This window comes from Panicum virgatum, chromosome 5K (assembly GCF_016808335.1).
Source record: "Panicum virgatum strain AP13 chromosome 5K, P.virgatum_v5, whole genome shotgun sequence".
Lineage (NCBI taxonomy): Eukaryota > Viridiplantae > Streptophyta > Magnoliopsida > Poales > Poaceae > Panicum > Panicum virgatum.
In genome coordinates this window covers 57628742-57689748 of record NC_053140.1, presented here as the reverse complement: position 1 = coordinate 57689748, position 61007 = coordinate 57628742, and the positions used below count along the sequence as shown (strand labels likewise).

The following is a 61007-nucleotide window of genomic DNA, read 5'->3' as shown; positions in this document are numbered from 1 at the left end:
TCATGATATGACAACAGTTATCACAAACAAACGAAAAATGCTACAGTATACTACAGTGACTGATGTTATCCTTTTACCACTATTTTACGAATCTAAACACAGGTGTGGCGAGTTTTGTACTGTGTTTGCACGCGAATTATTGTGGCAGGCAGCATTTACTCATGAAACAAGTAGGTACCAGATTTTCTGTGGCACGCCTCACCTGCCTATGGCGAGTTGTGGCCACAAACCAAACAGACCCTTAAGGCCAGATATCATATTCACAAAAAAGAAACAATACAACTTTTTCTTAAAAAAAGTGGTGAAAATGTTTTGTAAGAATTTCTCTGCACGAAGCCTAGGTGAAAGAGGCCCACTGACAAAGCAATGCACGAACGAACTTGACGCACGGAACGATTGTTCGGTGGAGTCTCCGAGTTTTTACATGCCACAACAGCTCACTGGCCCCTCAAACACACGAGGGGCTCGAGACAAAGGAGCCAGCGACCAGAGCAGCCTGCTCGTAAAGCACAACGAACCACCACCAAACGTGTTGGAAACCCACACCAAAGCACACCACCAATCACGTTACAAATCCAAGTCCGAGAGAAGCTGGAGGAAGAAGAAGAAGAATGCAACCCACGGTTGGACTTGGACACGTATCTACTTGAAGGGCCTCCTGCCGATCCCGGCCGGCATGGACACGGTGGAGTCGACGCTGAGCCCGCTGATCGACCGCGTCGGCCGGTGGCGCCCGCCGGCCGCCGACGCCGCCGGCGTGCCGACCCGCGACGACGGCGCCTTCCAGAACGGGCTCTTGGCCCAGCTCCCGATGCCCTGGCCCAGCCCGAACGAGAACCTGGGCTTCTCCTGGGCCGCCTTCTGCTGCTGGAGCAGGAGCTGCGCCCGCGCCCGCGCCTTGGCGGAGGCCGACAGCGTCGGCGTCATGTAGTTGGGCACGCCGCCGAACGACGGGCAGCTCGTCAGGCTCTCGTCGTCGCGGATGCTCACGCTCCCCGTCCCCTTGGCGGGCGCGGGCCTCGTGGACCGCGGCTTGGAGTTGGAGTAGGCCGAGACCACCGACCGGGCCGGCGTCGCCGCCGCCGTCGTCATCGCCGTCGGCGTCATCATCCCGCGGTGGGCGGTGGCGAGAGCCGGCCGGGGCTTGCTGGCGGGATCGACGGGGCGGTAGGCCGCCTCCGGCTCGTGGCGGCGCTCGATGGGCGTCCACCACCAGGGGCTCCGGCCCGACTGCAGGTCCGCCAGGATCGCGTGGGCCGCCATCGGCGTCGCCTTCAGCAGCTGCCGCCCGCCGCCGACACCGGGACGACAGGGCAACAAACGAACAGCGCGTCAGTCTCGGTCAGTGCTAGCGCGCGACATGACAAAGTGGAGGGACGCTCGCCGAACAGCGACGGCGCACCATTGTTTTGCTCGCTTTTAGGTGGCCGATCAAGCTCGTGGCTAGCTTTTCCATGGCCGGGATGGGATGAGATGAGAGTGGGCTACGTGTGTCTCGCCGCCGTACCTGATGCGAGTAGGCGTAGGCGAGGGCTCTCTCGCGCTTGATCACGGCCTCCACCTTCCGCTTCGTCCGCGCGTCCGCCTCCTCCGGCGTCAGCCGGCTGTCGTCCCAGATGCCGCCGTCCTGCGATGCTTCGTGTCATCTGGCCGGTCGTGCGAGTAGTAGCGGAGTCTCTAGCGATCGCTAACATACCTGCGAGCCGGCGCGCCACCTGCCGCCGTCCCTGAGCATGGCGCCGTGGTGCTGCCGGTTGCGCCGCTCCATGGCCTCGACGCGGCTGGCGCGCACCTGCGCCTGCACGCGCACCAGCGTCTGCACGCACCGCATCGCATGCGCCGTCTGCCGCCGCACGCTGGCGCCCCTCATCACGCCCTGCAGCCGGATCAGCCCGCGCAGCGACTGGTAGTTCCGCCGCGCCTGCAGCCACCGACATCACCGCGGAAACGCAAATTATCACACCCCGGCGGCGGCGGCGCGCACGAGCAGCAAGCTGAGCGGTAGAATAATGGACTTGCCATGTAGCCCCGGAACGCGGACTGGATCGCCACGGCCGCGGCGCGCGCGCGGTCCGGCGGCGCGGCGCGCTGCCTCGCCGCGCGGTGCCGCCTCGGCGGCTGCTGATGGCGCCACTCCGTCTCGGCCCTGCTGTGCTGTTGGAGCTGCTGCAGCTTCTGCTGCTGCTCTCTGTCGTGGTCGAACCTCCTGATCAGCGGCGGCGGGGACGGCGGGGGCAGCGGGAGCACCACGGCGGCCGGCTTGTCGTCTCTGCGGCGCTCGCGCTCGCGCTCACGCGCCGTTGCCACCGGCTGTGGCAGCGGCGCGGCAGCTGAAGCAGCGCTAACGGCGACGGCGGCGGGTCTGGCGGCCGTGATCTGGTACTGCGCCCTGGTGGCGGCGTAGTACTGGCGCTGCTGATCCATCTCCTCGTCGCCGAGGATCTTCTCGATGCTGCTCGGCTCGCGGTACAGCGGGATGTTGATCAGCGCGCCCGCCGCCGGCGACGCCGGCTCCGCGTAGGGCCGCGACCGCCCGAATCCGCCCCATCGCTTCTTCTCCCTCGCGTGCCCGTGCGGCGGCGGGTACTGCGCTACCAGCTGATGCACCTGTACGCCATTGATCGATCTCACCTGTCAGCACATCACTACCCCCCACAGTAATGCTCTTTTGTGCATTTAATCCCTGTTAGTTGAAATTTACGCAAACACTATTTATGATGACAAATTTGCCATGTAGTAGTATAACCTAGTAAACAATCGCTAAAAGCATTAATATAATGAGGAATTTCGAGTAGCAACTTACATTTGATGGCTTCTCCTTGGGGCTGGAGGTGAAGGCCTTCTTGAGTGCAGTAAACCAGTTTCCTTTCTTGCCCATCTCCTTAACATTTCTCCTTGCTAAAAACCTTCAAAATTTCTCCCTTCCAGGCAAGACTGAAAAAGATGCTTTGTTATGATGAAGTGTTGCTCTTTGTCCTCTTTCTTTTCTTTTCTTTTTTAAAAAAAAACTCTGGCTGTGTTGAATCAGAAAGGCTTTTGTCTGAAGATGTAGAAACTAAAGCGCTAACTGTAGAATTTTACATGCCTGGCTCACTCTCTTGTGAACCTTTAACTAAAGTTCCAGAGATGACTTGAAACACAGGAATTATAACAATAGCACTACGGAAACATACTTTTGAATCTGTGATCGGTCTAATAACTAGCTTGTGAAACAGATAATATCATTGCAGTCTGAATTTCAAATATGTGGTAATCCTTACAGTACCTGACATTGCTAGCAATTCTAGTGGCTTTACAGTCTACAAACAGCTTTAAAAGTAGCAGCATAACTCCACATAGATAATGAATATGAATGAGACAACTCCTTTCAAGATTTTCTTGTAGAATTTTCCACTTTAATTAGATTTTGCAGAAGGTTAAGTTTTTGTATGAAAGAATGATGTGGCCAAGTTCTGTGTGTTTAATCTCATGATTGAAGTCAATGCTTATGAAAGAAATCTGTAATGTGCAGAAAACATAGAATGGTTTGCATATGCAAGGAAGGATCATCTTATGATCAGAACTGAAAAGTTGGAGTAAGGGTGTGAGACATAGGTGCATACCTTGTGTTGTAGAGCTTCTCCACGGTCTAACTTGCACTTCAACAGAGTTGCAACGCAGCCCTCCCAACAGTATAATTCCCTAATGCTCCCTGAAATCTTCACAGTTGTTGCAGGCATGAGGCATCGGCGGACCACACCTCGCCATCTCCTTTTTCCTCGGAACTCTCTGCAGGCCGCGAGAGGCCCGTCTTATAGATCTCTTTGCGGATTGGTGGTGGATGGGAGTGCCCACTTTCCCACTCGATGACACCCGACCAACCTTGCTTGATTGCCAAGACTCAAAAGGCAGCATGCACATCGCTGCAACTGCAGGGGGGACTTGAGGGACACTATTTTGTTTTTCCCTGTCTTGCCTTCTTGCCTTTGTAGTACTTCAAACAAACATGTATTGTTAGGACTTGGGACCCCTGCCATAGTGCCATGTGTGATGTATACTTGTAATGGTACAACATGGCTTGTGCAGTTGTACACAGGCCTGGAAAGCTGCAACCTGATTGGTTGATATACTTGAAAGAATATCCTATATATTCTGGGAGTCTACAAGAAGTTATGTTAGATTATAGTAGCAGGTAAGGTATGCTTCACTATCATTGGTCTGAGTAGATACTGGATACTTACCTGGATTTCTTTTAGTAATAGTTTGCTTGGTTGATGAAGACCAGGCCGGACTCTGAACTTTAAATTCATTGCCAGTCAGACAGATGTGCTTGCCTTCATCTAACAGTCCTTGTTCAGCTGTTATTGTGCATCACGCTCAACTACGAAATTCAGAAAAAAGGACATGTTTTTTTTTACAATTAATAATGTTCAGTCGATTTTTAACGTGGGCAATGATACTGTCATGATCGTGCTGGTTGTTGGTTAAATTGGAAGCTTATCTGTAACTAACTTACGCTACAGTATCCTATAGCAGCCAGTAATCTGGCAATTTGATGTCTCTGTCATTGCTCTCACTTGCTTGAGGATGAATCCTCTGGAGCATCATGATGATTCACTTACAACTGTCATTCTGAGAGCAGCATTTTGTCAATGAAGTTACCATCAACAACCAGCAAGCATTGAAAAGCTTAACTGTCAACATTTTGAAAATATAAATTTCGGAACATAAAAAGAAAAGAGTGGTCAACAAACGTGATTAGTAGTAAAAAATGCCCGGCGTGATTTAACATTTTACCACCGTTTCTTAACTTCTTCAGAAACTGTGGTTAAACTAACCAAATTGCAGGGCAGCATCTCCAATCTACCCCATCAATCGATCGTCGGCATGATCTCTCCGTATGCAACATATGGGTGGAACGTGTTGTAAAAGACGGGGGAATGAATGGGATTGAGTGGCTTAAGTGCTGAGGAGACTGACAATGGAGTCTTGCTTGCAAGGTACTCCATAGATCAAATGCAACTTAAACACACCTCATAAGATAGAGGCCTAGGTCACTAGTTGGGTCCCTGGTCCAAATCACGGCGCAGCTTAGTGCTGGGAGTTGCTCCTAACAAGATATGTAGGTGGCCTCGCTCGTCGTCAACTGTGTCCTCATCTCGGCAACTGTTTGGCTCCTGTTGGAGCTGTCACCTCCGACGTTGCTTCTAGGACATAGTACATCCATTGCCCCCCAATTTGATTCGGAATAAATTAAACCAGGTACCTTTCCTGCTTGCTTCTGAAAATTAAATACTTGAAAGAGCAATCACTTCTTCAATTTATTTCGAGTGCGATCCTCTTTAATTCACCAAGTTAGTAGTTTTCCATTTTTCATACGTGGGTATTAAGCGTACCTTTTTTGAACAAATAAATAAAATGATAACCGGCAAGCTGCATGCAATTATGTGGTTTTTAATTTTGTCTGAAACTCAAGCACTGGAAAGCTGAAGCAGCTATTTTAAATTTCAGTCCCTGCAGGTACTGTTCATGGTGCGATTCAACTTTCAAGCTAGCTCGTCCGGAAGTTTTATTGTAAGAGCAGAGCCCATAGCTCATTTCAGCTTCCCGCGCCTGACAGGCGACGCAAGTTCGCAACGCCGACTCGCCAATCCTATATATCTTCTGAAATCTTTTTTTCTCCCCCACTAAGAGTGTTTGAGATTTCGTGCAATCATCTACAATTATTTGATCTACACACGCAACTCTAACCCTCAAATGCCTCCTTTCCTTCCCGTGCCCTGCCGCCACCCCATTAGGCCCGCGCCGCCGCCCTGTCCGCCGCCTCTGCCGTTGCTCCGCCGCCTCGTGCCCGTGCCAGCCCTTGCACCGCCGCCGGAGGAGGTGAGAAAAAAGTTGAGATTCAACATTTTCAAATTATTCGGTTAGGGGAAAGCTATATCTCACTCGTGTGATCCGTGGCTATCTCTTACTCGAATTTGTGGCCGTCGGATGTGGCTATCTGTTGTCTCCGATCGCTCCGGCACTTTTTTTGCCCTCATCTCTGACACGTGGGCCGATTGCACTGTTTGTATTTTGGAATCCGCGCCCGATATTTTATCTCCCTGCCTCCTCTCAGCCTCAGTTCATCGTCTTTCCCTTTCCCCATTCCTCCTGGTCCAGGTACGGTGACTCTAGGGTTGCATCCCCGCTTCGATTGATTCTGTTTGATCTGTTCCGCGTCTCTATTTGCTTGCGTTTGTGCTCGATTAGGTCGATTTCATATATTCGCTGAATTTTGACCGTAATCCCATTGTTATTTTTGTTGATTTAGTACAAGCAGTTTCGTCGATCTCGTCCCCGCGGCAGAGTACGCCACCGCCGCCTCCACCGGGGTTCGCTTGCGCCGCCGTAGGAGCCTGGCCACCCTCCGCGTGATTTGCCCCATCCTCTGCTGCAGCGGTGCGGCCGCTGCCCTCGTTTCCATCTCTCTCTCTCTCTCTCTCTGATTGAGCCTGGGATGCCCCATCCGCTGCTGCCCTCTCTCTCTTCTCTCCCTTCTCTCTCTCTCTCTCACAGATTGAACCTGGGAACCTCCGCGTGATTGCTCTGGCCTCCTCCTGCTGCTGCATGCGACGCGACGGGGACCCTTCCCTTCAACTCTCTCTCTCTCTCTCACCATCCAGTTCTCTGTTTCTGATTGATTTGTTTTGACTCATATTTTTCTCCCTTCACTTCGACTGATTAGATTTAGGATATTTCTTGCTTTATATAATTTTGAAGTCGTTTTATTCTGATGATAGGTTACATACATATTTAGTTACAGAAATATGTTGTTTAAATATTTTGATAAGCTTGTTTGTAGCTATAGTTTAAATTCATTTAGCTTATTGGTTTTTTCTCATTGCAGTTTTATGTTGCATTGTTTTTACTACTCTATACACCCATTTATTGGTAGCTTCTTTCTTCATTTTCCTCTATAGTGGAAGCCATTACTGTTGTCTTAGTTCATTTTTTCTAGTTTCACGTTCCTTGTTGCTGGAATTACACTATAGACAATTATAAGTTTTGCTTACTTTCCAGGTCTAAATCATGAACAATTTTCATGTAAGTAGAGTGATACATGAGATAATTTTTTATCACTTATTTGTGCCTTTTATAGTACCTTTTATTGATCTAGCTGCTATTGCATTGGTTGTTGCTTTTTTATTTCTTTTCTCACAGTATCAATCTTCTGGTAGTGATGAAAGTATTAAAATTGCTGCCTACAAGGAAGTTCTTAAGAATGTAAGTTACTATTATTTCTTCTTCCTGTATCCCAGCCCTCTAAATAATTTTGAAGTATTTCTATTTTTATCAAGAGAGCTTATTATTTTTATTCATCATCAATGGGTGTACTGATTGCAATTTGGGAGTGTGCCCATATATTATGAAGTGGTTAGTTCTTGTTGAGCCGATGGTGACTTTGTATTTTGCAAGCTAGATACTTGGTTAATTATATCTTTAGAGTATCCTAAAACCTAATATGTGTTATTATTATTATTATTATTATTATTGGAAATGTAGTTGGTATTTTGATTCTTCCAATGTTCAATATTGTCCTTACTAAGTAATGAGATAAGAGATCAGTGCCACATGTTCTCTTACATTAGTTGCATACTCAGATTACATGTGGTTGTGAACTGTCATTTATAAAGTTATATACTGTCATTTACAAAGTCTTTCTGTTTTATTGGATTTTCTTTTTTATTTATATTCATCTTCTATTTTCATTTCCTTTTGTTTGTTAGTACAATGAACTCAAGGTTTCGAAGCGGAAGCTTGCGAAGACTATAACACATGAGGTTCTACTGTTTCTATCGTATTTTCTTTTGTGGTTATATTATCTGCTACATATCTTATTTATTGATTACCTTTTACCTTCCTAATATTTCTTATTTATTAGGAGGCAAAGAAACATAATATGTTGAATTTGAACTATCACTTTAGATGATATTTGTTGTCAGTTTCACCTCAGTTAATTTTGCCATGTCTTCTTGTTTTTGGGAATTTCTAATTTGTTCCCATAGCAGATCTGTATAAAAACCCTACAAAAACATCATTGCTGTGTAAGTTTCTTTTTTTTAATGTTCTATGCTCATGCCTTTTAGATCAAGACCATATATTTTTACTTGATGATGATAATTGCTGCTCTGATTTAGATTGTTTTGTGCTTCTGGAAAACTCATTTCATTTGAACATAGATGACTTGCTATCTGCATTTCTGAAGATGTCCACTTTCTTTTTTGACCACTTATAGCCATCACAAACATTAAAATTTTTGTTCAGTATGGTTTTCATTAGATTATAGCATTCATACATCCAGTAATCAGTATATGTCAAACCATTTACCTCATCATCCATGTTGTAACTAGTATCTTCATTCAATTGTATACTGTGAGTTTGACTTATTATAACTGATAGTTCATATGTGCTTATAGGTTCCTGAAAGTGGCAAAGCAATGTCAAGTCAACTTCAATAATCACATAGCTATGATCATTTCATCTAGTTTCTATAGTTCAGTAGTTCAGTAATTGTAATCAGATTATTACCTTTTCTTTCATCAGCTTTTCCTGTGTGTTATGACTCAAACTTGATTTTTTTCTTCAGTCCCTACTTTGTTGTACTTATCTCATGGTAGCTGATTCTTTGAAATTGATTAACAAAGTACATTTCGAATAATCAAATTTGAGTTTAGTTTCAATTTTTTAAAATTTTCACCCTGATAATTACCAAAATATTCTAGTTACAGTGCATTCATGTAACATTTCCAGGGTAGAATGTACTGTAAGTTATTCAGGTTTTAGGTGTAATTTTTTTCAATATTTTGGGTTATTTTGGCATTTGCCATTTATCATTAGCATTTGTGGGATTTAAGAGGCAGCCTCGAAATTTTGTGTTTTGTAATCCATAGAATTTTTTGGGCATATTGACATTTGACTTTTCTCATTTCCATTTCTGGGATTTGAGAGGTATCCTCAAACTTTTTATTTCAATTTTTTAAACTTTTTATCCTGATAATTACTAAAAATATTCTACGTACAATACAATCATGTAACATTTTCAGTGTACAATGTACTGTAATTTATTCAGATTTTAGGTGTAATTTCTTTTTTCTTCAGTTTTTTGGTTTACTGTGGCATTTGCCATTTGTCATTTGCATTTGTAGTCATTTGTTTATTTTATTTGACATTTGACTTTTCTCATTTGTTTTTTTATGAATTTTTGGGCATTTTTGGACATCCTTAAACTATTTATTTTATTTTTTAATTTTTTTACCCTAATAGTTACCAAAATAATCTAGTTACAGTACAGTCATGCAAAATTTCCAGTGAACAATGTACTGTAATTTATTTAGATTTTAGGTGTAATTTTTTATTCAGTTTTTTGGTTTATTTTGGCATTTGCCATTTCTCATTTGCATTTGTGGGATTTAAGAGGCAACCTCAAACTTTTGTGTTTTGTAATCCATAGAAATTCTTTTTAGTAATTTTGACATTTGACTTTTCTCATTTGCATTTCTAGGATTCAAGAGGCATCCTCAAACTTTTATGTTTCCTAAACCATATATAAGATTTGGGGTTTTTTATGAATTTTATTTTTATTTGTTTATTTTCCTTCTTTTGAACGCACGGATTTGTTAATTATTTTTTGTTTACCTGTTTTTTTATTTTGTTTTTGGGATTGCACTTATATTTTTCTAGTTGATTTTTTGGGACGTTGGATTAAAATCCGGTAGTTAAAAAATTTGTGTGACAGATGTGTCTGTTTCACTCGATTTTCCCTGGTAGCATATTTGTGTGATTTGACATCCCAAATCACTTGAGTGATGGAAAACTCCAAATCACCCGAGTAAGCAGTAGACAGTCCCTTGGGTTAACATTTATTGTTTCAACATTTTTTTTCTAGTATAAATATTGAATGGACCATTAGCTGGGTTTTGATGGCTGATTATCCATCTTCTACAAGACGTATAGGAGCCCTCCAACGCCGACTAGCATGCCTTTTCCTTCGGTTTTGGAGAGCAGCAGATGCGCTTCAGATTTTTCCTTGCCGTCCCGGAGTTTTCCAAGCAATGTTCGTGCGAGTCGTGGCCGTGAACTCGTGCCTTGAAATTCGGAGCACACGCGGAGCATGTTCTTGAGCCATCGTTATTCTACTGGCAGCTCGAGTCAACGACCGGACCGGATAAGCCAGCACCTCACCTGACTCTTCAGCTCCTGCACGCCAGAGGCTTTAGCTGCGACTTGTTCGGACCAGATGGCCTTTGACTTGTTGCGTTTAGCGTTTGCTTTTTTTCATGCCCATCGGCACGGCATCATCTTAGTTTGGTTGGCGACAGATGTTGCACGGCTACGAGTCAAAAAGTAAAAGAAAGACCAGCGCCGATCCATTTACCACTGCAGATCCTAACGCCAAGTTCGGCAAAACAGAATCGGACGCCTGATTTGGTCGTCGAGAAATGGGTTTGGTCACGGTTTCTTCAGTAACCCTGTTGGCTGTTTTTTTTTGTTGTTGAAGAATTTAACCCTGTTGGCTGTTGCAGAGGACTGTCTGAATTCAAGGCCCCTTTGGGAGGGCTTCGGGGTACTGTATCACCCCCGGAGCCGGCGCCGGTGAAGCTACGTTTTGGCAGCTTCACCTCTTTTGTAGTTCATTTTGGATTTTGATTTTCGTTTCGGCTCCTTGCTACAGTATAGAACAGTACAACTACAGTAGTATTTCTGTAGCATGAAGCCGGAGCCGGCGGGAGCGAAGCCCTCCAAAGGGGGCCTCAGTGTCCTGAGCTCGCCAGGAACACCACTACAGTTCGTCGCCAAAGTCCAATCCTACGTAATACCACAATTGTCATCCATCATATGCACGCCTGCTGACTGCTGAGGCCAACTAACCGAGGGGAAAAAAAAGAGTTGGAACCATACACAAGAGCATCCAGACATATGGATGCAGAGCAAATCTGAACCATTAACAAGAAGTAACCATTTTTTTCTGTATACGATATATATACATCTCTTCAGAACCGACCAGAGGAGGTTCAGAGCAAGGAAGCAAAAAATGGTGTTGTGAAAAAAGGAAACAAAAGAACTTGAAGAATCTCTAAAAGCCGTTTCACTTGTCTGTGGAAACCACAGGCCGGCTACAGTCTGTCTAGTCCCCTAACTACAGAGCAGCTGCAGGAAGGGTGTCCACTCTTTCGTGAAACCCCGCCAGGCTCACCGCGCCGCGCGCACGCCGGCGGCTCAAGCTCAACTCAGTGGCCCCCGCCTCCGCTGCTGGGCCCCTGGGGCAGCATCTCCATCAGCGCCGACACCACCGCCTTGTAGGCCGCCGACCCCGCGCCCGCCGCCGGGCTCGGCGGCACGGGCCTCGCCGCGTCCGCGCACCGCGCCGCCAGGCCCAACGCCACCACCGCCGCGAGTAACACGACGGCGAAGAGCGGCAACGCGCGGCGGCTCATGGTCGCCAGGCTCCGCTCTTGCTGCCTCGCTGTGCTCGTGTCTCTCGGTCTCCTTCACGACCACGAACGAAGAGTGTGCCGCGCTCTGCTCTGCTCTGCTCTCTGCTGTGGACACACACCGGAGGAGGCAGCTGCGCGTTTATATAGAGCGCGCCGCGCTAGGGCACGTACGTGGTGTGTGCGCGGTGTGCCGGGTCGCCGGCCGGACCCTTTTCTCTCTCTGTATTTTTTCTTCTTCTCACCCTGCACTACCCCAAGTCTCCGATTTTCAGCCAACTAGTTGAATTCTCCGTGCAGGAATGCTGACCCGTTTTAAACGCTGTTGCTGTTGCTGTTGGCTGCCGGGAATCACGAACAGGTCAAGAAATCAGCTCCACATTAGAACGGATTTTTTTTTCTTCGCTCTTCCTCTTCTCTTCTCCCCACGGCCACCCAGCACACTGATGCGTGCGTTGGATACTTGGATTGGACCAGAGAAACGGTCAAGTGTTTGCCACGCTCGCTGCCACGAAGGCCGCCCGAATTTTCGGCGATCCTCTCACGGGCGGCACGGGGGATTCAGGCCGGTGCACCGGCCGGCCGGCCGGCCACCGCCTCCACCCAGCCGCCTGATGGGAACCCGCCCGGAGCGTGCAGTGGAGACGGTTGGGGACTTGGGGTTGGGGAACCGAGACCGCGGCGTCTCAAAGTCCAACACGCACGCGCGCTTCCGTTCCGGTTTCCAACGCCAGGCCGCGCGCGGGCACGGGCGTGGCGGGCAGCGTTGGAAAGTCAAGGCGGTTGAATTCACAGGCAGCCGGAGGCCCGGAGCTCGCCCGGGTTGACACGCCAGCGTTGAGCTCACCGACTCCTGCTCATCTTCTTTCAGTTGCCTTTTTTTCCCCTCCAGTTTCCAGTCGTGATACTGATACGATGCCAACCGTGCAACGGAAAGGCACTGCTGGTCAGCAAAACGTCACCCGTTTATGAATCCCTAGTTTGACATTAGATGAAGTTTGACAGCAAAACGGAAGGACAAGCATGCGTGCAAGCAAGGGCGCAGCGCAGGAGGAAAATATGCACGGTTCAGCAGCATTTTGTCCTGTCAAAGTACGAATTCAGACTCTAATTAAAGACAAAACGAGTAGTAGCTCTGACCAACCTCCGGCCATGAGACCGAACCATCAGAGATGGCATGCACTGACCACTGAAACCATCTCATAAGTCATAACATAAACGGGGGCGTACCAGTCGCACACGAGAGCACTGACTTGGACTCGCGAACGGCCACTGCATGGAAACTTCTCAGAGTCTGAACACATGTAACGACACCAACACAGGGGGTCAAAACCATGAGGGTGGAAACTTCAGACTTTTTCAATATACTAGTAAAGCGCATGGTACGCACGTATTTTTAGGATAATGTATGAAACACGTCTCAAGCTAGCATGTGCAGCTCAATTTATCTTTCTCTCCGTCAGATTTGATTCCAAATCAATTTGGATAGTGACAAATTTTAATTTCACTCATTTCATTACTAACTAAGAAAGGGGCGTTCCTCGCAAAAAATAATAATAAAGGAGCACTGTTAGCCAATTAACTAAAAAAAGAAATAGTACTAACCTCTTTCTTTTCAATTTACTTCTATGCTCTTTCCTGGTTAACCTCACTGTAGAAAGCTGCTAGTTATATCTCCATGGATAACAGCTCTCAACCTCTAACTTTACACCTGTATTTCTTTGTTCGGCCTCTATGCTCCTTTTTCTCAATCATAGTGATACTATGCTTCAAACTGCCCATCTCTTCATATTTTGGGGCTCGATATTTTCAAAGCACTTCTTTCCGAGCAGTCTTAGTTTATTGTAACTGCTTGGATTCAGTTTGAAGTCGCTTAGTATGCTCTTCAAGTCTCTATTCAAGAACCTTGTCCTCTCTAAAAGCTACAGTTTTCACTGATCTTGTGCTTTCCAATTCTCTTTAATTTAGATTAGTATATTAAAGCAAGATTAATAACATTAACCAAATAATTGTAATGATACAAGAATGTACCAGCAACACATTATGTTCACTTCAAATATTGCCAGGATTTAGTAGACATTTCCGTTAGTTGCAACGTAAGATAAAATCATTTGCACACAATTGCCCAAAACACACGGTCCAGAACTCAAGTGATGACACTTTGATTTATGATCCACATCAATTACTTCTAAAATGGGCTTCCAGTTTGTGCGCAAAACGGGCTCATTTATATGTGAGTTGCATCAATCTTTCAAGGAAAGAGGGCCATAGAGTTATCCTTCAGAAGCTTAACTTGCTCGACGCTTCTTGAATTATCTAGTTACTTATTATGCATCCTTTGAACAAAATCACATAACAAGGTCAGTATAAGATCAGAGAGCCATAGAGTGTATCCATCTTTGTTCCTTCCTTACTTTTATCATTTTGTTTGTAACATATTCTTGTGCTCTGACAAATACAGAATACCAAAAAATTCCATTTTTTGTGACAGCAATGGCTATCGATACCAAACAACAGAAAGAAAACAACAGATAAATTAGTGAGTAAAGAAGTGCTGAATTTACCTATGGAGCATCCTGATACATGTAGGTTATTTCAGATGTTGGGATGGATGCAGTTGTAGAAAAATGTAGAGTACCACAGAGGCAGCCAAACCTCCATCTCCGAACGGCTGTAGCACACCGTGGAAGACACCTCCTCCTTTCTTGCTTGCTTTGCTCTTCCTTCCAATGAAGCACAGCAGCAAGCAGCCTCTTCGTTCTCAAGTAGACTGAACACATTTGCATACTTACTTAATTCCAAGCACCTGCTACAAGTTCCACATGGAATATCCTCCTCTGCCTCCCAAATCAGAGCAAACAGAACAGAATGCCATCATTACTCCTTCCGCTAATTTCCACGAGCAAGCAAGGTCGCAAACACAACAGCCGGCCTGCTTCTTCCCCAACCTTTCTCCTCCCCAGAACTCTAATCCACTTCCTCATCCATCCAATCCACAAAGGCAGATTAGGCAAAACCATCAGCCCTCCATCCAGGCCAGAGGCATCGCGTTCGGCGATTTTGGTAGCTGCTGCTTTGGCCACGCGGGCAGCAGCGCTTGATCGAGCATCATGGCGCGCGCGCGTGACGGACGTGTGCTCGCGGCTGAGCAGCGCCCACTGGCACACCTCCTCGCGCATCATGTCCCTGCCGAGAAGGCAGCACGTGCGGCGAATCCGGTGACGGCTGCAGTGCGCTCGACATACTCATATGGTGGTTGGTGGCAAAGATGAGCAGCTCAGCTGGAGGACGTGATTTCTATATATGTACCCTCCCTTCCACCTTACTCTACTTGATAGGTGGGTCCACCGTGAGAGGTACGGCAGATCCGATTTAAGTGAGAAATATTTTTAAAAGTTTTCATTCGTTATAGTTCATATAGTATTGATATTGTATGCAAAAAGGGCTCAAGGTGAGTAGTGATTTACATCAATTTATAGCTACCTGTACAAATGTTACTCGCAGGGGAGAATGCCGAGAATGTTGCAAGATTCAATACTCTTTAACAAACGGGGTGCACTGGAGTTTTGAAGACACAATGGAGAAATCGGCGGCTATACTATCTTCCGGGGGATGAGATTTTGTCAGGCCTGCTGAATCGACAAGAACGGTGCAATCTAATAATCCTTGGCCCTCCTCCGCAGCTCATTTAGCTCATTCTCAATCTCGAGGTCGGAGAAGGGGCGTGCTGCACCTGAGTTGTTCACTGCTGTTCTACCCGGAGGAAGCTCCCCTTTCTGTAGTTGACATAAAGAAATGTGCGTAAGAAGGGGGAAAAAAGGAAAACCAAAAACACAGAATGAAATTTGGGCCACATGGTTATAAATTATTCACTTGGCTTGTTCCGACAATGAAAAGAAAGGCAACGGACATAATGTCAGGGTGCAGGTTTTGTTCCGCGGTATTGTATGTTATACCAGGTACCGATTTATGTCAGTATGATGAACACCACAGAAACAACTTTTAAACATGAAGTGCACCATGCAGCTCGACCATACTTAACAAAATTAATTGAGATTATAGATTATGAAATTAGGAAACATCAATATTTTTAGAGGGGCCCAAAAATTTTATGGTCAGCTGAACAATGATTTTTACAAAGTCCTATGTCTCATATAAATCAAAGTAGATCACATTTTGTTATCTTGTGCATGATAAAACAGATAAAAACAATGGAAAATAGATCGTTAGCTTGAAATTTTGTTACTGACGATAGTCTGAGCATCCAATAACAATACGTACCAATGAACTTCCAGATAGTTCCCTTTTCATTTGTGCAAGATCATCATCGACAGATGAAGTCTCCAGCAATGCAAACTGTGTACAAATAAATAGTCATAAGCAGATGTGGCTACAACAACAGAGTTAAACTTCGTGGCATCCAATTTTACCTTCCCTTCTAGATCATCAGTTGCTAACTGACCAAGTGCCTCTGCTTCGGACTCCATCGCCATAACTGACAATGCCAAATGTGCAATTATTTTCATGAACCAAAGATTCAAATGATTTCTCATGAAGTGTCACTTGCTGCAAATTAACTCAGCCAAGAAGAAAAGGCAGTGGTAGATATCATTCCTCAACATAGAGAAGGCATGTAACCTTTAAGAAGCCAACACATGCAATGCAAGAAGATGAGACAGTTGTACTTTGCCAATATTATAAATAGTGACAGATCCTGGAAAATACCAATCAAAATATTGCTATCGAAAATGTGAATATGTTTAAAAAGTATCAGCGCTAGTACAATAGTAAAAAGATACATATGTATGTGTCGTCTTGGTGAATTTTGACAGTGTAGCTGCCAACAATTTACACCATTTCCTTAAATTTAGCTGATATGGCGTATGGCGTACTTTAAATGTTTGGCAGCTAACAGATTGACAATAATAGTGCATGAGTTTGTGGTGATGGCGGAGGGCGCAGGAGACACTCATCAAGGGCAGAAATTGGCTGTTGGATAATATTATGGCAACAATATTTTGCGGCTTGAGTTATGGAAGCCTCTAAACGTCCATTGGATATGCTCTAGCCGAAACCATGACAGGGCATTGCATGTTAACTACTTGACCTCTTGCAGTTTTAATCTACATTTGACACATAACATGTCTCTAGTCTCAACAGGAACTGGGCCAGCACACCCACAGTGCAAACAGGTTAGATAAGTAATAATAATAGCCAAGGGGATACAACCTTTTTCCTCCATTTTCTCAAATGCTGAAAGGGCACTACTTGTATTTACATTACCCAACATTTCACTCACTTTTGTTGCCGTCCTGAAGGGTGGGAAAATGTCAGTGCATCCATAATACACAGGAACAAAACAGTAATTAGCAAACAATAAATGCATACTTGGCTGATTGAGCACGGGCTTTTAGGGTATCCTTTTTCTGCTTGGCCTCTGCTATCTTACTCTCAAGAAGCTGCAGAATGGCATACTCTATAGGTCAGGACAGATTAGCTAGTGATTAAAAAAAAAGTGAAATAAGCACCTTTCACCATTTGTGCCACATGGGTCCAATCAAATAGACAAGTAGTAGTGGCACATAATAAAGATTGCAGTATAGGCTAATATAATAAGCTCACCTTGGTATTTGAAATCAAATTTTCGACTACACCCCTCTGCTGATCAAGTTGGGCCTTTAAGGAGCTCGCATTATCCTAAGGAAATAATAACAACAACAATAAAAGTGTATAAGGAATTTGATATGTTAACTTAACCATTGTACTTGTAATATAAGACTAAATATTACAGACATGTTATTGCTAATTTGCTAAACAGAACGATGAAAAGCCAGCAGAACCTTTTGTACTGCACAGCATCCATGTGAGCCAATTAAAAAGTAAAAACTAAGTTGCAGACAAAAAGACAAAAAGTGTGATAATGGCTGACATTGACCCAGAAATCTAGATTTAGATAATACATACAGCATACGATTTACGGCGCTTGAGGGCTTCACGGGCAAGATCCTCATCTCCCTTTTGAAGAGCGAGCTGAGCCCTCCGATACCTACACTTTCAGAAAAATGTAGATCATTTACCGTAAAGCAAGATGGCAGAACCCAATGTTTGTTTGCAATTAAACATAATATTACCAATCACCAGAAGCTTGTTCAGCAGCTTTGTATTTGTTCTCAAGCCGCTTTTGAGATGCCAAGACCTTCCAAAACCACAATCCATGTCAGCAGGAGAATGCAATGGAGCAAGGATGATAGAACCGGATTTTCATTCTGTGAATGCAGTGAGTGTCTAACAAATATAAGAGGCAGCAAACTGACGAAATGTGAGGGAACAGGAGTGGGAATGACAATAGAACAGAAAGTAGTCGAAAAGACAGACTTGTGGCAATGGAAATTAAGAGCATGTGTTGTCAATGATGCAGTTTATTATTGACTATAATCACAACAAACCTGAGCAGTGGCTTGACGCATCTTTGTTAAATCATCATTCATCTCGAGAACCGCCTGATCTAGGATCTTTTCGGGGTCTTCAAATGTACTTAAAACAGCATTTGCATAGGACTAGACAAACCAGAGAGCCAAGCGCTTTAGACAATCATAAAAAAAAGGAAAAAAAAATCTATTGATGACATAGTGAAGGAACAATATCACTCACCTTGACAACCCTAGATAGTCTATCAAAGAGGTTGGCATTGCACTTAAATCTGTTGACATTTGATTGTCGTATGCGCACAACTCTAAGTGAAACTGCAGAGCAAGAAATAGGCAAATTAGCATGTGCATTGAAAACATTGACTAGACAAATGGAAAGCATATTTTCTGAAATTCTAAGGTGTTCCCATAATCATCAAAATGGTTTCACCAAGCAACCATCCCACATAATGAAAGATAATCAAAGGCCATTTATGTTTTTTTTTAGTTTGTGGGATAGCATTTTTCAGGAAAACTGTGGATAAAAAATGAGCCCCCCCCCCCCCCCCCACACACACACAAAAGTGTGGTACATACAATACTATAGCATTGATAAACACAATTAGAGGTAGAATCAACATTCCCCAAAACCTTCAACTCGACAATAGGAACTTCACTTTGCATCTATAACCTGGGTCATCAACAAATCATCAGGACTGATTAAGTTCTGCCGATAGGGACAACAGGATACCATTTTATCAAGAAATGATGTGTCTTAAAATTTAAACATAACCGATAGAAACTGGAATTATGGTTTTAGGCTCATTTTTTCTCATAATGGTGCAAACAAGTTGAGCCTTTACAGACCTAACATTGCAACCTTAACAATTAACAACCACCACATAATTGTTCGTAGCAACAAGCTACTTCAAACCATCATGGAACATGACGTGAGTACACAATACGGGGCAGCAAGGGCAGTGACATCCACAGTCTATGTTGGCACTGAATCAACAACAGCATCACGAGCTACAAATTCTCAAGTTTGCCACTGCGAAGTGTAGCTACCGTCTACCGACCAAGCATGCTCCAAACTACCAAATGAACAATGGAGCGCGCTAATCGAATTTGCAACAAAAAAAAAACTCATGGAGCAACCTCTCCCGCGAGCACGGATAAGACGGGGAAGCGGGATACGACACGAATTCGGGGAACGCACCACTGCCGTTGAGGAAGGAGGTCCTGAGGGCGGCCCGGCGGAAGCTGGCGGAGGCCGGCGGCGGCGCGAGCCTCAGGCTCGTCGGCGGAGCCCTAATCTCCATCGATTCGGGCGGGGGTCTAGCCGAGAACGAAACGGGGAAATTATTTTTTTTCCTCCTTTCTTTTTCTGCTTGGTATTTCGATTCGCTCTATCTACGAGGGTCGAGTTCGTGTGGAGAAGAGAGGCGATGGGAAGAGACAGCGATCTCGGGTCGGGTCGAATGGTTTCCATTTCCACGGGAGACGGTGGAATCGTGGAAGCCCAATACATAGATAAGCTTTGGGCGATTTTTTTATTTTTACATTTTTCAATTTCGTTTTTTACAAAAATATATTTTCGTTTTCGAAATTTACATGTATATACCCCGGCCTTCCCGCTACGGCCGTCACCTGGTCGCCCGGCTGCACGGCGGCAGGGGGTTTTCTACAATTTTCAATGGTGAAATTTTATGTGCCGGCCCCCATGCCGCCCGGCTGTCGGGCGGCCGGCTCCCCCTCCCTTATTTGGCGACATTTTCTTCACCGGTAATGACAACCACGCAGTGTTGTGTGGTTCCTAATTCCAAGACAGCTTTTCGACAAAGTAATAAATCAACCACAATCAACGCTGCTCTTTTCCTGATGCACCCAAAACAACCGTTGACAAACTCAAAATTGCACGGGAATGGCTAGACGAACATCCACTTGTTGGCTGTGAGTTGGATTTATTACTCTATTTCCGTTTGAACGTGGCCCGTTGTCATGGTGTGTTGTTCTTGTGGGGGATATCTGGTGTTGGCAAATCATTTCTTGTCAAGCACTTTTAACATGGTGACTGCACTCGGGACACCAGATTGGATCAAGTACGGTTGGGTGAATGTATCCCGTCCATTCGATTTAATGGACCTCTCATGGAGCTTGCTTTTGGATTTGAATGGTGGTTCTCTCCAAGACGGCATGTCAGTGATGCAAGACCCGATTCAGGGGTGCCATGAATATCTACGTAATCATCGATGCATAGTTGTTATCGACAGTCTGCGGTCTACAGAAGAATGAGACTTGATAAAAGCTGTCTTGGAACTAGGAACCACACAACACTGTGTGGTTGTCATTACCGGTGAAGAAAGTGTCGCCAAATAGGGGAGGGGGAGCCGGCCGCCCGGCAGCCGGGCGGCCTGGGGGGCCGGCCGCCCGGCAGCCGGGCGGCCTGGGGGGCCGGCTGCCCCGCTGCCGGGCGACCGGTCCTCCAGGGGCCGGCGCGCAAATTTTCACCATTGAAAATTGTAGAAAACCCCCTGCCGCCTTGCAGCCGGGCAACCAGGTGCCGGCCGCCCTGCAGCGGGTGTCGGCGTTCCGACCCGTGGGGCCTGAATCCCAACTAGTAAATGCTGCGTGTTTCCTCGTCCCAGATGATGATGCAAGAGGCAATCACAGTAACGCACAATTTATCCTGGTTCCGGCCGTGGGGCCGTACGTCCAGCAGAGGGGGTGTGCGAGGGCACTGTATTATCTTGCACCCGAAGTAGGGGATACAAGCGAGGCGAGAGAGGGAGAGAAGCTCCCAAGTCTCTGCTAGAGGTGGAGTTGGTTGAGAGGAGTGCTCAGTCGTGCTGAGAGTCCTCTGAGGGGGAGTTCAGAGAACTTACTTCCAACCTTTGATCGGAGAGAGTCGATCAGCCCCTCCAAAAGGAAGCCCACCCTCTCCTTTTATAGTTGTAAGGAGGGGCGGCGTACATGAGTGTAGGGGCGCGAAAGTCGTCGTTTTCCCCTGAATCGCGGGTACAGTGGTCGAGCACTGTAGAAAGTGTACTGTGGGAAGGCGGCGCGCGTCGCTGTCGTCCTGGGCTCTGTCCCTGGCCCTGCGAAGATTGTGCCGGTCGTCCCGCAGTGTCCCAGCGGTAGTAATGGCGTGGGACGGTCCCGGACCCCCTGGTCAGGGTGCGAGCGTGCGCACTAGAAGGTCCGGGGGCGCGTGGAAGTCCCGGACCCCACAAGAGAGAGGTCCGGGGCCCTACCCACGCATGCAGAGTGCCCCTCTCGGGAGGACACGTGCCATCGCCAGACCCCTTCCCCTGCGGGAGGTGAGTTCGGATGGTTGATGTCGGCGGAACAGTAACGGGGGCGGCGCCAACTTGTCTTGTACCGCGTTGAATGCTCCATAGTGCTGCTACAGCGGCTGGGGTGGCAGAGCGGTGACCGGGGTCAGTGGACGGGACGCCGGTCACATCCACTGCGGGAGTGGCAGTCTGACGCCGCCCGTCCTTTGAGCCGTGGCGGAGTAGCTGGCCTTTAATGCCTTCGTACGGCGGTCGGTTGGGCGGCGGGGCCATTTGTCTCTTGTGCCGAGAGATGGCCTCGAGCGAGGCGGAGATTGGCCACCCGCTCGAGGGCAGGTCCGCTGTCCTCGAGCGAGGCGGAGATTGGCCACCCGCTCGAGGGCAGGTCCGCTGTCCTCGAGCGAGGCGGAAATACGATTGCGCGGTCGAGGGTCTCGAGGGGAGCCCTCGAGCGAGGCGGAGATGAGTGACCCGCCCGAGGGTATAGATCCGCTACCCTCGAGCGGGGCGGAGTTTGTTCGGTGGGCCTGAGAGGGGCCCTCGAGCGAGGCGGAGATTGGCCACCTGCCCGAGGGGGATGTGGCTGGGCCACATGCTGGACTTCTTTGAGTCCTTTCCTTTCTTCTGAGGGAGAAATAGGCCGTGGGCCTTCGTGGGCCCAGTTGCCTTAACATGTGTTTGTGTTTTTGAAAGTGGTTTTAGTACCTCAATTAGGGTGTCCCTAATTGTGGCACCCGACAGTAGCCCCCGAGGCTTTGGTCGAGTCATGGGATTCGTCCAAAGGGTAATTCGGCAGTTTCTCCCTTGACGTGTCTAGTCAAAGTCGTGCACCCACTGGGCGTGCCTGAGCGCGGGCCCGGCAGGTGTGACAACACGTCGGTCGGGATAGTACACCCGTGGGGGGTGTGCTTCGAGGCGCGCGCCTCTTTGTTTGTTTGTTTGAAGGACAAGACGTGTCTGCGCGCTGAGGGGGGCCAGGGCGACGATGGCGCCTGCTGCTCGGCAGCTGGTGCTTTTGTCGGGCTGTCCCGCGCTTCAGGGCATAGTCCCTGGCTTCCCTGGCGGCTTTGTGGCGCGCCGTTCGAGGGCGGTCGGCCTGAGCCGATGCTGCGCCCTCAGCGTCCAGGGGCTCAGCTCCGCTTTATTTCGTCCGGTCGCGTCTCGGCGTGGTGACTGAGGGTATCTTTTGCTCGTGGTGCGCTGTGTCGTCACGGGCGATACAAGCCACCGCTCTTCGACAGGCTTGAAGCTTTACGCCCGGCGCAGCTATAAATAGGGATCGTGGGGTTCCCTTTCCTCTCCAACCTCCCAGCTCTTTCTTCCAGCATTGCCCAATTCTTGTAATGTTTCCTTTGCCTTTTTGTGACCGCCCCCCAGATGGGGTGGCCTGGCTTTTTTAGGCTTTTGGTGCTAGAAGAATGCTTGCGAGCGGTTGGGGAAGACCGGAGTGGGCGTGCGCACCATCCCTCAGCTTCAGTGGGATCAGCGGAAGAGCATTGGGCCCGTGGAGTCCTGCTCCTGCGATGTCCCCTAGCCTGAAGGGGGATGGAGACGCCTGACCGGGGCGCTGGCGCCAGGTCCGGCGGCCGTTTTTCGCATCGTCCCCCCCCCCCCCCCCGGCGACAAGGTTGCTCTCGGGGAGACGGTGCGGAGGGCGCTATCCGCCAGCTTGACCCCCCGCATGGTCTTCGGTGGAGGAGACGCTAGAAGAAGGCTTGCGAGGAGAGCGTCCCGCTGGACCCGTGAGGTCTGGGGGCTGCTTTTCGCATCCCTAGCAGCCTCGCCGCTGCGTCAACTAGGGGCTTGGTGCCTTTCTTCGTCGCTCGCTCCTCCCCAAGACAGGGAAAATTGCCACATAGGTGGCAAGGTGTTTGTATCTTTCGATGGCTTCGCGCCGGTGACCCTTTGTAATCTTTACTTGCATTGAGCAATAAAGTCCCCTTTCTCCTCCGCGGGGAGGATTACCGAGGGTATAGGGGTGTACATATAGTTACGACCCTCGAATATATGTGAAGTCTCCTTCGCGGGGGCGCGTCAGCGCACCCGCGGGTGTAGCCCCCGAGGCCTTGGAGGAGCGTTTGTGCTCGTCCAAGGGCTACAAACGTCGTCCCACTGGGTAGCTCTACTGGGATGGCCGTCCAGCGTCTTTTTCAGCCGGCATCGGTACTTTTTCAGCCGGCCTCGGCACTCTTAGTGATGGTACGGCGATCTAGCGTTCAGCTTTAGCCGTTAGGGGGACGTACGCTAATAGCGGTGGGTTCGGTTTTACGCGTGGAGCTTCATAAGTGATGGTTGTCGATTTATTCGAGGGTGTGGTTTCGAACCGTGGTGTGCGAGGAGCCCCCGAGCCTAGGCCCGTGTGAAGGCGTCCAGGGGAAACCCTCGACTTTAATTACGACCCTCGTCGCCCTTCCGCAGGGAGGAGGGGTGAAGCGCACCATGCTACCCATGCCCGGGCCGCGAGCTATGGCTGCTTCAGTGAGCTATTAGCGGGTTGTTCAAGTGGACGTCCGTGCCCCGTTCGATAGGGGTCGGCTCGTGGTCCATAGACACGTCTCATAAAGCGCTCGCGAGGGTTCGCTAGGCGGGGCTCGAACCCATTCGGTAGGGTTCGAGGGCTCGATGCTCTCCCTCGATGGGATCCCCCTTCTAGGCACCCTCGACTGGCCTTGAACACTATGTAGGATGTCTCGAACTCCGCGTTCGAGGGTAGCTTGTACGGCACATCCCAGCAGTCCCTGACTCTGGTGATCTGGGGCGCCTGTCGAACCCCCTGAAGGGCCAGGCTTCGACCCCCTGATCAGTAAGGCCTCGAAATGCGATTCCTTCGAGGGTAAAGAGACCTCATGGAGGAATATTCCGTCGTGATCTGAAAACGTCGCAGAGTCCTGAGCCACGCGTGTGCGCGGGTTTTCCGCCGGTAGCGGGCGGCGTGGCCCGATTTGTGCGGCACGGTGTGGGCGCGCCCTTTCAGGCGACAGCCTCGGGCAGACGAAGCGGCGTGGGCGGCGGCTGACGGATGGGATAGCGCAACAGTCGCGCCGCGCCCGCCGGTTACCGTGCCGCATTTATTGCTGCGCGCGTGCGTGGGAGACTCCGCGGCCGTGGGGCCCACCCGTCAGTGATAGCAAAATCTACCGCACTGAATGCGGTAGATTTAGGCCGTGGCGGTGGGTGCGCCCCCCGTGGTAAATAAATATGAAGAGAAAGGGGGCGTTTTGGGTTCACCTGTCCATTTGCCTCCATCCAGCTTCGCCTTCGCCTTCGCCTTTTCCGCCTCCGTTGCTTCCTGAACCCGTAGCCAAGAGCGAGAAGGAGAAAGGAGAAAGAGGGAGAGAGAGACTTAGCCACTTCGGAGCCTTCCTTTCCCCATCCCCCCTTGACTTTCGGAGATGTCGGACATCCAGGAGCCCTTGCCATGGGGGAAGTCCTCCGCCACCGTGGCCGTGTTGGAGCAGCTGGTCGCCGACAGGCTGTTGCCACGGAACCAGGACTTGGGGGCGCCGGCGTGGATTTCCCCGCGCCCGGACGAGACCGAGCCGAAGCCCCCGCAAGGCTATGTCGTGAGCTTCGTGCGCCTCCACGAGCGAGGCTTCGGCGTTCCCGCCAGCAGGTTCATGCGGGCCTTATGCGACTACTACGAGGTGGAGCTGCATAATTTCAGCCCGAATGCCATCTCGCAGGCGGCCGTCTTCGTCGCCCCCGGTCCCAGAGCAGCGCCTGATCAATCGCCTCCACGCGGAGAAGATAAAGAGGCGGAAGGACGCGGCGGAGGCGAAGGTCGAAAGGAAAAGGAAGAGAAAGGCGGGGCACGACAAGGCGTGCAAGCTTGCTCGCGCGGAGGGGAAGGCACAGCCCGCCACACCCGAGTCCTCGGAGGAGGATGAGGAGGAAGCCTCGGACGCCGAGGACCACGTTCCGAGGGGGGACGGGGAGGGCGCGAGCCCCCCCACCGTTCTACCTGTGGGACGAAGAAGAGGAAGCGACCGTGGCGCCAGAGGAGCCGAGGGCCGCAGGGGGATCGTTGGCGAACCTCTCCCTCGAGGGTGTGGCGCGGGGGTCATCCTCGCCGGCGACCGGCGAGGGGTCTCCTGCGCCCCAGGTGCTGATCCGCGGCCGTGCGGGAGAGGAGTCGTCCGTGCTGGCGGCCTCGAGCCATCGGGCTGACACGAGGGGGGCACCCTCGGGGCAGTCTTCGAGGGACAGCCCGATGCCCCAGGCTCGAAAGAGAGCCACGAGGAAGAGGAGCATGAGCGCTCGATCTGGGTAAGCATTTTGGATTTCGTTTTTTGTTATGTACTTGGTAAATTTCTCGATTCCGCTCAACTCGTGCTTCTTGACTTCCAGCCCCGGGGCCGTTCCCAAGGATGCAGTGCGGCTTGCCCCGGCCAAGGCTCTCAAGACCGGGGCTCGCAGCACTCTGCACACGGCGCCGCAGTCCCCGCCCGCCTTGGATCTCGAGGCGGCGGCCGCTAGGCTACGGGAGGCAGTGGCCCGAGGGGCCCAGGCGGCGCAGCAAGCCCGGGAGAAGGAGGGTGACGCTGGTCAGAGTGACGCCGGCCACCATGGCGCCGAGGCGGCTGCTCAAGCGGCCGACGCCGAGGAGACCGGCCAGGGCAGTGCCGGTGGCGCCGCCCAAGCGGTCATTGATGTGGAGGCCGGTCAGGGCGACACAGATATCGCCGCCCGGCCGGACATAGGAGGAGAAACTGGCAGGGGCGCGCAGGAGCACCCTGCCGGCCAAACTGCGGAGGAGACCCCCCGTCTTCGAGCCTTCGAGGGCCGAGGGCGAGGGTCTCGCAGAAGAAATGGAGCAAGAGGCGCCGGCGGTAGAAGGAGCCTCCATCTCGGAGCCCACCGAGGCCCGAGACGAGGGTACCGCCGCGATAGGGCCCGTGCCCACGGCGCAGGGGGGCGCAACGGCGGTGGTGGAGCTGCCAGACAGCAGCGAGGAGTACGGGGATTCGATGGATATCGACCCCGCTGCTGCGGCAAGCGCCGCCGCACATATTGCCGAGTTCGCGTCGGCCAGCGCGGGCGTGCTCGAAGCGGGGGCGTCGGAGGGGAGCCACCTCGGGGTTATCGTCCCGTCCGGTGTCCCCTCAGAGTTCCTTCGCAAGGAGCAGGAGGAGGAGGAGGCCTGGAACAAGCAGATGGGCGTTGGGCGCGAGATCTTGCAGGCCCTCGACCGCGCTTATCAGCTTCATCAGAACGCGGATTACCAGGTCAGCCAGGTAAATATTTCCCCCCGAAAATTGCTCGGATTTGGTTTTAGCTTTTACGCGTCCTCACCCACACCCTCCCCCTTTGCAGCAGCTGAGGGAAATCTCGCGCCAAAAGAGCGTCGAGATGAACCGGCTGTACTCCCAGATGAGCCAGCTCGGGCAACACAACGCCGAGCTGGTGCTCAAAAACATCGACGCCAACACCAAGATGGCCGATCTGGGAGCGCGTCAGCGGGCGCTGGAGGAGGAGCTGGCGCGGGTTGCTGGTGAGCGGGACGTCCAGATGGCGGCAGCGGAGGAGAAGGCCCAGGAGGCCGAGGCACAAGCTGCCGAGCTGCAGCGCCTTCGGACGGCGCACGAGGAGAAAGCTCGGGAGGCGGAGGCGCAGAGCGCCGAGCTGCAACGCCTCGGCGCCACTCTTGAGCAGCAGAAAGCCGAGCTTCTCCACAAAGAGGTGGCCGTGGTTGCACTCGCCGGGACCCTCCAGGAACAGGGTGTGGCCCTCGAAGAGAGGGAGGTGGCCCTCCAGAACATGGGGGCTAGCCTCAAGGAAAAGGAAGCCTCCATTTCCTCGCTCGAGGAGGCCGCCCGTACCCAGAGGGAGGAGGCGCAAAAGAACATGGCGGGTGAGTACCTTCGATTTCCGTCATTTTGCTTTTTTTCGTGGCTAATGTTGATTTCCTTTGCTCAGAGCTGAGGCAAAAGGTGGCGGATGAGACCGCGGCGAAGGAAGCGGTCCACACCGCGCTCACGGCGGCACAGATGGAGTTTGCTGAGCTGGAGCAGACCGCCGTGAGCGTGTGTCAAGAGCTCGAGGGGGAGGGCGCCGTCTCGGGCAGTTCGGTGATCAGCTGCCTGCGCGCGCTAGGCGGCCGGATTGCCGAACACGCCAAGAGTACCTTCCGCCTCGGTGTCCTGCGGGCTCTCGCCGTGGCCTCGACGCATTACCTCATGGATCTCCAGAGGGTGTCGTCGGGGTACGTCGTTCCCGATGATGCGGATGCGGACGCCGCGTCGGTCATCATGGATGAAGCTGACGCAGCCGCGTAGGGTGGTGAGGGGGGTGCCGTATCCCGGAGGCGTAGGCGGCCCCGCGACTCGGCCAGCCCCGTACCGTGGTTGCTTACGCCTCACGTCCGTTTTTTCCAAGGATACGAGAAGCTCAGGATCGAGACGGAAATATTTCGAAAAAACACTGGCGACTTTTTGGGGACGTTCGGGGGTTCCCCCCGTAGTAGCCCCCGAGGGAGGCTCGGCTTTGCCGAGGGTAAAGCCGAGCGTACCTCTATGTTCGTGTGCGCCCGAGCCCTCGAGGGTCGGGAAGGTTCCCAAAAAGCGATAAGTGAAGGGTGCTTCCTTATTATTTTGGGAAATCGAAAATGCGATTACGAACAATATAGAAATTGCTTGAAATGTTTAAGGATAGAAACGACGTAGCTGTTGTATATTCCAAGCGTTGGTGAGGACTTCGCCTTTTTCGTTGGCCAGCTTGTACGTGCCGGGCTTGAGGACCTCGGCGATTATGTACGGTCCTTCCCATGGAGGTGAGAGCTTGTGGCGGCCCTTGTTGTCCTGCCGAAGCCTTAGCACCAAGTCCCCTTTGTTGAGGTCTCGGCGCCGGACCTTCTGCGCTTGGTACCTTCGTAGGGACTGTTGGTAGCGCGCGGAATGCAGGAGTGCCATGTCTCGAGCCTCGTCCACTTGGTCCAGCGAGTCTTCACGAGCTCGCTGGTTTCGTTGCTCTTGATATGCCATGAGCCTTGGCGATCCGTATTCCAAGTCGGTGGGGAGGATGGCCTCGGCGCCATAGACGAGGAAGAACGTAGAGAAACCCGTAGCTCTGCTCGGGGTCGTCCTCAGACTCCAGATGACTGAGGGTAGCTCTGCGAGCCACCTTCGGCCGAACTTGTTCAGCTTGTTGAAGATCCTCGGCTTTAGTCCTTGGAGGATCATGCCATTGGCACGCTCCACTTGCCCGTTCGTCTGTGGGTGGGCCACAGCTGACCAGTCCACACGTATGTGGAAGCTGTCGCAGAACGCCAAGAACTTCTTGCCTGTGAACTGGGTGCCGTTGTCGGTGATAATCGAGTTCGGGACCCCGAACCTGAAGACGATGTCGGTGAAGAATTGGACTGCTTGCTCGGATTTGATCTTGCCGATGGGTCGAGCCTCGATTCATTTGGAGAACTTGTCGACCGCCACCAGCAAGTGGGTGAAGCCCCCGGGCGCCCTCTTCAACGGACCGACGAGGTCCAGTCCCCACACGGCGAACGGCCACATGACGGGGATGGTCTGCAGGGCATGGGCCGGGAGGTGTGTTTTTCGGGCATAGAACTGGCATCCCTCGCAAGTCCGCACGACGTCAGTGGCGTCGGCGAGCGCGGTGGGCCAGTAAAAGCCTTGCCGAAACGCGTTACCCACGAGGGTGCGTGGCGCGGCGTGGTGGCCGCAGACGCCAGCATGGATGTCGCGGATCAGCTCCTTGCCCTCGGGGATGGGGATGCAACGTTGCAGGACACCCGAGGGGCTACGCTTGTATAGCCCGTTGTCGATTAGAACGAAGGACTTGGCCCGCCTGGCAAGGCGTCGCGCCTGAGCGCGGTCCGAGGGTAGGAGCCCTCGAACCATCCATTCGAGGTACTGAACGCGCCAGTCTCGCGAAGCGGGGGCCTCGTCAACTTCCATTGCTTCAGCCTCGTCCGCGGAGGTTGTCCCGAAGTTAGTATCCATGGGCCCGACCCCGTCCGCCGGGGGGTTCCCGTCGGAGGGTCCGGCGGACGAGGGGCCTGCCTCCGTCGGTTGCTTGAATTCGACGGTGGGCCTGGAGATGTCGTGAGCGAAGATGTTCGGGGGGACGGTGGTCCGCCCCGAAGCTATCTTGGCCAGTTCGTCCGCGTCCTCATTGTACTTGCGTGGGACGTGATTGAGCTCGAGGCCGTCGAATTTGTCCTCGAGGCGGCGTACTGCGTTGCACTACGCCTCCATCTTCGGGTCGTGACAGCTGGACTCCTTCATTACTTGGTCAACGACGAGCTGAGAGTCACCGCGCGCATCGAGGCGTTTGACGCCGAGCTCGATGGCGATGCGGAGGCCACCGAGGAGGGCCTCATACTCCGCCATATTGTTCGAAGCAGGGAAATGCAAGCGGATTACATACCGCATGTGTTCTCCGAGAGGTGAGATGAAGAGGAGGCCGGCTCCGGCTCCAGTTTTCATCACCGACCCGTCGAAGTACATAGTCCAGCATTCGCCCCGGATTTGTGATGGGGGTAGCTGAATGTCCGTCCATTCAGCCACGAAGTCAGCCAAGATTTGGGACTTAATTGCCTTGCGGGGGGCGTAAGTGAGTGTCTCTCCCATTAGCTCCACAGACCATTTGGCGATTCTGCCCTCGGCTTCCCGGTTGCGGGCTATCTCTCCCAAGGGGAAAGATGAGACCACGGTGACGGGGTGAGCCTCGAAGTAGTGGCGCAGCTTGCGTCGAGCTAGCACTACTGCGTAGAGCAGCTTCTGAATCTGAGGATAGCGCGTCTTGGTCTCAGACAACACCTCGCTGATATAGTACACCGGCCGCTGGACGGGCAGAGCTTGACCCTCCTCTTGTCTTTCCACAACGATCACCGCGCTGACCACTTGGGTCGTCGCGGCCACGTATAGATAGAGGGGCTCGCCGTTCGTAGGTGGTGTAAGAATGGGAGCACGGGTGAGCGATGCCTTCAGCCTTTCGAGGGCCTCTTGAGCTTCGGGGGTCCACGTGAAGCGCTCGGTTTTCCTCAAGAGTCGATACAGGGGCAAGCCTTTCTCGCCGAGACGCGAGATAAAACGGCTAAGGGACGCTAGGCATCCCATGACCCTCTGTACCCCCTTTAGGTCTCGGATCGGTCCCATCCGAGTGATGGCCGAGACTTTGTCAGGGTTGGGTTCGATGCCCCGCTGGGAGACAATGAAGCCCAAGAGCATGCCTCGAGGGACCCCGAACACGCACTTCTCAGGGTTAAGTTTTACCCCTTTGGCTCGTAGGCAATCGAATGCGATCCTGAGATCAGCAACCAGGTCGTCCGCCTTCCTGGTTTTGACAACGATGTCGTCGACATATGCCTCTACGCTCCGCCCGAGCTGGTCTCCGAAAACGTGGAGCATACACCGTTGATAGGTGGCTCAGGCGTTTCTGAGGCCAAAGGGCATCGTAACGTAGCAGTACATGCCGAAAGGTGTGATAAAAGAAGTCGCGAGCTGGTCGGACTCTTTCATCTTGATTTGATGGTAACCGGAGTAAGCATCAAGAAAGGATAAGAGCTCACATCCCGCAGTAGTATCTACAATCTGATCGATTCGTGGCAAAGGAAAGGGAACCTTCGGACATGCCTTATTTAGACTAGTGTAATCTACGCACATCCTCCAATTTCCACTCTTTTTCTTTACTAATACTGGATTAGCGAGCCACTCGGGATGGAATACCTCTTTGATGAACCCGGCCGCCAGAAGTTTCTGCAACTCCTCGCCGATCGCCCGGCGCTTGAGCTCGTCGAAGCGTCGCAGGCGTTGCTTCACCGGCTTGGAGTTGGGTCGGACATCAAGAGAGTGCTCGGCGACCTCCCTCGGTATGCCAGGCATGTCCGTGGGGCTCCACGCAAAGATATCAGCGTTGGCGCGGAGGAAATCGACGAGCACCACTTCCTATTTGTCGTCGAGGGTGGCGCTGATCAGCAACGCCTTGTTGTCGGAGTGGCTCGGGTCGAGGGGCACCTTCTTGATACCCTCGGTGGGTTCGAAGCTCCCGGCATGTCGGTGTGTGGAATCCAAGGCCTCGCTTGCCATTTTATCGAGGGTGGCTGCGAGGGCCAAGTCTTCCGCTTGAGCTTCCGCACGCTCAACGCACTCGACGTCGCACTCGTAGGCGTGCTCGAACGAAGAGCCGATGGTGATGACGCCCTTTGGTCCCGGCATTTTGAGCTTGAGGTAGGTGTAGTTGGGGACGGCCATGAACTTGGCGTAGCAAGGACGACAGAGGATGGCATGGTAGGATCCTCGAAACCCCACCACCTCAAAGGTGAGTACCTCCTTGCGGAAGTTGGCTGCCGTGCCGAAGCAGACCGGCAGATCGATCTGGCCGAGGGGTTGGACCCGCTTCCCCGGCGCGACGCCGTGGAATGGCGACTTGCTGGGGCGTAGCTTGTCCAATCCGATCCCCATGAGCTCCAAGGTGGGGGCGTACATGATGTTGAGGCTGCTGCCTCCGTCCATGAGCACCTTGGAGAAGCGAGTGTTGCCGATGATGGGGTCGACAACGAGCGGGTAACGTCCCGGATGCGGGACGTAGTCGGGGTGGTCCTCGCGGCCAAAGGCAATGGTGTCCTTCGACCAGTCGAGGTAGGATGGCGTGGCCTTGGTGACGGAAAAGACTTCGCGGCGCTCACGCTTGCGCTGCCGAGAAGTCATATTCGTCGTCGTTCCTCCAAAGATGAAGAAGGCGTTCTCCACTGGGGGGAACTCGTCATCTCCATCTTTGTCGCCAGCATCCTTCTTCTTGTCCTCATCGCGATGCGCGACGCGGTTGTAGTATTTCTTGAGCATCTCGCACTGCTCGAGAGTATGGTTGACCGGGCCCTTGTGGTAAGGGCACGGTTTCTTAAGCATGTCGTCGAACTGGCCACCACCGCCTCGAGGGGGGCCTCGAGGCCCTTTGCGGTCCGGGGCGGCTGCGAAGGCCTCCTCGGAGTCTTCTGCCTGCCCCGTCCCGCGCTGGTCCGGCGGGACCGGCTTCCTTCCCTTCCTCCCCCGCTTTTGTTTCTTGGCGGGGGCGTTGGGCTTGACGTTGCTGCCCTCCGCGGGCGCATCGTCCTTGCGCTTGCTTGATTTGTCGTCGAAGATGGCACCAACAGCCTCCTCGCCGGCGGCGAAGTTGGTGGCAGCGTCGAACAACTCGTTGGTACTAACGGGTCGGCTTCTCGCGAGCTCATGCACCAGATTCCTGCACGTCGTACCCTCGAGGAAAGCGTTAATGACCTCGACGTGGGTGACGCTGGGGAGCTCGGTGCACTGCTTGGAGAAGCGCCGCACGTAGTCACGCAGGGATTCGCGGGGCTTCTGGCGACACCCTTTGAGGTCCCAGGAGTTCCCAGGGCGCACGTACGTGCCCTGGAAATTGCCTACGAAGACATGGACCAAGTCGGCCCAGCTGTAGATCTGATCCGCAGGCAAGTGCTCGAGCCACGTTCGTGTGGCGTCAGCGAGATGAAGGGGGAGGTTGCGGATGATGACCGCGTCTTCCGTCGCGCCGCCTAGCTGGCACGCTAGGCGGTAGTCGTTGAGCCAGACTGTAGGATCAGTCTCGCCCGAGTACTTGACGAGGGTGTTGGGTTGTCGGAAGCGCGGGAGAAAAGGCGCGGTCCGGATCTCCCGACTGAACACCCGGGTGCCCGGAGGCTCCGGTGACTCATCCCTGTCGTGCTCAGGGTCGAAGCGTCCACCCCGTCGAGGGGTGTACCTCCTGCCGTTGATGACGTTGCGGGCGTCGCCGTCGCCAGCGTGCCCGCGAGTGTCGCGGATTCGCTCCCTTACGGGAACTCTTCCGATGCGCTCGTGTACCGGGGGTGCCCTCGCACCGGGTGCTACGGCTGCCTTGCCCTTCCCTGCTGGGGGTGTGTGCACAGAAACCTCACTGTCCTGGTGCGCAGTCCCAGCGCACTGCTCCGGAGCCTTCGAGCGCATGCGAGACGCAGAACTCTCGGCCTGCTGCACGGCAGCTTGCTCGATGAGTTCCTGTGCCTCGCGGCGCAGGTTGCGGCCCGAAGGTGTCGATGGCTCAGGCATAGCTTGAAGTAGATAAGCCGCAGCGACGAGTTTCTCGCCGGCCGTTTGCAGTTCCGGAGATTTGTCGACGTTGTCGTCAGCCAGGATGCGCTCCCGGGCCACACGTCCCGCCATCCGGGCGTGCGCACCAGGCACGGTACGCTGCTGCTCGAGTGCGGCGCGTAGCTCCTGGGTTTGCCGACGCTGCTCGTCGAGCTTGGCTTGAAGCTCGTTGAGCTGCGCCAGCTGGGCTTGACGCGCCGCTGAACTTGACGAGGAAGGGGCTGCGGGCGGGACCACCGGTTGCTTTGCCCGTACGTCCGCCCCGCCGTCCTCGTCGTTGGCTGGAGTATTGTCGTCTTGCTCGTTCGCGAGGTCCGCCATGAAGCATTCCCTGGAAGGATCGAAATCCCCCTCGCTGGAGTCTTCGGAGCAGGTGAGGCAGTAGGCCGTCGCCAGCTGGAACGCGCGGAGAGCGTCGGGGTCGCGGACCCCGGAGTAGTCCTCGGCCTCCTCGGTCGTGAAGTTGTTCATGAAGAAGTCGACGTCGTCGGCGATCGAGCTCGCCGTCTCGGGGTAGGGTTCGTCAGGGGACGACGCGCTGAGGCTGCGGATCGGCAGAAGATGATGACCCGGCGTATCCTCATGCTCGATGAGGTCAGCGACGGTTGACAAGGCGCGGGTGGCGGCGTTGCGCATCCCGAAGGGGAAAGAAGACACCGAAGTCGGGTCCCCCCTGGGAGGCACTAGTGCTGCCGCAGGCGATGGTGCCGGCGCGGATGACGCCGAGGCACGCGATGATGAGACGGTTGCCCCACTGGCCGCGATGTTGAGTTGCGACACGCCAGCCTCGACCCACGTGGGGGAGCTGTGGCGGGCCGCACGACGCCGCTCCGTGCGTGCTTGTCGTGAACGCTGACCCGAGCGCCTGTTGCGTCGGGCTGGCGGAGTCGGAGCGATGAGGTTGCGTTCGGAGGAGAGGAGCTGCATGAGGTAACCGTTGCCGGTTGCTCTGAACTCAAGACTCCCGAACGAGACCGCGCGTCCCATTGGAAATGGATCCGAAACACCCATAGGGTATGGGTTCGATCTGCTCGCCATTCCTGGAGATCAAGTGGGAAAAAGAGAGAAAAAGTCACGCAGGACCCCTACCTGGCGCGCCAACTGTCGGCGTTCCGACCCGTGGGGCCTGAATCCCAACTAGTAAATGCTGCGTGTTTCATCGTCCCAGATGATGATGCAAGAGGCAATCACAGTAACGCACAATTTATCCTGGTTCCGGCCGTGGGGCCGTACGTCCAGCAGAGGGGGTGTGCGAGGGCACTGTATTATCTTGCACCCGAAGTAGGGGATACAAGCGAGGCGAGAGAGGGAGAGAAGCTCCCAAGTCTCTGCTAGAGGTGGAGTTGGTTGAGAGGAGTGCTCAGTCGTGCTGAGAGTCCTCTGAGGGGGAGTTCAGAGAACTTACTTCCAACCTTTGATCGGAGAGAGTCGATCAGCCCCTCCAAAAGGAAGCCCACCCTCTCCTTTTATAGTTGTAAGGAGGGGCGGCGTACATGAGTGTAGGGGCGCGAAAGTCGTCGTTTTCCCCTGAATCGCGGGTACAGTGGTTGAGCACTGTAGAAAGTGTACTGTGGGAAGGCGGCGCGCGTCGCTGTCGTCCTGGGCTCCGTCCCTGGCCCTGCGAAGATTGTGCCGGTCGTCCCGCAGTGTCCTAGCGGTAGTAATGGCGTGGGACGGTCCCGGACCCCCTGGTCGGGGTGCGAGCGTGCGCACTAGAAGGTCCGGGGGCGCGTGGAAGTCCCGGACCCCACAAGAGAGAGGTCTGGGGCCCTACCCACGCATGCAGAGTGCCCCTCTCGGGAGGACACGTGCCATCGCCAGACCCCTTCCCCTGCGGGAGGTGAGTTCGGATGGTTGATGTCGGCGGAACAGTAACGGGGGCGGCGCCAACTTGTCTTGTACCGCGTTGAATGCTCCATAGTGCTGCTACAGCGGCTGGGGTGGCAGAGCGGTGACCGGGGTCAGTGGACGGGACGCCGGTCACATCCACTGCGGGAGTGGCAGTCTGACGCCGCCCGTCCTTTGAGCCGTGGCGGAGTAGCTGGCCTTTAATACCTTCGTACGGCGGTCGGTTGGGCGGCGGGGCCATTTGTCTCTTGTGCCGAGAGATGGCCTCGAGCGAGGCGGAGATTGGCCACCCGCTCGAGGGCAGGTCCGCTGTCCTCGAGCGAGGCAGAGATTGGCCACCCGCTCGAGGGCAGGTCCGCTGTCCTCGAGCGAGGCGGAAATACGATTGCGCGGTCGAGGGTCTCGAGGGGAGCCCTCGAGCGAGGCGGAGATGAGTGACCCGCCCGAGGGTATAGATCCGCTACCCTCGAGCGGGGCGGAGTTTGTTCGGTGGGCCTGAGAGGGGCCCTCGAGCGAGGCGGAGATTGGCCACCTGCCCGAGGGGGATGTGGCTGGGCCACATGCTGGACTTCTTTGAGTCCTTTCCTTTCTTCTGAGGGAGAAATAGGCCGTGGGCCTTCGTGGGCCCAGTTGCCTTAACATGTGTTTGTGTTTTTGAAAGTGGTTTTAGTACCTCAATTAGGGTGTCCCTAATTGTGGCACCCGACAGCGGGGAGGCCGGGTATATACATATAAATTTCGAAAACGAAAATATATTTTTGTAAAAAACAAAATTGAAAAATAAAAAAATAAAAAAGCGCTAAGCTTAGGGTCAATTTGATACGGCCCAACTACGCAAGGTTTTTGGGTCGAACTGACATCGCCAAAACTTTTTTTTCCCCTTGGAACTAAATCAGCCCATGGATTTTGCAATTTGTTAACTAGCCAATGGATTTTGCAATTTGTTAACTAACTATTCTTTGCAAAATTGTCTAAAAACTATTTGAAAATAAATTCAAGATAAATTTTGAAATTATTTTTCCCTGAAAAAATGTTTGAGAGAACGGGTGAAATTGGAAGAAATAAACCAACCAGAAGGTAACATATTTAATTTTGCAGAAGAGAACTAGAAGCCGACATATTCTAGTACGCCTTGCGCGCCAACCCATTCCTAATCTTCGCATAAACAATGTTCTATCAAAGGCGGAACACAAGCCAGCCGCTTATTTAATCCCGCCATCATCTCATATAAATCATTCCAGGCGCTCGCTCTGCACGCCACGGCGCCCCTGGTTTTCGATTCCTCCACTCGATCGTAGACCTCACCACCGTCTCAGCCATGGCCAGGATCACGAGAGCAGCTAAGCACTTGACCCACCAAAGCACGCCACGCCCACTCCCGGTCCTCGTCGTGGCTCTCTGCTTCGTCACTTTGTCCCTGCCATCGCCGGTGAGCTCGGCGGACTCGTGCAGCAACGCCCTCAGCCTCGGCAGCCTCGTCCCCTTCAACACCACCGGCCTCACCTGCTTCCAAGCATGGCCCTCGCAAGATTTCATACTAAGAGTAAGTTTAGCGGTAGTGGATCGATTGGTCAGTCTCAAAATTTCTGGTAGCGTCAATAATGCGCGTCGGCGGCTTTCTTGCGCGCAGTTCGGCAAGGCGGCGTCGGGGAGCAACGTGTGGAGCTTCGTGCTGTCGGCGCCGGACAACGGCGGGTACATCTCCGTCGGCTTCTCGCCGACGGGGCGGATGGTGGGGAGTAGCGCCGTGGCCGGGTGGGTGACGGCCGCCGGCGCGGGCTCCGCGAGGCAGTACTACCTCGGCGGGACGAGCTCCAGCTCGTGCCCGCCGGACCAGGGCAAGCTGGCGCTCGCGCGCGGCGCCGCGGCGCCGACCATCGTGTCCAAGGGGTCCCGGCTCTACCTCGCTTTCCAGCTCGCCGGGCAGCCGCTCACGGGCGTCGTCTACGCCGTCGGCCCCAGCGGCAGCTTGCCGGGGTCCAACGGGCTGCTCCCGCAGCACCAGGACATGGCGTCCGGCACCATCAGCCTCTCCGGCGGTTCCAGCGGCGGGGGGAGCCCTGCTACCGGCGGCGGTACGCCAAATAAAGGGATTGATTTACTTTCACGCGCCTGTGTGCTGCTTGAGTGGCATTCTGATCAATTCGCGTGGTTGGATCACATACGCAGGTGACGGCGACGGCGACGGCGACGGCGACGGCGAAGGCGAAGAGGGCGGCGAAGGTAAGAAGAGTAAGCGCGCAGGAGAGGACAGCGGTGACGGTGACGACGAGGGGAAGGGAGAGAGGCGCACGTCTCCGGCTTCAGCATCCAGCTCGGGCGACAACGGCGGCGGCGCCGTCCTGAGCTCGAAGCGTCGGCACGGCGTGCTCGCGGTGGTCGGGTGGGGCGTGCTGGTCCCGGCGGGCGTGGCGCTCGCGCGCTTCTTCAAGCGCCTCGACCCGTTCTGGTTCTACGCGCACGTCGCCGCGCAGGGCCTCGGGTGCGTGGTCGGCGTGGTGGCCGTCGTCGCGGGGTTCAAGCTCGACGACGCCGACGAGGGCCGCTTCGCCGCCCACAAGGCCATCGGCATCGCCGTCGTGGTCGGCGCCGTCCTGCAGGCGACGGCGCTGCTGGCGAGGCCGGCGAAGGACACCAAGGCGAGGAGGTACTGGAACTGGTACCACCACAACGTGGGCAGGGCCGCCGTCGCTCTCGGCGTCGCCAACATCTTCTACGGCCTCTCGCTGGCGAACGAGAGGCAGGAGTGGAGCTACGTCTATGGCATTTTCGTCGGGATCCTCGCCGTCGTCTTCCTCGTGCTCGAGGAGTGGAGGCGCAACCATTGATCCCGTCCCCCGCGGTACACTGCTTGCTTGCCTGCTTCCACCCGTTTTCTCGTGGCTGCCATGCGAGGCCGTTTGTGTGTGATTAGCATTGACGTGTATTGTTTCTTCTCGTGATATTATTCGTTGTTTACTGAGCGTGTTGTACCATGGATATATGACATTCGTTTCATTGACATGTACATACTACTATTGAAGCAGTTTTTCACATCTGAATCACATGTGAGCTTATCGCCTTGTGGCCTGACTTAGCTTTTTCACATACTATAAGCTGAAGAAGTTGAGGTCAAGCCTTGTGCTGCGGTAGGCCGCAGGTAGTTTCGGGTCGTCCAGAATCGGGGTCTTTCTGACTCTGCCCGGCGGCGAGGCGCGTGGACGCCACACGCCGACGCCATTTGCTTCTTCCTGGAGACGACGAGCCGGTGCCATGGTCGTCGTGGAACTTTCTGAATTCACGGGCAGGTTCAGTGTTTCAGGCAGACGCAGATAGCACCTTGCACTTGCACCACCCAAAGGCATGCCGTCCGGGGGGCAGAGTGAGCTTCAGAAAGAGGCCAGCAGGCAACACTAATCAAATGACAAACAAGAGTTTAAATATTGCACGGGCTGGAACCTTCTAGGGCTCAAGTTTATCAAACCAGGGAATACCGTATCACAGGAAAGGCAAGGAGTACTATCGTGTGTGCTTGTCTTTCTGTAATCCATCTCACTCCACCAGGTATCCAACGAACGCGTTGGCGTTGCGTGGAAGCTGAACAAGTGGCCTGGTCTCTTCTTTGATCATGCAGGTAAAGAAACCTGTAACAGTGCCTTAATTCGACTAGCACAACACAAGTGCTTTGACCGAATATGGGTCGATGCATTCCCCATCCACAAGTAACCACTGATGCAATTCTAAAATGACTTATTTTTCAGATCATCGACAAGCTAATGTCAGGAATGTACCTCGGCGAAAACGTAATCTAGGAATGAGATCTTGCATGGTCACAACCCCGTACAAATAAGTGCAGATATAAGGTTGAAATCTACCGCACCAGTTATTGTTTTTGTAGCGCCCTTCATCTAGTCAAAGAGCCAAACATGCCAGCTAACCCTTTCACTCATCATGAACCTAACATGCAGCGGTAACAACGCAAAGAAAACACCATTCCATCACAGTTTTAGACAAATCTACATTCGGAGCCAACAATCACTAAATAATGTTCAACATTAGAAACACCTTCAGCAAAAGTCTGGATTCAGTCCAGAAAGTACAACAAAGACATCCATTCTTTTCTTGTTCCAGCAGCCCCACTAAGAAATATTACATAAATTCTGAATATGACCGTCCGAATGCACGCATGCGTGATCACTCCTCCATTGCATCACCACCCTCAGCAACCTCAACCTTCTGCTTCAGTGGTATGATCTTTGCGGACAGTACCTCTGCAAACAAGAACAGAATCATGCATAACTTTATACTGTTCAATATATCATACTCTGTATCATTCATTGGCAAGGAACTCACCAGTCTGCCCCTTGGTGAAGCTGTATCCCTTTGAGCTAACATAAGTTCTTGGATTCGGTAACTCATAGTTTCTCAAGTATTCTGTCTTCCCCTGGTAATATCAAAAGGGTTTGGTCAGCAAAGAACTTCAAAGGATTTTTAAGAACATATTTCATGTTCTTCGATTTGCTAAAAAGGCATCTGTGGCAAATGGTAGCATGCAAAATGCAGTGTAATAGTTCACTCAAGTGAGCACTATTGTAAATTGATGATCAGAAGTAATCAAAACCATGTGCAAGCGATATACTCCCTCCGTTTTTGTTGTCATTCTATTTTGTTAAACGTTTCTATCTTTGACCATCAATTTCTACAAATTCATACAGTTTATCATAAGATTGTTTTTAGATTCCAATGAGAAATGTTATCCTAATATAAAATCTGCATGTTGTTAAACTACACAATGTTCTAGGAATTAATGGGTGAAGATACAAATATTTGACCTAGGCCAAGGCTAGAATGATAACTAATTTCAAACGGAGGGAGTACTGAATCAAATTTGACAAATACACTGCTGCAAAGATAAGTTTGAAAGTTCATTCTCTAATAAGTAAACAATACATTATGTTTTGATGTATTCTCAAATTTTGCAGTGTTTCGTCAACTTCAGTCATGACGCAGAAAATGCAATACATACCTTGGTTATCACACAGACATCCACATTGCTGCCACTACCCAAGTCATTGAAGATACCAGCACGGATGGCATCGGCCACAAGTTGTATCCCCTCCTCCCTCTAGAAGGTAAAATGGAATTAGTTGATGCAAAAATAACAAAAAACATTATACACTATTAACAGACTTTCGTAAATTAAAGCAAACACCATCAAATGCAAATTCAGTCACCACGGAAGATAATAATACATGGCCAACATATTTAAATCTAGGAACTGTTGTACTGGTTCACTTACTGTAAGTCCTTCTTTGTACTTCGACTCAAACACCGACATTGCAGCAAGCGATCCAGAACCCATCGTGGCAAAAGGAAGAGTATCTGTGGATCCATGCGGATAAACCTGCACTTTCCAAAGTTAATTTAACTACCCTACCTTTTAACTACAACAAGCAACAAACAGTTATACTCAGTTACTCACAGTGTGTAGATGTGGTCCAGTACAATCCACTCCACCAAGAACAAGAGCAGCACTGACATGACCTTGATACCTAAACATAATGGCATAAGTAGGTCAAGTGTCATAGAATGACAAGAGGTTGAAAATGTGCCTGTGAGATAGGAGCTCACTTGAAAAGGTGTGACTTCAGCAGTGTAAGAGCAGTCACGACTCTTGATTCACGACCGGTTGCATATCGGTGAAGCTGTAGCTGGGAGCTCACCATATCTAAAGTAAAAGAAGCAAAATGTCAGAACGAATTCATGGGAAGGAGTTAGGAAGGCCAGAATGCCATTCTTTTAGTCATTTACCTGTAACAGCCTCTGTGTCAGCAGCTGTTCCTGCTCCACAGCAATAGATGTTTGGTGCCATAAAGTGGATTTTCTCACAATTCTTGTCAGCAACTATAGGACCCTCAGTTGCCCTTGTGTCTGCCCCAAGAACAACCCCATCCTACATACCAAAATATAGTTCAGTCCAATGTTAACCTCAATACAGCAATATGATAAAATGCTGGTTCAAACAGGTCACGTGAATGCAATGTCTTTCATCCATTTGCGCTGGGCTAAGAGCAATAGTACACATACTACAAATTTGCTAGAAATTATAAGTGTAACGTAAATTAACGTCCATTATATTCATTCAATCACAAGTTGACACAAATCAAGATTCAATTAAGAAGGTATGCCAGAATATCATTGGCCACAAATCAAGTATCATAAGTATTAGCATTTTTTTTTGTGTATGGATACCTTTCTCCATCCATGAGTTAATACAACTAGAAGGCTAGTAAATAGACATCACAGAAGAGAGGGTTTTCTCACAGTTCCACTATTGTTTGCACTGAACATTTTCCCAACTCATATCATTAACACGTACCACAATATGGGTATGTGCATAAGGAGGTTAACACGACATGTCAGACAGATTTTCTAAAGATCAATTGCGCTGATCAGCGCGCCAAAAATAAGTTTCCAAGCCTACTAACATAAAGAAACGACAGTGCCTATCTAATTCACAAGGTAACTGAAACCAGCAGAAGACACGCTGCTAATCCCAGAATAACGAAAAGTAGCAACAAGTGAACGCGGGCTGCACCTGGAAGACGAGGCCGACGATGGTAGTCCCGGTCTTCCTGAAACCGGGGACTTTGAGCCCCTTCTTCTCCAGAAAGTCGTTCCGTCGGCACAGGTCGAAGCTGAACCCGCCCTTCGCTGGGAGATCCATGGAGCCCGTCATCCTGCACCGCAACGGCACCACCACAGATCAAGATCACGGCAAACCGACACAGGTCGTCAACCAATTGGCCCTAAACCCCTAACCTATCCTTCCACCTCTATCTCACTCGGCCTCGCTTGCCCCCTCCTCCTCCCAATCAAGTGGGCCGCGCGCTAAAGATGGAAGCGGCAGGGAGGGGTCGACGAACCGCAGATGCCGCTCTTCGCGAGGGAAAAAAAGAGGAAAAAAGAACAAATCGCAGGTGAAGGAAACCCTAGATATCCCTGCGCCCCGGCCCCGATTTGCGGCGCGCATAGACTGCAAGGGGGAACACGTTGGGGTTCCGGCCGCGCGCACCTGATCTGAGTTCTGGAACGATGCGAGAGCGGCGAGGCTTCTTCCTGTGCGCTTCTCTATTTCTGTTTCCCCTTTTCTTTTGTTTTTGGATCCAAGATGGATCCGAGATGGAGTTGGAGCAGCGGAAGAGTTGGGGTTTGGATTGGGGAGGAAGAAAGGGTGAACACACCAGTGTTACCAGGCAGTCTCAGCCATTGGATCAGTCATAGACGGATGGGATCTGTTGAAAGGTACATACAATTTGTAGAGAACCCCCTATAGGAGATCCTGCACATCAAGCTGGTCCTGGTCCAGTAGGTCCACATAGTGCGCTTTAGAGTCACACCCCTAAATAATTTCACATTCTCATTTCAGCTCCAATTTGTGATGGTCTAATTTACATAGTTCACGATCTCCCTCATCGAAAATCCGACTGAACCCCCCCCCACTTAACAAAATCAACTATATAACTATATTATTTGTTTGTTTATAGGGTAGGTTAATGAACTGCATATTCGCTCTGTTCTGCTGACTGTGGCTGGTGCTGATTTGCTGTAAGAGAAAAATACTGCTGGCTGGCTGGTGGCTGATGCTGATTTAGTATGAGAGAAAAACACTACTGCTGGGACCAGCAGAACAGAGTGATTACAACCAAGCAATTGTAATTTCATCTTGCATGCAACATCTAATAGAGCACCACTAATTCCGTGTCAAGAAAATTTCTTTATGTAGCTCCTTTCCTGATCACTTTAGAATTCCTGGAGCTAGTACTTGAATTCAGATAGTTTTTATCTTGTAGAATCACTTTCTTATTTCTTTGCCATCTCATAAAAAATGCTGACATGACACCATGTCTAATGAAAATAAAAATCCCATTATAACCGATCTAGTTGAACAAATGATGGTCCGTGGTTGGGACGAACTTCAGGTAGGGTTGAAAATGGGACGGGAAAATCCCGTCCTGACCGGCTCCGTTTACCGTTTAAACCGACCGTAAACCGTTTTCGTAAAAAAAAAGGGAAAATGGGAAAACAAAACGGGAAAACGGGCGGGAACGGGAACGGTTGGGGTGTTTTCCCGACCGTTTTCACGGTTCCCGTTTTCAGCCGGAAAAATTCCCGCGGGAATTCCCGTATTTGTCGTAGTCGGCTGTGTTACCTGTGTTGGAAACGTGAATTGTTGTTTGCATGTGTTTCAACGTGAATTGTGAATTCGGGATTCACTTTACCTGTGTTTCTTAGTTATACGAGTCTTGTTTCCATGTTATTTATGCATAGTTGTAATTATTTTATCGAGTTAAATGTTTGAAGTGGTTGTATGTATTTTCCCGTTTTGAGTTATCGATTCCCGATCGTAATCGGCTTGCTCCCGACCGATTGATTCCGTTCCCGATATCCCGTAATACCGATTTTGTTTTCCCGTCCGATTTTCCCGTTCCCGTTTCCGTTCCCGACCAAAAAATACAATTGCGGGAACGGTTGAGGGGTTTTCCCGACCGTTCCCGACCGTTTTCATCCCTAACTTCAGGGCACCATGCATGTTCCATGTAGCTAAGCGCGGCTGAGACCTGCGGCAATGTTATGATAGAAACTAGCAAGTGGGTGAAAACCGCGGGCAGTTCATGGGAAATCAGCGGCCGCGACATGCTCTGTGAAAGTGTGAATGCTCATGCGACAACGCGTCTGCTGCAGTGCTGCTGCTTTGCAAAACTTTTTGAAAATGGGCTACTTTTTGGAATTTTGCATCTAAACGGGCTTGTGTAAAGTTTTAGAATTTTGGCCTGTAAACTTTTGGAATTTTGGCCCGTAAAGTGTTTCAGCCCGCCCAGACGTGTATACCCCTCCGCCGCACCCACCGATCCCCGTCTCCTTCATTCGCAAAGGTCATTGCAAGCGATTTTTTTTATTTTTTATTTCCGTTTTTTACAAAAATCTCGGCCGCCCGGCTGCCGGGCGGCAGGGACTTAAACGCAAAAAAAAGAAAAAAAATTGCAGACAAGTCCCTGGGGCCGGTCGCCCGGCAGCGGGGCGGCCGGCCCCCCTGGCCGCCCGGCAGCTGGGTGGCTGGCTCTACCACCCCTATATAAAGGTTGGCTGGTCCCCCACCCCTCATTTGTATCACTACAATTCTAGAAACAAAGAAAAAAGAGAGAGGGAGGGAGAGAGGCGAAGCCCTGCCGGATTTTCGAGACGGCGACTGCAGGTATCCAAAATTCTTCTACGCTTTACAAATAGCATGATTGTGTGTTCAGATATGTCGAGCAATTATTTTTGTTGTAATTATTTTTGTTGAAACAGTAGATTAGCAATCAATTTAATATCATGATTATGTGTCCAGATATGTCGAGCAAGCTTCGTTTTCACGTTCATTATGGTGACGGATATATTTCTCATGATGCGTATGGAGTAGATCTATCAGCTTTTGAACGAAGAGAGTGCGGAATAGATAAACCCTTAGAGAGGAGTTTTGGTTCCATACGCAAATGGTTTCACGAGATATTCAATGTGAATCCAAAGACTTATTTCCTAACCGTTCAGACTGTGACAAATTGGGGAATTGAAGGGGATTTCTGGGAGTTGATGCTTATAGACAACACCGAAGAATGGCGGACTTACATGCAAGCAGCTCTTGACCGCGTGTGGCCTCTTGCAATGCTAATTCAGATTCACCAGAAGGCAGGTCATTTCGGTGAAGGATCAACAAGTATATCATCTCATATGAACCAAGCAGTGGAACAAGAAAATGAAGATCAGAACATGCATGTCACAGAACCTGAGCCGCAAGGTATAGCTGATCAGATAGGAGAAAAAGAAGATCAGAACGTGCATGTCATTCAACCTGAGCCGCAAGGTTTAGCTGATGAGGGTGAGCGGATACCTGGAATTGTGCAAGCTGTACAGAATGAAGACCAAGAGGCTCGAATGATGGAAGAATGTGGGGACTCATCAGACGATGAGGACTACCCGTTGCTAGGTGAATGGAGAGGCAAGGGTTTTGGAAATCCAGTGATACATGATATTAGGAGTAATGAGTACGAATACAGAGAGAATGAGGTCGTGCAGGGGGCAAAGTATCCTAGCATTGAAGCTGTGAAAGATGCTGTGAAGCTTTGGGCTATATCGTTGAGGAAGGAATTCAGAGTTGTCAAGTCTAGCAGCAAAGAATATGAGGTGAAGTGTGTCAATGGCGATTGTACATGGAGAGTACATGCCTACAAGGGCAAGTACAAAACACACTGAGAGTGTTTAATTGTTACACCACATATATGTAGATTAACTGTTGTTGCTCAAACTCACCGTAACATCACATCCACTTTTGTTGCCAAGAAGATGTATGGGGTGATTCTAGACAAAATTGATTATGAGCCAAAATTGATAATTAGGGACATCGACGACCGTTTTCAATACAAAATCAGCTATGCAAAGGCTTGGTGGGCAAAACAAAAGGTGTTTGAGATGAGATTTGGCACATATGAGGCATCATATGATAACTTGCCTCACATGCTGTCAGCAATTGTGCAGAGAAATCCTGGAAGCGCGGCTAATACCTACATTGTACCGAGTTTAGATGGGGGACCTGGGTTTCTGCTTCGTGCTTTCTTCTGCCTTGGTGCATGTGTGAGGGCATTCATGTATTGTCTTCCTGTTCTATGTATTGACGGCACATTCTTGACAGAAAAATATAAGGGGACAATACTGACAGCAATTGGAGTTGATTGCAACAAGCAGGTGGTTCCCATCGCCTTTGCTTTTGTTGAGAATAAAAACACAGAGAGCTGGTACTGGTTCCTTGAATGTGTGAAGATTCACGTTGTTGCTGGAAGGCCTGATGTTTGCCTCATCAGTGACAGACATGCTGGTCTTCTAGCAGCAATAAGGCAACTACATGAAGGAAGTCGAGGACAACCTCCTCTATGGCCAGATGTTGTGAGTAGGTGGTGCATAAGGCATATGGGTGCAAATTTTTTGAGCGCTTCAAGAATAAGGAACTTATGAATTTGTTCAAGAGATTGTGCACTCAGAATCAGCAGTGGAAGTTTGATGCATTGTGGCAGGTACTAGATAACATGTGCGCTGAGCTGCTAAAGGAACAGACCTCAACCTCCAGCCGGAGACGTTCCGGCGGCGGACCTTTCACACAGTAGATTAAGGATGCACCTAAGGAGAAGTGGTCAATTCTATACGACACTGGTGGTCGTCGATATGAGATCGAGACAACCAACCACGCAGAGTGTTACAATATGGTAATGCGTCATGTTCGTAGATTTCCTCTTGTTGGCATAGTTGAATTCATCATATACGGATGCACAAGGTACTTCAGAGAGCGGTACCAGGCAGCTGCCGTCCTACTTAATGATCCAGGTGTGACTTTTTGTAATAGGGCCACTAACTACATGAAAGAAAAGATTGAAAAGACTCAATATCACAGAGTGGTCTCTATGGGCACAAAGGATCAAAGGTTTGAGGTTTCATGCAAGGACAGGACAGGGCAGGGTGTCCGCAGACAAAGAGTCGTTCAGGATTGCTTGATAACGCCAGAAGGCAAGGTTTTTTGCAGATGCAAGAAGCCACAGCTTCTTCACTTACCATGCTCCCATGTCATTGCGGCATGTTCAGAATCTGGGTTGGATCCTGGGGTTTTTGTTTCACAATATTACAGAAAAGAAATCGCTGTGCACACTTGGGGCCATGAGATATATGGCATAGACAGTCTGGGATCATTCACTACACCAAATATCTCTCCAATGTACATTCCCAATCCAGATGCTAGGAGAGGGGTAGGTCGACGGCAGACACTTCGTATCCGTAACGGAATGGATGAGTCTGAGGCAGGAAAGAAGAAAAAAAAAGATGCAACCTGTGTGGATCAGATGGTCACACTTACAAGAAGTGCCCTAAAATGCAAGAAGATAATGCTGGTGCTGAAGTTGGACCTTCTGGAAATCCCACCGATGGATTGCCTCCGGAGTTTGGAGCCCGTCGCGTCTAGATTTCGTTATGTGTGCATATGTATTTGAACCAGATGTATGGATATGTATTCGGACCTGTATGTGATAATTACATTTCGTTATGTATGGATATGTATTTGCACCAGATTGTAGTATGTAATATTACGAAGGTATTATTCTGTGTTTGAATTGTTCTGTGTTTTGCTTGATTTGAATTGTTATGTGTTTTGTTTTATTTGAGTTGTTCTGTACTTTTCAACTCTCCTTGACGAATTATGAAAAGAAAAATCAAAGACTCCGCTTTGACAAGATGAGAAGTGTTCATGCATTTAATAGAGTTTCCACTGTACGCTCCCTGATTATATATATATGATGGTTGGAAGAACAATCCAAGAACACAGAAGAGAGTGGTAACTCAAAATTCATATCTCACTGGAAAAACTGGAAATTGTACTGAAAATAGAAGGATAGTTACGAATCATAAATTTTCGATTTGCAATACAGTTTTGTAAACAATACTACGATTACAAAGCAGAGGCCTAAGACGTTCGTACTACTAGATACTTGAACAATGAAAACCATGGCATGTGCAACACGATAACCTCGTGTTGTGAGTAAACCTAACATGCCTTAGGAAATGTAAAATGCCGGGATTACATGGTGGTGCTTTACTGAGTGCACCGGGGATATTTTTCCTTCCTAATAGCTTCAGACCCTGCTTCCTTAGCACGGCGGGTCCTCTCTCGCTTCCTCTCCCTGTCAGCTTCACGTTCCTCTGTCAGCTTCACGTTCCTCTGCCTTCTGACGTTCCACTTATGCAATCCTCTTCTGAATGTCTTCCTGGTTTTTCTTGCGCTTCTCCTCCATCTGTTATTCATGCAACATTCGTTGCCACCTTTGTGCAGCCCACCTTGCTTGACGCTCCACGTGGTCCTTATCCTGCTGAGATTGCTCGGTGTCTAACCACTGCACGAAATCACATAGAGGCGGTGGAGTCTTTCCCCAAATCATGTTAGAAGTCATTACTAGATCAGAAAGTGACAAACTCTGAAAGTGTTTTGTAATACCTTTGCTCGGTCCTTGCCGTAATGTTTGGGCGGGTCGTACTCGTAATTCTCGCACATGAAGAATCTCTTGCCAAAGTCGTCCCCAAAAACCCTTGATTTCATTAGTTTGCACAAGGATCCGCAAAAACACATAGGCACCTGGACTCCTTGGGGATCCTGAGGATGCCATGGTGTTGAGCCCTGACAATCACAAGTGAGCAATCAGATTGCTAATATACTATATCAACGCTAATCATTATCAGTAACTACACCTAAATGTACCACTAATCACTCCTAATAATAATTAAACTGATTGCTAAACTATTTTCTAACATTTTCTAATTTTTTTTTCTAATATTTTCTATAATTTTCTACAATTTTCAAACATTTTCTACAATTTTCTAATATTATCTTGCATTTTTTATTTTCTAATACTTCTCTAATAATTTTCTAACACTAAATCTAACACTAAATGTACTATATCAACGCTAATCACTATAAGTAACTGCATCTAAATGTACCACTAATCACTCCTAATAATAATTGAACTGATTGCTAATCTACTGTTTCAAAAAAAAATTACAACATAATCTATTTATAAAATGTAGAAAATTTTAGTTACCTAAAGTCGCCGCCTTGAAAATCCGACAAGGCTTCGCCGCTTTGCCTCTCCCTCACCCCTCCTATCCCTCCCCCTCTCTCTTTTCTTTTTTTCTGAATTTTTAGTAAGCCAAATGGGGGTGAGGGGAGCCAACACCTTATATAGGGCTGGGGGCCGGCCGCCCACATGGGGGCCGGCCGCCCAGCTGCCGGGCGGCCAGGGGGGCCGGTCGCAATTTTTTTCTTCTTTTTTTTTGCGTTTAAGTCCCTGCAGCCGGGCGGCCAGGTCCCGGCCGCCCGGCAGCGGGGCAGCCGGGGTATATTTCTGTAAATTTCCAAATCGAAATATTTTTTTTGTAAAAATCAAAAATAAAAATAAAAAAATAAAAAAACCGCGTCATTGCAATGTAAACTTTTGGCTGTAAAGTTTTGGAAACAATGGGCTGTAAATTATTGGCAAAATTTCCCTGAGTTTAGGCAACTAAACAAAGCCAAAGTCAGATCGGTTTTAGTGCTCAGCTCAACCGTGCCTGTCTAGACATTCGCGGCGACCTGCTGTGTGTTGATTTGACCTGAAACAACACTTGATCACATATCTGAACTTGACGCGTGGCCACTGCAAGGCCTCGTTTAGTTGCGGGATGTAAAGTTTTTGAAATAAAATATTTTCACATTTAAAATATTAAATATAGACTAATCATAAAATTAATTATATAACTCGTCTGTAAACTACGAGACGAATTTAATAAGCCTAATCAATCCGTCATCGGCATATGATTACTGTAGCAATTTAGTGCCTAATCATGACCTAATTAGGCTTATTAGATTCGTCTGTAATTTACAAGCAAACTATACAATTAGTTGTTTATTTTGTCTAGATTTAATATTTCATACATGTAAGATTCTCGTTCGATGTGATAGATTTGGAATTTTGAATTTTGCAACTAAACAAGTCCCAAGTTGAAGAACTTCAGAACTAAGCCTTGTCCCTTGTGCTGCACTAGGCTGCAGGGACTATTTGAAAATTTTCTGAAGACTGTTGTGATCTCGATCGACTTCTTCATGCCGCTGTCACTCCAAGTTCACCTCCCGCGTGCAGTTCACTGCAAGGCTCCAGTTTCTGGTAGAATGTCTGTTCTCGAATCGAGAAGTCGATGGTCGTCTCCACCGACGGCAAGGCGCGTGGCGGTCACACGCCGATACGATTTTCAAAGGGAAGCGAACGTCGTGAGGAGTGGAGAATCCGTGCAAGCCACAGGAATCCATGCTAGATCTCTTCCTGGAGACGACGAGCCGGTGCCATGGTAGTCTTGGTCGTCGTGGGCCTTTTCTGAATCCACGGGCAGGTTCAGTGTTTCAGGTCAGGCAGTCATCAAAGGCAGATAGCACCTTGCCCTATTTGCACTTGCCCCACCGATAATCAAATGATAAACGAGGGTTTAAATAGTGCATGGGCTGGAACCTTCTAGGGCTCAAGTTTAACAAATCGGGGAATGTTAGATCAGACGCTGTCATCTTGTGCGCTTGTCTGTCTCCGTAGTCTGTACAGTAGGGCGTGTGGCCACCACGCACGCACTCTCGCGTTGGCCTTTGCCTGGCCTGGGCTCGTCTTTCTGACTGTGCAGGCCAAGCAATCTGCAATTTAAACAGCATTGTCCTTTGATCTCAGCGTCTCACTTTTATAAATATGAACTTAACAGATGATCTGCAAATACTGCCTCCGTTTCAAATTATAGGTCATTTGACTTTTTTGATCTCAAGTTTGACCAGTCATCTTATTCAAAAAATTTTGCAAAATATTACTGGGCTGCTTTATCAATACAAAATCTTGAAGAATGACTTAAATTTGACAATGTTTGTATAAATTTTTTGAATAAGACAAGTGATCAAAGTTAGGGTTATAGAAGTCAAACGAACTACAATTTGGAGCGGAGAAGTTTTGCCAGGTGAATGTGTATATATTGATTATTGAACATTGAATCTTGTCCTTGATATTCGCTCGTAAAACCACGAGCAGACCAGTACAATCCGCAGACCATAATAATTTTATAAATGTTATACGTACTTATGTATCCATCTTAAAAGATCTAGTGTGACTAAACTTTGTACCAGCTCGATTGTGAACTGGGTGTTGGATTTCTTCGTGGTGGAAACTATCAACCTAGATCCTAGTCGACTCGTCACAAGTATTTTTACTTTTCTTGATTAATCATTCCATAAAAAATGGTTGCCCGTAGACTATGAGACGCCTATGGTTATATGCTCAACTGCCAAGTGTTGTGTACAGTGTGCTATGCATTTTCGTCGAAGCAAGCCTGCGTTTGGAATCGAACGGATTGGTATGTATCTGCACCTCCCGTTTCGGTCAGGAAACCGCAGCCCCGGGCACTTCATCAATCTGCAGGCGCCTCTGCAGCTGCCCACCGCAGCGCACTAGCCGGCAGATCAGATTCAGCAGACAGAACACATGAAGCCGAGGTCTTGCTCCTCCAGCATCAGCAGCGCGCTGCTGCTATGCTGCCTCTGCAGCTCCGTCGCGAGGTCCCAGACGGCCGACTCGTGCGGCTCCGGCTCCAGCCTCGCCGCCGTCGGCCGCTTCATCCCCTTCGACACCTCCAACCTCACTTGCTTCGACGCCTGGCCCTCCCAAGGCTTCATCGTGCGCGTACGTGTGGCGCCTCTCATTGTCAGCATCGACGCCCACGGCCGGCCAGAGCACTGATCGTTGTGAGCGCGTGCAGTACGGGAAGAGCGGGCGGGACACGTGGAGCTTCGTGCTGTCGGCGCCGGACGCGGGCGGGTACGTGTCGGTGGGGTTCTCGTCCGACGGCGCCATGGTGGGGAGCAGCGCGGTGGCCGGGTGGACGACCGGCGGAGGCGTCGGGATGGCGAAGCAGTACCGGCTGGGCGGGACGAGCTCGGGGAGCTGCCCGCCGGACCAGGGCAGCCTGGCGCTGCTCCCGGGCACCACGCTCCTGGCGGCCCAGTCGTCCCGCCTCTACCTCGCCTTCCAGTTCACCGCGCCGCAGCCGGCGCCGTACCTCATCTACGCCGTCGGCCCCTCGGGGGCCCAGCTCTCCAACAACTACCTCGTGCGGCACCGCAGCTACGGCTCCGCCTCCGTCGACTACGCCACCGGCGTGGCCTCCAGCGCGGGCGGCGGCGGCGCGTCGTTCGACACGAAGAAATGGCACGGCGCCATGGCCGGGCTCGGGTGGGGCGTGCTCATGCCGGTCGGCGTCGCGCTGGCGCGCTACTTCAAGCGGCGCGACCCGTTCTGGTTCTACGCGCACATCTCCGTGCAGGGGGTCGGGTTCGTGCTCGGCACGGCGGGGGTCATCGCCGGGTTCAAGCTGAAACGACGACGTCCCCGGCGCCGACAGCCACCAGGCGCTCGGCATCGCCATCCTTGTCTTCGGCTGCCTGCAGGTGCTGGCGTTCCTGGCGCGCCCGGGCAAGGGCTCCAAGGTGCGGCGGTACTGGAACTGGTACCACCACTACGTCGGCCGCGCCGCGGTGGCGTGCGCCGTCGCCAACGTCTTCGTCGGGCTGTCCGTCGCGCACGAGGCCGCCGCCGCCGCCGCCTTCTACGGCGTCTTCCTCGCAGTCTGGGTCCTCGCCTCGGTTGTCCTCGAGGTCAGGCTCTGGAGGTCCGCTGCTTGATCCGGCGACCGACGACGAGCGTTCGGACTTCGGAGATTCATGTACACCGGCTATATGTATGTTACGCGAGTGTGGCCTCTCCTGCACTACTATACCTTGTAGGTGTCTGTTGTATGAGCCTAGATGATTTGTTTTCGTCGAGATACACATTTGTTGATTTCATATATATAGTACTACCATTTGCTTCATAGTACGTCTTCGTTTGGTCATAAATTCGCAAGGGTCTGACTGGTAACCGATTAGTGTTTCCTTACGTTTCTGAAATCCAAATGCGTCGCTCGTCTCCCTCCTGAATCAATTAATGCTGCACCTAGACTGGTGGTGTCCGCTGTGAGGGCAGACGTTCACGGGGAAGAACCAGAAGGCGCTCTTCGAGGCTCTCCTCAAGGTCAAACAAGGTATCGATCTGTTCTTTTCTTCCATTAGCCTGCATTTTCAGGTGTTTTTCAGTTCAGGCACCGGTGTACCTTTTCAATTCGGCAGCACTGCATTTACATTAAGCTGACTAGATAACCAAACTATATTGCTTGGTGTACGGACCAAAGGAAAGACAGCACTCATTTACATTAAGCTGACTAGATAACCAAACTATATTGCTTGGTGTACGGACCGAAGGATAATCAGCAACGGGCTAAAGCACAAATCCACTGCAAACTCCACCTTGCAACTCCTATCAGCAGCATGACACAGAACAAGCAAAAACATCCTGACTAGCCCTGCAATTAAATGAAGGGAGAAGTGATCATTGATGGACACAATGCGAATATCAAGAAACTACTTCAAAAGTGCACACTGGTACTATCATGTGTTTCTCAGCAAATTATACACACCATAGGTAAACTTCAGGACCAGTTTGGATTGCAGCCAAAGGTTGCCACGATTAACCTTAGGCAGCCACAATTTTCCTTGTCAGTTTTTAGTTGCTTCCGCAACTTACACCTAGCTTCTAAGCCACATGACCCAGTTACAAATGTCATTTTATTTCGTCTAACTTTGCCTAAGTTAGGTGGTCAATTTTCGTGCTAGGAAAGCGTGGCAAGACTAACCTTAATAGCCTTTGTTAGCATCACCAGCTTACTAGCTCCCAGGATCACCCACTCCTACACCCTACAGAAACTCAATACACACACTTTTGTGGCATTGCACACAGGGAGGGTGCTGGTGTGCAGTCCCACAAAAGTGTGTTTATTCGAGCTTTCTATAGTGTAAGAATGGGTGATCCTAGGAGCTAGTAAGCTGGTGAGGCTAACAGCCTTATACTGTTATACAAGAGTACAAGAAAACATAGAACCCTGGAAAAATATGATAAGAGGGAAGAAGAGCTTGCACTATTTACCAGAAACCATGACGCTAAGAGAGGTCATAGGAGCCCATCCACATAAAGTCTTCATCCTGATGTCAATGTATTTTGTGAAAATTCTTGTGCCAAAAAAGGTGCGTACTTTAAAAAAAGTGTGCTTTTTGAGGAAGTTTGCATAAAAGAAATGTAGTTTTGTAAAACTTACGAAAAAAATACAGTAATAGGTTAAGGACATACCCGCTCAGGTTTATCATAGTATCTGACAGGCACTGTGACATCTCTTTGTACACGGCTTTTGAGATAAAAAACTGTAAGCTGATACAAAAGAATAAGTGTTAGTATTTTTCTTCCTCATTTTCAATTAAGTGATTAACAGATGCCAAACTTTGACTCATAAGTATTTCTAATGTTTAGACAGAGTAATGGATCCAAAGGGCTCGTCCTATATTGTAATCCTCCTCCTGGGCATACCTTGAATTCTTTCACGCGAGTTGATTTGTCCATCAAATAGTCCCAGCCAAGTGATAGAAAATAGTCTTCCAGCTGCAAAAAAATGCTTTATATTTAGCCACATTTGCATCAAATTTGAAATTATCTATCAAAATAATCTGGTGTTTGTTTTCACCTCAGGTAACCTCACAGCATCCCGCCCATTTATTGAAATAATCACATTATCACGTTTAATCCCAAGTTCCTGAGCCACAGGGTTATAAACCTAAATACACACACAAAAAAGGATTACAATAGCATCAACAATGCATATACAGACTGAACAACAACCTTACCTCATACACAAGAAAACCACCTTTGATGCCAAAGCCATAGATATCCTCCAGAAGCTGGACGTTCAACAGCGCTATTGTTCTGATGTCAATACCAAGAATGGGGCGAGCAACCGAACTGAAATAAGTTTGACTTTAGTCAAGCAACAATAAAAAAAATGGTACTGCAAACTTTTTTTTTCATGCCAAGCCAAGGGCAGGACCGCCTTACAAGACCATATCATTGTCTTAAATGGCACATTGACTAGATATGTTAGGTTATCCTAAGATTCTAGCATCATTCCAAGTCATGTCATATGAACACGGATTCAATTCTAGTACAAATCGTTCCACATGTTAGATTTCATTACATGAAGGCACTGGCCCCCAAGAGAACTTAAATCTCAGAATACACTTACTCTTACACTAAACTCAACATTTACCAGAAGTTAGCACACCATACCAGGTTCGTACACCTAATTCTGAAACCTACCCAAGCTAGCATGCAAGGGATATGGCAGCAAACCTGCCATCGAGTACACACCAATTCTAGAATTCACTAGGCATAAAGAGGTCAACTACATTCTAACATGAGGATCATAGATAGGATGACTTACTTGAAGCGCATATACATGCCAATGCATTTTTCAATAATAGAAATTGATATAACAGCAGGATCCGGGCTTGAATGTACTACTGCCATCCCTCTGAATCCCCCATCATGGTCAATCACCATTCCTCCATTGCCACCCTAAAAAAGGGCGCACCCAGTGCCGTAGGCTTCCCGCACTGTGCAGGGTCTGGGGAAGGGTTGTTTTTAAACCCCAAGCCTTACCCACACAAATGTGCAGAGGCTAGGGCTCGAACCCGGGACCTTCCGGTTACAGACGGTAGGCTCTACCGCTGCACCAGGCCCGCCCTTCTCTCCATTGCCACCCTGCATCAAAGAAATACCGCATAATTAAATAATCATAACAACAATAAAATACAAGAAAAAAAATATAATTATTACCTCAGGGATGTCAGAACTGAGAAATATGTAGTGGTCACGCCCTGAAAAATCTGGTTCTTCTAACCATTTGATATTTCCACGACTAACCCTCAAGGATGCATCTCCGTCCCGGGCTAGCACAAAAACCTCTTCACCATACTATGGATGAAATCCAATAGATGGGAGCTCCAAGGTGAAGCCTAGATAGATATCTAATAGGGCAATGTCATAATGATCATTGAAGTAGATAAGCTTTGCATCCAAGACAGTCTTCTTGTCTGGCAAGGTAACAGATAGCTGAAAAGATGGGATCATATATAGTTAAATTGCATAGCCACACACCTCGTTCAAGATTAAGGAAGAAAATAACAGTTGGCCATAAAAACACCACAACACTAACAAGTACTCCAGATAGACAAATAAGAGCAGGATAATAACCCTATGGTCAAGCTGAGCTGATGATGTTGTAATGTGGCAAAAGGCAACAATACCTGATCCTGTTGAAATATCACAATAAGGCCATAAAAAGAGTTTAAGAGCACAATAGGATGTTATCATCATGATAACTGAGGAGCAAATAATTTGCTTAAGGTAAAAGAAAGGGGGGAGCCAGCATGCAGTTGCAGGCATAATCGAGAGCAGTACAACCTCAGTGAGAAGAAATATTCAGAAATGAACATGAAGGAAAAAAGAAAGATCCAGGGCACCTTCAAACAATAGTGAAACAAGAAAATATTTGGATCGAAGCACACTTGCACAATGAAGGCCACACAAACAGATGCCACATTTTGTATTCATAGCATAAAATATCCAAGGAAAACATTTTGCCCAAAATGCAGTATGCTCTAGGTGGCTGAACCATACATGTTGAGGGGCTACTTATAATAGGCACAACAGAATGAAAAACTACATACAGCCTCCAATCACTGAAAGGGAAAGTTTGTACCTTGGGTACGGGAAGGTACGGGATCACGTATTCGACCACTCACGCAGACAACTCCACTGTGGGTCATAACCATAGCACGATGACGCCCAGAACCATCAGACAACTGTTTAATGATGATGTCACTACATTGTGGTTCCCTGCGTCCGTCTGAAAACACAGATATAATGTTATTATATTCAGCTAGGAGGAACAGATTGGGTGAAGCTTGCAAAATTTGTTATTTAGTCATACCATCCATGATGTAGGACACCATGACAATGTTGCGTGCGGCACGCAGAACCACCTCCTTGTCTTTTGAGCTCTGTACGGCTTCGGTGGTAAATGGGTCCTTGGGCTTGCTCATGGTAGGGATATCGCAATCAATATTATCTGGAAAAAAGACGTGTAGAAAAACCTTACGGGTCCGTTCTATAGGAATTATCTTTACCCAAATACAAATCCACAGACCACAGGCACACACATCTGCACTAAACCAATGTTACTTCATACACAAGCGCACAAGTTAGCAGCACCACTGATTTCCTTGCTTCAACCTGAGGTTGTGGGCGCCAGCACATGTACTCCCCACCACCAAAACCGTAAATCCCCAACCCAAATTCCTAACCCTAACCTCTAATAGCTGAAGTGACTGACCGATTTGCAAAATCTCAGACGATTGATGAGTAGCGAAATTGAAAACAAAAATAGGCATCGCGAAATTCAGAAGCAAACCTTTCTCGAGTATTTTTTTGATCCTATTGCACTCCTTCTCCCAGTTCCGTATATCCTTAAGCTTGCAAGTCCTCGGGAATGGCGGGTATCGAAGACGGGGTGCAGCAGCAAGGACCCTAGAACCCTGGCCTATTGTTGCAGCCGACGCCTTTCCGGGCTGATTCTTCTGCACTGCTTCTGCTTACTCTTATTCTGTCCGACTCGGGGCGATCTGCCCCCATTCTTCCATCTTCCTCTTCCCCGGCCTATGATCTTCGGAACTATGAGGTCCATGATGAGCGGCATCTCCTTCGCTCCTCACGGATTCGGAAGCTGGGGATCCACGAGAAGCGCCCTCCCCTTCATTCGTTTCGGCTCCGGTGTTCGGAAGCAGGGAATCAGAGGTTCGGCTTCGATACATGGCTCTGCCCTCAGCAAACTTGCAACTCTTTTTTTTTTTTTTTACACGAGCGGCATTGGTGACTTGACTTGGCAAGGAGTGTAGACCTAGAAGATGACGAATAAAATGGCCGGCGAGCAGGAGGTTGGAGGCTGCCGGGTCTCCACAGCGCAGGGCTCGAGGGGCGCCGCACCTGTGCTGCTGTGCGGCGACGTATGGGAGGGGGCAAAGGGTGGTGCCGCGGCGGCGCGAGGGAGGAGGGGCAGGGGCGTCGGCGCCGTGGAGGAGAGGCAGGGGGCGGAGGCGCGAGCGCAAGGGAGGAGAGGCAGGGGCGGCGGCGTGTGCGCGGGAGAGGGAGGGACGCCTGCGCGCCGTCAGATTTAGCAGTGCTGCCGCTCGGTAAGGGACAGCCCTTTGATCTAATTTTTCCCTTATAAAACAAGGACACGATCATTTTGCAGCTTAGTCCTGAACTAATCGGAAAACTCACACGACCATCCTTCCTCCTGAAGCGAAGCGACCCAAGACAAAATTTCCCAAGCCGAACAGCCTAGGGCATCGGACGCGCCCGACCGAGAAGCCGCTCGAATCCTCTCCAAAATTCCGAGGGGAGAGCCACTGATCCATCACAAAACCCATCAAATTTCACAAATTCAAATCGCCAAACCCCACCTCCCGCCACCAATTCGTGCGCACCAAATCGAGCCCATACCCCCTCGCGATTAGTGAGCCCCCAATCTTCCTCACGCCTTGTGCGGATTGCTGGATCATTTCCTCCCCGATTCCCCAATCCCCGAGCCAGGGTCCTAGGCCCGAAATCTCAGGGAGCTTCCTGTTGGGGAAATGGGGAAGCCGCTGATCTACGAGATATTGGAGAAGCCGGCGAGCAGCAGCGTCATCGGCATCTGCTCCCTGATCTGGTGGTTCATCCAGAAGCGGGGCATCGGGTACGGGGACGTCGGGCTGAGCTACGAGGCCGCCGTGGACGGCGGGCAGTACTGGCGGATCATCACCTCCGCCTTCTCCCACATCAGCGTCGTGCACCTGGTGTTCAACATGAGCGCGCTCTGGAGCCTCGGCGTCGTCGAGCAGCTGGTCCAGATCGGGCTCGGCGTCGAGTACTACCTGCACTACACGCTCGTGCTCGTCGTGCTGTCCGGGCTGCTGGTCCTCGGCTTCTACCACATGATGATTCAGAGGTTCAAGGTGGAGTACTTCAGGAGGGTGACTGCTGTTGGGTACTCCTGCGTTGTGTTTGGCTGGATGACAATTCTGGCTGCCAAGCAGCCGTCATCGAAGCTGAACATCTTCGGGGTTCTGTCGCTGCCGATCAGCTTTGCGCCATTCGAGTCGCTGATATTCACATCAATCATGGTACCGCAGGCTAGCTTCATTGGCCACTTGTCGGGGATCATTGTCGGGTACTCAATTGCCTGGGGTCTGATTCATGGGATGAATAACTACTGGGCAATCACCATGCTCGGCTGGATTGCGCTTGTATTTGTCTTGAGCTTGAAGCGTACAGGTTCTATGGAGTTGAGTTTTATTGAGATCGAACCAGTGACAGACCCGTCACTGCCTTCTGTTGGTGTGGTTGCCACCAGAAATGGTAGAACTTTGCAGATGGATGTGCTGCCTGAAAGAAGAGTTGCCGACATTGTATAATATATGCAGAAATGTTTGACAAATCTTGTTTTTGTTATGAAAATTTTATCATGTTGACACCATGCAATGTATTCAGTTTTTAAATTTGGTGTCACGGATGTCTTTGGTCATTCCTGGTATAAAGGAATTCTTCATCTGGACTTCCAGATACTTCATGATAACTTTGAAAACAAATGAATTCTTTTGTGCTAGTCACCATGTGGGGTGAGGTTTTGCAACTGAATTTCTTCAGTGCTGTTCTTACTGTCATACCGTGCTGTTTATATACACTGTAGCTTGCTTGAAGAACTGATATGCTCATTCCATCTGCGCAGAAGTGCTGAACCATTGGAAAAATATTTTTGACAGGACATCATTGTTTTGCGGGTCATCTTGCAAGTTCGTGATTCCTTTAACACTGCTGTCTCACTGTATTTTGGAACTCTGATGCTGTTCCATCGCATCAACCAATCAATTATAGTTCTAAACATAAATAGGTCTACAACAGGAAGCTTAACCAGTTACTCATCGGCAGGGTGATGTAACAAAATTTGTAGTGCATAAAAGAAAACTCTGAGATCTTCTTGTAGGTTCACGCCTTTCTTCCATGATCTGACCTGAAACCCCGAAACATATCTGTTCATTTATGCATCCATGCTGATAAATCAAGCCAGTATCCCTTTGGGCATAAATTATACAAATAAATATCAATTGTCCTCAACAACAGCATTTTGTACGACTAACTTGGTACATGGTAAAAATTTGGGATCATCATAGTCTCGTATGGACAATTTAGATTATTCATATTGGCAAGGACAGTGTTTTGACATTACAAAGCTAGCACATTGCCAGCGCCGTGTAAATTACATGCATAACAGACTCATCCCACTATTTCTGTGTCAAAGCCAAATTTTCACTGGAATGTCCTGCTGTTGCGGAGGAAGCATGAATGATATTCAGTTTTGTCCATGCCATCTCAATCCTGGAATTTAATATTTTTTGGCGCATAGCACGGAACACTTCAGGTTGTTTGGGCCTGGTGATCCAATTATTGATGAAAACATCGCATCATGTCCATGGTGGCTTGAGATTATGCTTCAAAGAATGTAACTTTCCGAGTACTTCACAGCTCATCCTGAACATGGAACCAGCATACGACATAAGCTTCTTGTCTAATCGAGTTAGGAAGTTCATAATAAAAAGTACAAGTTGCATTTCTTCCATAAAAAAAAGTACTTTGACTTACATGGTAGTCATCCCAGTGATCCCTGTAACGCTGTAAAAGCAAGGAAGGAGATTTAGTGCACCATGTATGCATATACTGTATTTTAGGTAATAAATCTGCGCCTCTAGCACATGAGCACAACACAAATCACAATACATAAATGCAGGCCTCTAGCAATCAGTGCAAATGCAAAACACATCAACACAGCATTCCAACTATTTATGCTTTATTTCTCTAATATGGCCCCTTTTGATGATATGGTGATAATTTGAGAAAGGAACCAGAGGTAAAACTTTTACAATTAGGATCTTCATGGAAAAGACAAAAAAGCTATGTGAGCTATGTGACAGGATGAAGAAAATATACTCTTTTGTATCTGTCCTTCTTGTCTCTTCGGCGCCGAGCCCCTTCATCCTTTCCTTGTTGAGCTTCCTGTGCACAAACAGTTTAGCAGAAAATTTAGCCTCTTTAACATCTTGTAGTCATTCTTTGATTCAACGACATTGAATGATGCATAGAAGTAACAAAGTCCAACTGAAGGTAGATAATTCATAAATCACAGTGCTTCATTCTAACCCTATCTTCTCTAGCTTTCCTCTCCTTTTCAGCTTCTTCAAAAGCCTCCTTTTCAGCCTGCAAAAATACAGAAAACTGAGATAGTGTTCCCAGGAGATAG

General features: G+C 49.9%; 7 protein-coding genes and 2 pseudogenes across 19 annotated transcripts in view; 4 read left to right on the top strand and 5 right to left on the bottom strand.

Annotated features, from left to right (window-relative positions):
* Positions 1-349: 349 nt before the first annotated feature.
* LOC120710360 (protein IQ-DOMAIN 14-like) lies at positions 350-3912 on the bottom strand. Its single transcript, XM_039995991.1, has 6 exons — positions 3603-3912; positions 2804-2934; positions 2020-2607; positions 1697-1921; positions 1508-1627; positions 350-1281 (listed from the first exon to the last, which is right to left on the bottom strand). The coding sequence occupies exons 2-6, from the start codon at positions 2876-2878 to the stop codon at positions 643-645; spliced, it is 1647 nt and encodes a 548-aa protein (XP_039851925.1). The 5' UTR covers positions 2879-2934; positions 3603-3912; the 3' UTR covers positions 350-642.
* Positions 3913-5915: 2003 nt separating this feature from the next.
* LOC120710359 lies at positions 5916-8704 on the top strand. Of its 13 annotated transcripts, XR_005689875.1 has the most exons (6): positions 5916-6141; positions 6293-6420; positions 7042-7065; positions 7183-7245; positions 7749-7802; positions 8439-8704. XR_005689875.1 is itself a non-coding variant. In XM_039995989.1 (4 exons), the coding sequence occupies exons 1-4, from the start codon at positions 5971-5973 to the stop codon at positions 8478-8480; spliced, it is 330 nt and encodes a 109-aa protein (XP_039851923.1). In that variant the 5' UTR covers positions 5918-5970; the 3' UTR covers positions 8481-8704. The 13 variants fall into 13 exon arrangements, 1 of the variants encoding a protein (XP_039851923.1); XR_005689869.1 differs by having other exon boundaries at positions 5920-6141; positions 7042-7245; XR_005689873.1 differs by lacking the exon at positions 7042-7065 and having other exon boundaries at positions 5920-6141; positions 8439-8702.
* Positions 8705-14839: 6135 nt separating this feature from the next.
* Positions 14840-19363, bottom strand: LOC120710358 (probable membrane-associated 30 kDa protein, chloroplastic). Its single transcript, XM_039995988.1, has 11 exons — positions 19080-19363; positions 18105-18196; positions 17900-18010; positions 17585-17649; positions 17418-17499; positions 17076-17150; positions 16842-16912; positions 16683-16765; positions 15884-15948; positions 15735-15809; positions 14840-15229 (listed from the first exon to the last, which is right to left on the bottom strand). Exons 1-11 carry the CDS (start codon positions 19180-19182, stop codon positions 15110-15112), a joined length of 942 nt encoding a protein of 313 aa, XP_039851922.1. The 5' UTR covers positions 19183-19363; the 3' UTR covers positions 14840-15109.
* Positions 19364-36158: 16795 nt separating this feature from the next.
* LOC120710357 (cytochrome b561 and DOMON domain-containing protein At3g07570-like) lies at positions 36159-38138 on the top strand. The gene is made up of 3 exons (XM_039995987.1): positions 36159-36627; positions 36715-37159; positions 37254-38138. Exons 1-3 carry the CDS (start codon positions 36403-36405, stop codon positions 37910-37912), a joined length of 1329 nt encoding a protein of 442 aa, XP_039851921.1. The 5' UTR covers positions 36159-36402; the 3' UTR covers positions 37913-38138.
* Positions 38139-39034: 896 nt separating this feature from the next.
* LOC120710355 (proteasome subunit beta type-7-A-like) lies at positions 39035-42309 on the bottom strand. Its single transcript, XM_039995986.1, has 9 exons — positions 42139-42309; positions 41662-41803; positions 40875-41016; positions 40695-40791; positions 40546-40615; positions 40363-40467; positions 40090-40188; positions 39417-39507; positions 39035-39334 (listed from the first exon to the last, which is right to left on the bottom strand). The coding sequence occupies exons 2-9, from the start codon at positions 41800-41802 to the stop codon at positions 39258-39260; spliced, it is 822 nt and encodes a 273-aa protein (XP_039851920.1). The 5' UTR covers position 41803; positions 42139-42309; the 3' UTR covers positions 39035-39257.
* Positions 42310-49865: 7556 nt separating this feature from the next.
* Positions 49866-52562, top strand: LOC120710288 (annotated as a pseudogene).
* Positions 52563-52757: 195 nt separating this feature from the next.
* On the bottom strand, positions 52758-56715 carry LOC120710287 (annotated as a pseudogene).
* Positions 56716-57931: 1216 nt separating this feature from the next.
* Positions 57932-59345, top strand: LOC120710354 (RHOMBOID-like protein 13). Its single transcript, XM_039995985.1, has one exon. The coding sequence runs from the start codon at positions 58306-58308 to the stop codon at positions 59125-59127; it is 822 nt and encodes a 273-aa protein (XP_039851919.1). The 5' UTR covers positions 57932-58305; the 3' UTR covers positions 59128-59345.
* A 451-nt stretch (positions 59346-59796) lies between these two features.
* LOC120710353 (calreticulin-3-like) overlaps positions 59797-61007 on the bottom strand; it is a 4110-nt gene continuing 2899 nt past the window's right edge. The window contains exons 11-14 of the mRNA XM_039995984.1: positions 60908-60964; positions 60698-60763; positions 60353-60382; positions 59797-60241 (exon numbers count right to left, since the gene is read on the bottom strand). Coding sequence (XP_039851918.1) covers positions 60230-60241; positions 60353-60382; positions 60698-60763; positions 60908-60964 — 165 coding nt within the window. The 3' untranslated portion in view covers positions 59797-60229. The remainder of the gene's footprint in view (positions 60242-60352; positions 60383-60697; positions 60764-60907; positions 60965-61007) is intronic.

Bases quoted from the DNA above. Each gene is read 5' to 3' on its own strand.
- LOC120710358 (XM_039995988.1), bottom strand. From the start codon at position 19,182: ATGGAGATTAGGGCTCCGCCGACGAGCCTGAGGCTCGCGCCGCCGCCG. The intron at 18,197-19,079 runs GTGCGTTCCCCG...CTTGCTCTGCAG, and splicing joins CTCCTTCCTCAACGGCAGTG to TTTCACTTAGAGTTGTGCGC. The intron at 17,650-17,899 runs GTTTGTTGTGAT...TGGTTTTGGAAG, and splicing joins TGCGTCAAGCCACTGCTCAG to GTCTTGGCATCTCAAAAGCG.
- LOC120710359 (XM_039995989.1), top strand. From the start codon at position 5,971: ATGTGGCTATCTGTTGTCTCCGATCGCTCCGGCACTTTTTTTGCCCTC. The intron at 6,142-7,182 runs GTACGGTGACTC...CTTTTCTCACAG, and splicing joins CCCCATTCCTCCTGGTCCAG to TATCAATCTTCTGGTAGTGA. The intron at 7,246-7,748 runs GTAAGTTACTAT...TTTGTTTGTTAG, and splicing joins ACAAGGAAGTTCTTAAGAAT to TACAATGAACTCAAGGTTTC.
- LOC120710354 (XM_039995985.1), top strand. From the start codon at position 58,306: ATGGGGAAGCCGCTGATCTACGAGATATTGGAGAAGCCGGCGAGCAGC.
- LOC120710360 (XM_039995991.1), bottom strand. From the start codon at position 2,878: ATGGGCAAGAAAGGAAACTGGTTTACTGCACTCAAGAAGGCCTTCACC. The intron at 1,922-2,019 runs GCAAGTCCATTA...CGGTGGCTGCAG, and splicing joins CCGCGTTCCGGGGCTACATG to GCGCGGCGGAACTACCAGTC. The intron at 1,282-1,507 runs GTACGGCGGCGA...GGCGGGCGGCAG, and splicing joins CCTACGCCTACTCGCATCAG to CTGCTGAAGGCGACGCCGAT.
- LOC120710355 (XM_039995986.1), bottom strand. From the start codon at position 41,802: ATGACGGGCTCCATGGATCTCCCAGCGAAGGGCGGGTTCAGCTTCGAC. The intron at 41,017-41,661 runs GTGCAGCCCGCG...TTTGGTATGTAG, and splicing joins TCGTCGGCCTCGTCTTCCAG to GATGGGGTTGTTCTTGGGGC. The intron at 39,335-39,416 runs GTGAGTTCCTTG...TCTTGTTTGCAG, and splicing joins CTTCACCAAGGGGCAGACTG to AGGTACTGTCCGCAAAGATC.
- LOC120710357 (XM_039995987.1), top strand. From the start codon at position 36,403: ATGGCCAGGATCACGAGAGCAGCTAAGCACTTGACCCACCAAAGCACG. The intron at 36,628-36,714 runs GTAAGTTTAGCG...TCTTGCGCGCAG, and splicing joins CGCAAGATTTCATACTAAGA to TTCGGCAAGGCGGCGTCGGG. The intron at 37,160-37,253 runs GTACGCCAAATA...TCACATACGCAG, and splicing joins GAGCCCTGCTACCGGCGGCG to GTGACGGCGACGGCGACGGC.